Below are 64,677 nucleotides of genomic sequence, written 5' to 3' on the forward strand. Positions count from 1 at the left end.
ATCACAGAGTGTCGGAGGCTGAGGGGGTACTGTATAGAGGTTTATAAAATCACGAGGGGCATAGATAAGGTGAACAGCCAACATCTGTTCCCCTGGATAGGGAAGTCCAAAACAGGAAGGTCTGTTTCCATGCTGTACATCTCTCTGACTCTATAGAATCAGAGAGATGTACAGCATGGAAGCAGACTCTTTAGTCCAACTCGTCCATGCCAACCAGATATCCTAAACAAATCTAGTCCCATTTGCCAGCATTTGGCCCATATCCCTCTAAATCCTTTCTATTCATATACCTGTCCAGGTGCCTTTTGAATATTGTAATTGTACCAGACTCCATCACTTCCTCTGCAGCTCATTCCATACACGCACCACCCTCTGCGTGAAAAAGTTACCCCTTAGATCCCTTTTAAATCTTTTCTCTCTCACTTTAAACCTATGCCATCTAGTTGTGGACTCCCTTCTCCCATGGAAAAGACGTTGGCTATTCACCCTATCCATGCCCCTCATGATTTCGTAAACTTCTATAAGGTCCCCTCTTCGCCTCCAATGCTCCAGGGAAAATAGCTCCAGCCTATTCAGCCTTTCCAACTAAGGAAATTCTCTACTCAAACTGAAAGCAATATAAAAATGTAATCTTTTATTCAAAGGCCAACATCTTCTTCAGTGTGCTTGGCTTCCTTGTTGGCCTAACAGTATCATCTGAAAAACAGCTAAGTTATAAGTTTCAAGTCGTATAAGTCCATTTATAGGTTTCAACCATGATAGCAGTAAGGATTTCACTGTCCCTTGGACTGAACAACTATGATGCGGAAACCTATCTAGAGGACTGGAGTATAAGGATGCAGAAATTATGCTGCAGCTATGTAAAATCCCATACAGAGCATTCTGATCAGATCTGGGCACTAAACCTTGGGAAGGATATGTTGGCCTTGGAAGGGAGTACAATGTAGTTTTACAAGAATTGAACTCGCTTAAGGGCTCAAGTAATGAGAGATTACACAAATTAGACCTGTTTTCTCCAGAATTTGGAAGGTTAAGGGGTGATCTGATCAAAGTTATTAATAGGAAAGGACAGGGTAGATAAAGATAAACATTTTCCACTGGTCAGAGATTCTAGAACTTGCGGACATAGTCTAAAAATTAAGACCAGACCATTCAGGAGTGACGTTGGGAGGCACTTCTACACACAAAGGATGGTACAAGTTTGGAACTCTCTTCCACAAATGGCAGTTGATACTAGACCAGTTGTTCATTTTCAATCTGAGATAGATACATTTTGGTTAAGCAAAGCTATTAAGGGATATGGGCCAAAGGCAAGTATACAGATTTAGACCTCAAATCAGTTGTGATCTCATTGAATGATGGAAGAGGCTCAAGGGGCTAAATGACCTACACTTGTTCCTATGTTCCTATCTGGACTTCCTCTCCTGATCATTGCCCAGTGATCTCAGCTGTGTGAAGATAATGCAACAGATTTAAAGAAAATGTATTAACGCTTGCATGAAGCTAATCAACATTTTCATTTCAGACAACTTCCAACACTTCATTTCTACTCAGATCTTGTAACTTTTTTGGGAACTTGCGTCAAAGTAGGCCAAAAGCCACAAATGCTGGAAATGCAGGAGGCTGTGGGTTGAAGTTCCACTCTGGAATGTGAACACAAACCCAGGACTGACATTCTAATGCTGCCCTGACAGCGCAGTGCCATTACAGGTATGGGCCTGTCATCAATCTTTGCTGAGTCGAAAAGATTCCATTGCACAACTTTTGCGAAAGAGTAAGGAAATTCTCCCTTATGTTCTGGTAAATATCTATTCCCTCAACCAACATCATTAAAACAGATTTGGTCTGACCAATATTGCTGTGCTTCTTGTGGGAAGATGCAGCTGTAAGTTTCTACCTTATTTCTTATAGTACAATTATAGCTACATTCTGTTCAGTATTTCAATGCCAGGAAAAGCATTTGTTAGGCAAAGCTATTAAGGGATATGGGCCAAAAGCAAGTATACACAGTTAGACCTCAGATCAGTCATGATCTCATTGAATGATGGAACAGGCTTGAGGTTGTGAAACACACTATATAAATGCAACTCTTCCTTTTATTACAATAAATGAATTTGCATCTCAGAAGAGAAGATGTTAGCTGATATTTCCAGTGAAATCCTTTATCAAATTGATAAATTGTCGCCTGAAATGATATCCTACTTTTCTCTTTATAAAGTTAAATGTCCTGATGTTCATTTTCAAACTTCCAACTTTTAATCCTACTCATGTATCTTGGATATGATCTACAATCTGTTACAGTCTGGTCAATCATGTTGTTAATGTATGGTAATGACTTTGTTAAGGATATTAATTGTCTTTGAGCACGTACAAATAGGGGGCAGCAGTGACATTGGATATTACATGAGAGGAGTAAGACTGAGCAAATCAATAAATTCTTTGCACACAGAAAATGCAGGTACCTTGATTTCTGTCTCACCCAATGGCTCGGAATCTATTAACAAATGGGACATTGATTGAGCCAAAGTCCCAACTCAGTCCTAATCTTCTTGAACTAAGATAGCATCCCTCCTAAGAATGACTAAAATCTTTGATTGATTCCCTGTCCTTTTGGGAACCTTGTTAGCACACTAGTTCCTCGCACAGCACTCTTAGTCATCTGCCTCCTCGAAGGATAGAGTTTGGTAAACATTTTTTAAATTGGTTGCAATGACAGTAAGTGACATAAAAACGTGCTATGAATTTGTTGCTCATGTTGCCGGAATTAACATTTGTTGAATTTGATCGATAGTTTACTTGAGGATGATGGATTGTCTTTTAAACCAAATAACGGGACAATTATTATTCACTGCAGCAGTGGGTATCCATCAATGTAGGAATCCCAAAAAAAAGGTAAAATGGTGTCATTTCAGTAACCGGGCTACAATAGTCTAGCATTAATTGTCTGTGCCACAAGACCAATGGATTTAACTTAATATTTTCAGATGTAACTGCTCTCTTGTTCAGTTACTCACTCCATGGCCTGGACATTACATGGCTCCATTGGATGTATTTTTAGCAGGGGAGCGATTCATATAGGTCAAGTTAAACTTAAACCAGAAGTTAATGAGGTCCCTGGACCAAATAAGTTCCATCCCAAAATGCTGGAACTGATGGCTGCTGGATGAATTGGTGGTTCTCTTTCAACATTGGACAGTTTCTAGGAAGGATGTTGTCGACTGTAAAGGAGCAAATATCATCTCGCCGCTTAAGAAGGGAGGAAGGGGGAAGATGGAGACCCAGTTTACATCTAGTTTGAATACAACAGTAAGAAAAATGTTAGACCTTTCATCAGGTTAACTGGACATTTAGAAAAGAATGGTCAAATTGGACAGAGTCAACATGGTTCTCTAAAAGGAAAATCATGTTGACAAACTTGTTGGAGGTTGGCAGCATCTGTGAAAAGAAATCAGAGTTAACGTTTCGGGTCCATTCTGAGAAAGGATCACTAGACCCGAAACGTTAACTCTGATTTCTCTTCATCAATGCTGCCAGACCTGCTGAACTTTCCAAGCAACTTCTGTTTTTGTTTCTGATTTACAGCATCTGCAGTTCTTTCGGTTTTTATTTTGTTGGAGGTTTTATTGAGTATGTTTCATGTAATATTGATGAAAGAACTAGTGGATGTGGTTTATTTGGATTTTCAGAAGGTTTTTGACAAACTCCCAAGTAACAGCTTAGTAAATAATATTAGGGCACATGTTATCAGTAACATTTACCGGTACATGTTGAGAAATGGTTGACGGGCAGAAAGTGGAAGAGGAATAATAAAAGGATCATTTTCAGGGTGGCAGGCTGTGCCTGGAGGAGTATCATAAGGACCAGTAGTAGATCCACAACTGTTCACATACTGTATAAATGATTTGAATTAGGGGAGCAATTGGAAACAGTCCAAATTTGCTGTTGACCCTGAATTAGTAGGGTCATAAATTCTGAGGAGAATGCAAGGAGGCTTCAAGGGGGCTTGGACAGGATAAATGAATGGGCTGAAATATGGCAGATTCGAATATCCTGTGATTAAATGTGAAATTATCCATTTGGTAGAGAAAAGCAAAAAGGGGGATTACTTCCTGGATTTTGAGAGATTGGAAAGGTGTGGGTGTTCAAATGAACCTGGGTATCCTTGTTCATGAGTTATTAGAAGCTAATATGCAGGTATACCAAGCAATTAAGGAGGTGAATGGCATGTTGGTCTTCATTGCAAGGTTTGTCTACAGAAACAAAGATGTATTGCTGCAGTCAAATCAAGCCTTGATCACATTGAGCCTGGAGTATTGGATCTAGTTTTGGTCTCCTAATGTAAGGAGAAATATATTTGTCTCAGAGCGATAGCAACAGAGGTTCACCAGATTAATTCCTGGAATGGCAAGCTTGCCCAATGAGGGACCATTGAAGAAATCAGGCCTGTTTCCTTGAGGCTTCTGAAGAATGAGAGGTGATCCCACTGAAACTTACAAAATTCTTATAAGCCATTACAGGGTGGATGTAGATAAGACAAGTTCCCCTGGATGGTGAGATTAGAACCAGAAAATGTAACCTCCAGATAAGAGATGGATCATTTATGATTGACTTGAGGAGGAATTTCTTCATACAGATGGTGTCAAATCTTTGGAGTTTTCCCCAGAGAGCTGTGGAAACTCAATTGTTTGACATGATCAATTCAAAAATTGATAGGTTTCTGGAGGCTAATGGCAGTGATATGGAGATGGTGTATGAAAATACCATTGAGCAGATGATCAACTATGACCTAATTGATTAGCAAAGTAAACTGAATGGGCCAAATGGCTGAGTCTCGTTCCTAGCTGGTTAACGTTTTTTCCCACTCTTGAACAGTTTACCACACTACAGGATCAGAACCTGGGCATTGAAATTACCATCCCACCCTCAATTTGTGAATCAATTATTAAACAGTCAATTGAACCTGTTAAAAGCTCAGTTGACCTCAAAATGCTGTGCAGCTCACCATAAAGCAGTTGGCATGGGAGGGAGTGGGCACTTGCTTTCTCCTTAAAATGTTTAAAACTATGGGAAGGAAGTGGGCTCTTTGTTCAAGGCTCACCCTTTGCCAATTTAGGGACACCCTGAAAAGATAATAGACCCATTCCTTCTGGTCCAGTCCACCTTTACTGCAAAAATCCTACCACCTCTTCTGCCCCTTCTGGATGGGCCAATAAGCCCACGCACACCCCAACAGCCACCAGGTTGCTTATTCTGGAATTTATTGGATCCCTTTCATGGGCCTGGAAATTCTGGAAACACCTAGCATGGACATCTGTCACAGCTGGGCCTGAAAGAGAGTGAGAGTGCCTCCCAGTGGGTAGGGAAATGAGGGGAGGGGGGTGGGGTGGGCCTTGAGGGGGCAAGCTACCCACTCTCCCTTCTCCCATAATGTTCTGCCCTCCCCCTTCCCTCCAAAGATCTGAAGATCATATATGCTCGGTTAGCCTGGCCATCCTTACCTGGTCTGGCCTACATGTGACTCCAGACCCACAGCAATGTGGTTGACTCTGAACTGTTCTCTGGACGATTAGGGATGGGTAATAAATGCTGCCTAGCCAACGACGCCCTCATCCCGTTAATGAATAAAGAGCTTTTTCCAACATTTCAATCTGGTTCATCTTAATGCTTAAGATATATGACTGCAAACCATGATTGCCTGTGATTCAGAAAACTGAACATTATGTTAGTAAAAAACAAATGAATTACTGACAATGAGCTCCCTTACGCTCTTTCTAGGAGTCTGTGAGAATCTGAAAATGTTGCCAAACAAAGAGACCTTGGAGTACAGCTGCATAGTTCCTTGAACGTGGAGTCACAGGTAAGCAGAATGGTGAAGAAGGGTTTGGCACACATTCATTCATTGGTCAGTGCATTGAATGTAGGAATTAAGATGTCATGCTGTGACTGTTCAAGACATTGGTTAGGCCACTTTTGGAATCCTACATTCAATACCGGTCACCCTGCTGTAGGAAATAAGTTGTTAAACTTGAAAGGGTTCAGAAAAGATTTATAAGGATGTTGCCAGGATTGGAGGGTTTGAGTGTAGGGAGAGGCTGAATAAGCTGGTGCCATTTTCCCCGGAGCGTTAGAGGCTGAGGGGGTGACCTTATAGAGGTTTATAAAATCATGAGGGACATGGGTAGGATGAAAAGCCGAAGTCTTTTCTCTAGAGTAGGGGAGTCCAAAATTAGAAGGCATAGGTTTAAAGTGAGTGGGGAGAGAATTAAAAGGGACTTAAGGGGCAACTTTTTCACACAGAGGGTGGTGTGTGTATGGAATGGAATGGAATGAGGAAGTGTGGAGCCTGGTACAACATTTAAAAGGTATTTGGATGGGTATATGAATAAGAAGAGTTTAGAGGGATATGGGCTAAATGCTAGCAAATGGGACTAGAGCATTTTAGGATATCTGATTGGCATGGATGCCTTATAACTCTATGACTCTATGAGAGAGTAACTGGCGAGAGAAAAGATACCCTTCAGTGCTGCATTCAGATGTCATAAACTCATGTTGTAGCCAGAAGCTGATTTGATTTTTCCACCTTTTCTCAGACTAATGCAAGAAAAGACCAGAACAAGAAGTAGGACAGAGAGCATTGAGAGGGTCAGCAATCTAACTTCAGGCACAGCAGGTAAGGGACAATCATGAGAAGGGTGGACAGTCAACACAGGACTGAGTTGTTGGACTTAAATGTGCACAGTATATGAAACAACTTAAATAAGCTTGTAGCTCAGATTGAAATTAGTGGGTACGATGTTGTGGGCATCATAGAGACATGGCTGTAAGGGGATTAGGGCTGGGAACTAAATATCCAAGAATACATGTCCAATTGAAAGGACAGGCAGATGAGAGCAGGGTGAGGTGGGAGTTGCCCTGTTAGTAAGAAATAAAATTAAGTCAACAGCAAGAAGTGATGTAGAGTCAAAAATTGTAGCATCTGTGGGTAGAGTTGAAGAACCACAAAGAAAACAAGATCCTGATGGAAATTGTTTACAGGCCTCCCAGCAGCAGTCAGGACGTGGGGCAGAAAATAAACTAAGAGATGGAAAGACATATAAGAAATGCACTATTACAATAATCGTGAAGCAATTCAAGATGCAGGACTGGGGAAATCAGATTGGTAGCAGATCCCACGAAAAGGAATTCATGGAGTGTCTGTGAGATGGTTTTTTTTGGAGCAGCTTGTGTTAGAGCCCAGTAGGGAATAGGCAATTCTGGATTTGGTGAGGTGTACTGCGGTGGACTTGATTAGGAAGCTTAAGGTGAAGGAACCTATAGTGGACATAATATGATAGTAATCACCCTGCAGTTTGAGAGGGAGAATGTGGAATAAGATATAACGACATTACAACTGAGTAAAGGTAACTACAAAGACATGAGGGAGGAGCTGTTTGGAAGGGGAGCCTAGGAGGGCAGATGATGGAATAGCAATGGCAGGAGTTTCTGGGGAGAATTCAGGAGGCACAGCAGAAATTCCTTCCAAGGAAGAAGAAACAAACTAAGGGGAGGTCAAGGCAACCATGGCTGAGAGAGAAGTTAGGAACAGCATAAAAGCAAAAGAGAAAGCATACAATGTGGTGAAGGCTCATGGGAAGCCTTTAAAAGCCAGCAGAAAAAGCAATAAGTGGGAGGATGATAAAATATGAGGATAAGCTAGTAAGTTATGTAAAATAGGATTGTAAGAGATTTTTGAGATATATAAAAATGTACAAGAGAAACAAGAGTGGGCATCGGACCTCTGGAAAATGAGGCTGGAGAAATAGTAATTGGGAACTTAGAAATGGCGGAAGAACTGAATAGGTGCTTTACATCAGTTGTCATGGTGGAAGACATCTGTAGCATACCAGAACTTCAAGAGAGTTGGGGGAAGAGATGAGTGTAGTGGTCACCACTAAGGAGAAAGTACTGGGGAAGCTGAAAGGTCTGGATAAATCACTCAGACCACATGGACTATCCCTCAGGGTTTTGAAGGAGATAGCTGAAGGGATTGTGAGGGTATTGGCAGTGTTCAGGAATCACTGGAGTCAGGGAGGGTCCCAGAAGACTGAAAAATGGCCAACGTAACGCCACTGTTTAAGAAAAGAGGGAGGCAAAAGACAGGAAATGATTAGCCTGACCTCGGTTGTTGGTGACATTTTAAGGTCTATTATTAAGGATGAGATTGCGGAGTGCTTGGAAGTGCGTGGTAAACTATGGCTGAGTCAGCAAGGCTTTATCAAAAGGAGGTCATGCCTGACAAAACTGTTGGAATTCTTTGAGGGGTCAGCAAGCAAGTTAGACAAAGGAGAGCCATAGACATGATCTATTTGGATTTTCAAAAAGGCTTTGACAAGGTGACACTCAGGGTGCTGCTGAAGAAGAGGACATGGTGTTAGGGACAAGATATTTACATGGATAGAGGATTGGCTGACAGGCAGAAGGTAGAGAGTGGGGATAAAGAGGTCTTTTTCAGGATGGTAGCCAATGACTAGTGGAGTTCGAGAGGGATCAGTGTTGCGACCACAACTTCATCATAAGTTGATGATCTTGATGAAGGAACTGATGACATTGTTGTGAAGATTGTAGATGACACCAAGTTAGATGGAGGGATAGGTAGTGTTGAGGAAGCAGGGAGGCTGCAAAAGACTTAGACAGGCTAGGAGAGTGGGCAAAGAAGTAGCAGATGGAATACAATGTGGGAAAGTGAGAGGTTTTACACTTTGGAAGGAAGAATACAGGCGTAGACTGTTTTCTAAATGGGGAAAGGCTTCAGAAATCTGAGGTACAAAGGGACTTAGAAACATAGTTCAGGATTCTCTTAAGGTTAACAGGCATGTTCAGTTGGTGGTTAGGAAGGCAAATGCAATGTTAGCGTTCATTTCAAGAGATAGAATACAAAAGTTGCAATGGACTGTTGAGGCTGTATAAGTCACTGGTCAGAACACATTTGGAATATTAGGAGCTATTTTAGGTCCTGTACCTAGGGAAGGATGTGCTGGACTTGGAGGCAGTCGAGAGGAGGTTTACAAGAATGATCCCACGCTGAAGGGCTTGTCATATGAGGAACAGGTGAGGACTCTGGGTCTGTCCTCAATGGATTTTAGAGGGATGAGTGGGATCTGATTAAAACTTACAGAACACTGAGAGGTCTGGATAGAGTGGCTGTAGAGAACCTGTTTCCACTAGTAGGAGCAGCTAAGACCTGAAAGCACAGCCTCAGAGTGAAGGCATGACGTATTAGAACTGAGATGAGGTGGAATTTCTTCAGCGAGAGGGTGACACCCATTGCTGCAGAAGGCTGTGGAGGCCAAGTCATTGAGTGTCTTTAAGGCAGAGATAGATTCTTGATTAATGAGGGGATCAAGGGTTTTGGGGATAAGGCAGAAGAACGGGGTGAGAAACATATCAGCCATCGTCAAATTGCGGAGCAGACTCAATGGGCTGAATGGCCGAATTCTGCTCCTATATCTTATGGTCTTAAAATGTGCGATGTGGCGTTTTGCTGGTTGGGCCAGCATTTACTGCTGTTCTCTAGTTGCCCTTGAGAATGTGCTGGTGAGTGACTTTCTTGAATCCCTGTAATCCATGTTGTGTAGGGACACCCACAGTGCTGTTCGGAAGAGAGTTCCAGGGTTTTGACCCAGCGATAATGAATGAACAGTGAAAAAGAATGGTGAGTGGCTTGGACAGGGACTCACAGGTGATGGTGTTCCCCTGTATCTGCTGCCCTTGTCCTTCAAGATGGTAGAGGTCACAGGTTTGCTCTGTATTTTTGGGGCCTGGGTACCTTGTTGCAGTGCATCTTCTTAATGGTACATAGTGCTGGTATTCGGCATCAGGGGGAGTGAAAGTTCAAAGTGACGAAGGGAAAGCTGAACAAGCAGTTTGCTTCTTCCTGGATGTAATGAGGCTCTAAGACAGAAAGGAAACCTTAAACAAGTACTTCCTATTTGGTCAGGCAATAAATACACACCAAGGAGTGAGACTGACAGACAGGAAAGTCCTACATTTGGCCCAAGAACTCATCCCAGTTCGCAAATGCTGACAAGGGCGAGTGTAGGAGGGAGAACAGTCAGCACCATATTCCTGGGCTGGGCTGGGGGTAGATGAAACAGCCTTGTTGTCTGCTTCAGTATATCGGTGAGCAAGGCCACCTGAGCCAATATCTGCAGGTGAAGTCCAATGATGACATTTGACATCTTTCTGTCCCTCTGTGTAATAGAACCGGTGCCACTTACTGCCTAGGGTCACACATCATCATCAGGTTACAGTTTTCTGCCTGTACATACCTTGCTAGAGTCAACATCTTCAAGGACAGCAGATCATTTACAGTTGGATTGCTGTAGACACGTTCACTGTAAGATTGAAATTAGACCCATTCCACAGCATAGTGAGATTACCTTTAATTCACTATTGGGCATTAATTTTAATAATTAAAACACTATGTTTTTCCCCTTTGTATATGTTTTACGGTTGCGTGGAACACAACAAACATCCATTGCGCCACACAAAATGCCCATTTGGCCCATCTAAGTTTCAGGACTCAGTGATTTTGAGATTTATTCTATAGGCAAAACCCTTATAATGAAAATAGTGTTTTTATTTTTCACTCAATGTGCATGGGTAATCTTCTACATAATTAATACGTCAGTGTTTTGGTATAGCTTTCACAAAAACTGCACAGAGACATAAACCGACTCAAATGGATTTTCTCCTGGTTTGACAAATCAAGCCTTTTCATTGGCTTGGTTATTGTTCTAGAGCCCACAGCTATTTCCACAACAAGTGGAAATGGTGTATTCATAAATCTTAATATAAACCTGGTAGTGGTAACCAACTATCATTGATTGCTGTGAAAACTCATCTGGTTCACTAATGCCCTTTTGGGAAGGAAATCTGCCAACCTTACCTGGTCTGGCCTGCATGTGACTCCATACAAGTGCAGTAGCATATAGTATTGTTATTGGACTAACAATACAGAGTCTTCATCTAATGTTCTGGGGCGAATGAGTTCTAGTCTCACAATGAATGATGGTGAAATCTGAATTCAATAAAATTCGGAATAAGAAGCTGGCCTAATGGTGACCATGTAACCACAGTCATTAAAATCCAACTGGTTTGGTCATGCCCGTTAGGGAGGGAAATCTACCATCCTTACCTGAGTCTGCATTTATATTCTTAACTATAAACAGATGTTGGCCTTGCCAGTGACACACACATCCCCATGAACACATTGAAAATATAATCCAAAGGCACGGACTCATGCCCAGGAACAAAGGGTCAAATCTCATGAGTGCAGATGGTTGAATTTAAATACATTTAATTAAGCTGGAATATAAAGCTCATCTCAGTAATGGTGACCATGGAAGTATCAGTGATTGTTGTAAAAATCCATCTGGCTCACTAATATCCTTTGGGGAAGGAAATTTGTCATCCTTAGCTGGTCTGGCCTACATGTGACTCCTGGTCCACTGCAATGTGTTTGAATCTTAATTCCCCTTTACAATGGTTGAGCATGTCATTCATGGACAACATAGGACGGCACAGCACCAGGGACCCAGGTTTGATTCCACCCTCAGGCAGGTGGAATGTAGGGTTATGGGGATAGGGCAGGTGATTTGGATGATGGAAGTTTGTTCATCAGTCAGAAACATGTCATTTGGGACATGAACATATCATTCCCTTATCTGAGGTGACAATATCCTGGAACTCCCTACAGAACAGCAATGGATGGAGTTTTGTGAAGAACTGATGTGAAAATATAACTAAGATAGACTGCTTCACAAGGGGAAATGATGCTAATTCACAAGTCTGTTGGGAGATGGTTTACCCTCAAAGCTCTGTATGAAGTTTTTGTCCTGTAATTACAAATGGAATTGGTTTAGCTCAGTTGGTTTGCAAAGCATTGTGATACCAACAGCATGGGTTCAATTCCTGCACCAGCTGAGGACTGTACTTCTCAATCTCTCCCCTCACCTGAGATGTGGTAACCCTCAGGTTAAATCATCACCAGTTGTCTCTCTCTACACCTCAGCAATAACTGCATCCCATATGAAAGAATATTCACTGGGAATCTAATCCAAAACTTTTTTTGTGCAAGTGAGATACACGAGTTCCTGACTCTTAAAGGTCTCAGTGTTACCATCCTTCATCCAGATAATGATGATCATGTATTTCAATGTTAACTAAGTTTGAAATGGTAGCAATTACCTCAACAGAAATGATTGCTGGGTGTAGATATATGTTAGGAGGGATCCTGATGCGGTAGCCTGACCAAAAAGGTATGGTATAACAGTTGTAAGCCCTCTAATATACACTCAGCAGGGAGTATTTTATTATAAATCTAACCAGATGAGACATTGGGATTATTTCCAATTTGGGAGAAGCCTTGTCCCTGTCAGCACACCTGTAATGTCTCAATTTCTCTGTTTTGTTTATTCCCTTTATTCTTTCATGGGATATGTTGGCATTCATTGCCCAGTGCTTTCTATTTGCTCTCGATGCGAGCTGTTTGCTAGACTATTAGCAGGGAGAGCTGAAGAATCAATCACATTGCTGCAGGTCTGGAGTCACAGCCTGGCCAGACCATGTAAGAATGGCAGATTTCTTGCTTCAAAATGAATGAGTGAACCAGACGAGATTTTATGATAATTGGTGGTCATTTAACATCGCCATTACTAAGACCAGCTTTTCATTTCAGATCTTATTGATTGAATTTAAATTCCATTGGTTGCCATGATACTCTGTGCCCAGAGCATTAGCCAGGCCCTCTGGATTATTAGGTCAGTGACATTTTCACTAAATCATCACTCTCTCCACAATTCCTTCGTCCGCTCCACACTCCCCACTAGCCCCACTACCCTCCGACACCTTTCCCTGCAACCACAGGAAGTGCTACACCTGCACCTACACCTCACTCCGACCTCCATCCAAGGACCCAAAAAAACCTTCCACATCAGACAGATGTTCACCTGCATATCCGCTAATGTGGTCTATTGCATGCACTGCTCCCGATGTGGCCTCCTCTACATCCGTAAGACCAAACGGAGGCTCAGAGACCACTTTGTGGCGCACCTGCACTCAGTTTGTGACAAATGACAACACCTCCCAGTCGTGAACCACTTCAACTCCCCCTCCCACTCCCTGGATGACATGTCCATCCTGGGCTCCCTCCAGTGTCACAACAGCACCACCCAGAAACTGGAGGAGCTGCACCTCATATTCCGCCTTCGGCGCCTACAACCCAATGTTCTCAATGTGGACTTTACCAGTTTCAAAATCTCCCCGCCCCTGGCCTCATCCCGACCAACCCTCCCTCTCATCCTGCCTCCTTGATCTGACACAACCTGTCCATCTTCTCTCCCACCTATACACCCCTCCCACCTCACTGACCAATCCCCACCACTGCCTACCTGCACTCACCTATCACCATCCCGCCTACCTTCCCCAGTCCCACCCCTCCTCTCTCTATTTACTTCAGAGCTCCCTTTCACCTCCCCCGTTTCTGAAGAAGGGTCCCGACCCGAAACGTCAGCTTTCCTGCTCCTATGATGCTGCCTGGCCTGCTGTGTTCATCCAGCTCCACACTGTGTTATCTCTGACTCCAGCATTGGCAGTTCTTGCTATCTTCCCCTGAACCTGATGGGTCTGGCATTGATGGGAGTGGTGTAAAATCTGTCTGTGTGTAAGAGTAAAGATTGGGATAAGTCTAAGGAGGCAGACATCTGTTTATTCTTGCATGGAATGGATCACAAGCAATGAGTATGAATACTGATCAATAAAAATGGAGGCAATCAATAGGTATGGCTGATGACCAATAAGTATGGATAATGATCAATACATGGAGGATAGAAATGCCTGATGATTAATGGAAGACATGTAAGGTTGACTGAGCTATGCCAGTGAAGTAATAGCGTATCAGCACATGCCAAATATGAAGCAGAAGTCTGGAGGGAAAGCCTTGCTGAACTCAAAGGGAGGGAAATTCTTTTCTCACGACACAAATAAAAAACAATTTTCTCAAATTTTCCAAATGACACTACGGTAGAAATCCCTAACCTCCAGTTTGCAGGATTTTTTTTTCCACAATCGAAGAAAGACTTAAATGTTACAGTGACCACAGGGTTAACAAGATGTGAAACAGAAGTGCTTACAAACCACATCCTTGCATATTCCCAATGCTAATGCAAAGAACAGAAAGCACTTAAAAAAAGAACTGCCGGGTTCGCTTTGTTGGTGGGTTTTTGCTATAACTTTGGTGGAATTTTTCTGTTAGGACCAGACAACGAAGATAACTGAAGCACAAATTGACAGCTAAGTGTTATAATTTGCTGATGTGGCCCCATTCTCTCCCGTATGCTTGTACACTTCAGTGATCAGTAGATAGTGTGATATATTGACTTTTAAATTTTTCTTACGCTAGGCTTTTTTTAACGTTTCCCTAAGCAGCCCATCAGCACGCTCAACAATCCTGGAATCTTAATTAAATTCTTTAAATGTATTACCATAAGGGACACAGATTAGTGCCTTTGCTCCACCTAATTAGATTGTCGTATTCCAATGCAATTGTCTACTTGTTTTATGTAGAAGTTATTACTTTACAGTTCCATCTACCTCACATTTCATGAAACATATAACTGAACATACCAAACTGGGACCTCCTTGATCTTTGCTTCCACATGTTTCTTGCTGCAGTAGAGACTTCTCCACATTTTCTTGCATCTGCTGCCCTGCTTCACTAGTTATAAGCAAAAGAATGTACTAAGTAACCACATCCTCATGCATCATTCCCCCTGACACAAACAAGGCAGAGAATCGACTGAGAGAAATCTGAGACTGTGAGGGCAGCAAGCACTGAATCCAGAAGCCCACATGAGCACTTCACTGTCAAAGTTCACTCAGATTTTGTCTTCTTATGCATGCCACATTGTGGATCACAAGTAATGTGTATGAATGCATGGCAATCACTAGGCATGGGTGATGACCAGTAAGTATGGATGATGATCAATACATGGGGGATAGTCATGCCTGATCATTAATGGAAGACATATAATGTCGACTGAGCTATGCTGGTAAAGTAATAGTCTATCAGCACACACCAAATACAAAGCAGCCCTCCCACTCTTCCTCTTCAGTGTGGGAAGGGATGAAACTCTTCAATTGGTCAACATTGCTCAGGAATGGGTTGGATGAGGCAGAGGGTGAAGCCCTGCCTCCCCTGGACAATCTGCCTTTGGAATCCCTGGAATGGCTCAGAACGTTGGCTGAGGTTGATTTTTATGAGTGTGACCTCCTGATTAACAGCTTGGTCATCCCACTGTCCACAACCCATTGTATGTCATGTGCCTTTGGAGCAGAACAACTGGCCCACTTAACTTGCAGCAAAACTTCAAGTTATCACAAGATGTCATGTATTTTGTACTTCCCAGCTCCTGCTCAGCTTCAGTCCTCTACTGCGTTGAGATGGAATCCAGTCAGAACCTGGCTCGAATTCAACAGTGCCTCACTACCACTAACTGAAAGACGCACTAATGCTTCCACTTACAAAGCACCTTGTCATATCGAAAAGTCTCCAAACACTTTGCATGGAAAATTTCTCGCCGAAGTGTGGTAGCTGTCACGATGTGGGCCAAAGTTACAATTGTCCTGTGCTGACATTTCTGATGGATTGTTGTTCAGCTCCCACATACTTTATTATTCCATGTACAAAGTATATCCATCCACCAATCCAAGTCAGGTGAAATCTAAATCAATGGATACCAATAAACTGATGCTGGGCCACTCTACGGGGAACTGGATACTATCATTTATCATGCCATTTTGCTAACACATTAAGATTCTTTTCACTTAGAAAACATAAATGGAAACAGAAAATGCACAGATCAGTGGAGAAAAATACCAACTTATGTATCAGAGAGGGCCGTTAGAGCTGATTATTTCTTATACTGATCAAGTCATAGAAAAACTGATGTCATCCAAGAATTAGAATTGCATCTCTTTCTGTTTAACAATTTGTTTCTGGGATGTAACCATTGCTGGTATTTATTGGAATTTTAATCAACTTCAGAGAGTGGTGGTGGTGGAAAACCTTCCCCCTGAGTTGCTGCAATCCATGGAGTAAAGATACTCCCTCTGTCATTTTGGTACTGTCCAAGAGTGTGGCTGATTGAGATTGCAGGTAGAAACACAAAATACTGTAGATGTAGGAGATGTGCAATCAAAACAGAAAGTACTGGCAAAACTCAACTGCATCTGCGGGGCAAGAAGGAGAGTTAACATTTCAACTCCAAACGTTACCCTTTATTCAAACTGGTCAAGTCACCATAGTTTTATCAGATCATATGGCTGCTCTCTCATTAGAGAGAGACAACTGGTGGTGATTTAACCTGAGGGTCACCACATCTCAGGTGAGAGGAGAGATTGAGAAGGAGAGTCCTTCACGGTAACCTCAGCTGGTGCAGGAATTGAACCCATGCTGTTGGTATCACACTGCTTTGCAAACCAACTGAGCTAAACCAATTCCATTTGTAATTACTAAATAACTACAGGACAAAAACTTCATACAGGGCTTTGATGATGAACCATCTCCCAACAGACTTTGAATTAGCATCATTTCCCCTTGTGAAATCGTCTATCTTACTTATATTTTCACATCAGTCCTTCACAAGACTCCATACATTGCTGTTCTGTAGGGAGTTCCAGGATATTGTCACCTCAGATAAGGGAACGCTATGTTCATATCCCAAATGACATGTTTCTGACTGATGAAGAAACTTCAGTCATCCAAATCTCGGTTATCCTTTAGGTTTTTCATTTGGTCTGTATCCATATCTGATTTTGCACTGAATTTATTGGAAACCCATCCCACAATGAAGCAGCATGTGTGGGTAAGGAAACTGTGGAATTTTTGGCATTGCCTCCAGTCTTGTGATCAAAAATGAAGATAAAAATCTTCAGTTTTTTTGATTCCAGGTTACCAGTCCATCTATGGCAACAAGTTTATTCCTTTGAACCTTACTGAAATAAAAAAGTAAATGGCTGCAAATGCTAGAAATCTGAAATAAAAACTGAAAATGATGGAAATGCTCAGCAGGTTGAGCAGCATCTTTGAAGGGAAAAACAGAGCTCATGAATTCTGAGGAGAAATCAGTTACCTTAGACATTAACTCCGGTTCTTTCCATGGAAGCTAATGAATATTACTGGACATTCTCCGACTTATTGAAAATGAAGAATTAAGAAAACCTGTTTATGTCTGAAATAAGACATTCCTCTCCTCTAATACAAGCTAAAATACGCTAAATAGAAGTGATCACAATATGCTGTAAGTGCCTCAGATCCATTGAATAACACATGGGAGGGAAGTGACAGTTGAGAGATGATTCATATTTTCAAAGAATGTGCTTTGTATTTGCTCAGTAATCAAAATTTATGCCACTATGTTATTAGAAGGAATGTATCAGGTATGTATCTATGTCTGAGTCAGTGCAACACTTACTGAAATTTTGAGCTGAACTCAGTTGAGAAGGAAGTGAGATCATTTCTCAGTGCAAGAGAAAAAGAAGAAAAAAAAATCCTACTATAGATTCCAGGGATGCCTTACGCATGGAAGAGTCTTGCAGCCAATATTTCGTCTCAAATTCCCTTTGTACCTGATTCCATCTTTTAAAAAGAACTCATTGTTATTGAAAGCAAAAACACAAGTCTAGAATTATCAATTAAGAAACCGAACAATGTAGGGATACATCAGAATATTTCATTATCCGACCTACTGTTCCTTGTCTTTGTTTGCACATTCTATTAGAAATGCCACAGTGTCTCCTATTAGTTGACGGGGGTCAGTTATCTGGATGGCTGATTGCAATGCAGAGTTCATTTCCTGCATTAGCTGAGGTTACCATGGACTCTCTTTCACAATCTCTCCCGTCATCTGAGGTGTGGTGACCTTCAGGTTAAACTGCCACCAGTCATCTCTTTCAAATGAGAGAGCAGCCCTATGGTCTGGTAAGACTATGGTGACTTTACTGCTTAGTCACCAATCAGCACAAGTTCAGCACCTTGCCTCCCAGTTTTCCCTTCCTCCGTCTGAATGTTTCAAACCTAAGGCTGGTTTTAAACCTTACTGTCCCCAATCTTTCACCTTCTGTTGCAATGTTTTAGTTTGCTGATGCCTCTAACTCTTGAGTTTTGACTTCTCATTGGAGTGCTCAGTCACAAGTCATCACCTGAAAGGTTTACAAAGATTTCCAGCCTTCCTGACCAATGGGACATTGACCCTTCTGAGCATTGAGCAGATCAGTAATAGTGTTCTCAAATCCTGAAGAAAGCTTTCTCTCTGCTCCTACGATATAGTATGCCAGCCTTGCCTCAGAAGATACTGTCTGTAAATATTCATTCATTTCTGCCATAGCTGTCGGGGGGAGGGAGGGGGGCGTGGGGGTTGGCATTCTCCCACTTCCTCTCAAGACTTGTTCAGTCCATGTCTCAATAATATCGACCCAATTGATTCCTCATCTTCCTGTTTTATACTCCCAATTTATTTTTCAACCAAGGACAAGGTTGGGACAAGGCTGCGAGCTTAGTCTATAACGTCTGCACTTGTCTTCTGTTCTCTCTCTGTGATTAGCCACTCTTTTGATTCCTGAATTTAGTCTCCCGGCCAACCCCATTCATTCATCTTTCTCTCCAGCCAGTGAGTTCTAAGTAACTCCTGCCATACTCTCATTTCAAAATCTGCTGTCCTTTTCTCATCCTTTTTCTTCAAATGGAGCTATCTTCCCTGGAGCGTCAGAGGCTGAGGGGTGACTGTACAGAAGTTTATAAAATCATAAGGGACATGGATGGAGTGAATAGCCAAAGTCTTTTTCCCAGGATAGAGGAGTCCAAAACTAGAGGGCATAGGTTTAAGGTGAGAGGGGCAAGATTTAAAAGGGACCCAAGGGGTAACTATTTCATGCGTGTATGGAATGAGCTGCCAGAGGAGGTGGTGGAGGCTGTTACAATTACAACATTTAAAAGGCATCTGGATGGATACATGAATTGGAAGGGTTTAGAGGGATATGAGCCAAATGCTGGCAAATGGGTCTAGATTAATTTAGGACATCTGGTCAGCATGGACGAGTTAGACCAAAGGGTCTGTTTCCATGCTGTACATCTCTATGACTCTCTAAACATTGCACTGTAGGGCACAACACTCCACACTAGTGACAGATTCAATGTCTATCTCAGATTCACGTTGATGCATTTGGATTTCAAAATGCCACTTCAGTCACTGGTCATTCCTATTGCTGGAGACAATCAAATTTGGATTCCATTCTTGCTCTTTGTTGTTTTTCATTGAACCTAGGGAACTGAATTTGTTAAAAACCGAAAGAACTGCGGATGCTGTGAATCGGGAACAGAAGTTGCTGGAAAAGCTCAGCAGGTCTGGCAGCATCTGTGAAGGAAAAAAATCAGAGTTAACATTTCGGGTCCGGTGACCCTTCTGCAGAACTGAATTTGTTCACTGCCTCACTTTCAGCAACTTCTGGACCATCCCCTACTGTAACAGTGTAGCGTTTGTCCATTTATCACTTTTACAATCCTGTGATTGCCAGTTTAGGGCTAATTTGGGGACAGTTCCAGATGTTCTTAGCATTATTAGGAATTGGATTAGAAGTTTTGGACTCATCTCAATCAGAATTGTTATGGGCAGCAATGCAAAGACACTTTCAGTTTCTGGTTCTTTTGAAGTAATGAAACTTTTAGATATTGTTCAGTCTATAAGTGATAAGGGTGTATAATTTTAGTGTTAGCATGAGGTATTTTCACTTCTTATCCGAGCATCCCATACACTTGATACATAAACCCATACTAATTTTCCAACCACTATTTTCTGCTCTAAGTGCCGCATTCCTAATGTCTACCATGGATAGTCATTGTGTTCCTCCAGGGGAGAGGGCAAACAAAGTGAGAGGCTCACAGTGTTATGCTCACATTGCTCCCAATGTCGCTGTTGCACAGCTTTGTATAATCACGCTCTCACTGAGGAGTTGGCCCTCATGTGGCTCACAGCATAGCTCCCAGAATTATCATCATTTGGCTACAGTAAAGTAGTTACCACTTGTAAGCACCTGCGCCAAGTGAGTTACTGTGGTGAGATATCGGATCACGAGTATCGCAATCGTGACCAATTCCATCAACAAACAAAGTGGAGGCTGTCGGGAGGGGGTTCCTTCCCACCTCAGTCTCTCCTGTGCCCAAGGACAACCAACAAAGGCAATACAGAAGGGATTACACGCGGCCATCGACCTCCCCTCTCCTCACTGTACAACACCTCATTCAGTAAAAGCAGTGATTTCTGGATACTTCTTTCATTCTAGTCTACTGCATTCACTATTCACAGTGTGGTCTTGCCCAGAAGATGGCATCAGAGTTTGTATGCCCGTGGGACACATTGGAATTTTTAAAATGGAGGGTGAGTAGGGAGAATTGGCAAACCTGCATGCTTTCAATGAACTTGCTGTTAAGTTTGTTGATTACCTTGTTAACAGGCTGGACAGGACCAGAATCAAACTTTCACTCAGACAAATGGAAAGATTGGTGAAATAGGATTTCACAGCAGGTGTAGGCTACTCAGCTCTTAAGTCTCCTCCACCATTCAGGATGTGATTTTGGTTTCCGTCCTGTTTTCCTGTCTATTCCTGCACCTGCCCCCAACCCTCAACCCCCACCATACCCCTCTCCAACCCTGGTCAAACATCTAACTCAGCATTAAATTCATTTCATAACCTAGACAGCTCCTGACACTGTCTGTCCTTCAAAAATCCACGCACCACAGCTAGTTCCCAAGGCAGCTACAGTCACCAATAACTAGACACTGACCTCTCATCCAGCTCTAATGGAGGCCCACGCCTTTATGATTTATAATGCCACTGGTCCAGATCGAATGACGTGGGGATGGGACCTGGAAGTGATCCAGATGTTGGGCTCCTGAAACTCTCGCCCACAACAATCCCAGCTCAGGCATCACTGTTAAAGAATGAATGATGAAGACCCAAACGTTTGGCTTGGGTGGAGAGGGGATGTTGAGGTGCGCAGCCTCCGGGATTGGGTTAGGAATCCCTGAACAGTTTTAACACTACATGGGTTTCCCTGAACAGGAGAAAGTGATGAGACTAAAATCCCTAATCACTTTTAAAAGAGGTGTAGATAAATATTTGAAAAACAAAACCTACACTTGAGAGCCCCAAGGCCTGCAGGGCTGAACACACTAGTAATCGATGTTGTATCATTTCTTTGAACCAGGAACAATCTCAACTTTGTTTTTTGAATCCCAGGACTGGAATTCATTGGGTCCACTCTAAAGTGACCACCCTGGCATTTTTCATTGCATGTGAGGTGCTGCTTCTATTGTGAGAAAATGAATTATGGCTTATGATTCTGGTTTGTTAACAACCTCTCCCTTCCCCCACATTCCCGGCACATCTTTGAGCACATGTGTTCTGAATAAACCTTAGGTTTCCAATTATTTACAATCAAAGTCAGGAAAGCCATTAACAGGATGAAGAGTTAAGACACCCAGAGCAGGGAATAGCTGCAGCTGGGAAAGAGATTTAAAGACTATTAAATATCAGATGTTAGCACACTTGTCCTACTCCTGCAGTCTGTGTGGGCGACTGCGAACACAAATAATGTTGAATGAAGCTCAATTATGCTTCTGTAGGAGAAGCTAAAGCCTACTGAGAAAGCAGGTTTTTGTACTCTAACCCAGCTCAGCCTGCATATCATTTCCCTTACTTGACAAACTTCTCCCCATTTGCTCCCATTGCCTTGTTTCTGGACTCATCGACATGCTGAGACACAGGAACTTTTCCCATGTCCAACCTTCGAGCTCCTAAAACTCCAGTCTTAAATCCACAGGGAGATGAGCACATCTCAATCCCAACTCTAGGTTTCAGTCCCAAGTACACCCAGATGTGACAACTTTCCATTTGCTGTAAACAGCCACCATCATATGGCTTCTTGAGTGAGATTATTGATGAGGTATAGGGGGCTGATATAGACACTGTCTGGAAATTGGATTAGAGATTTATTAACCCCTCTTCATACAGCGCTATAAAGTTTTCCATTTGTATCAAAATTGTCTGCTAATTGTCTGAAGAAGAAGTGGGACTTTAGTGTCATCTGTCACTATCATCAGTCTGATGAGGGATGTGGTGTGGATGGTTAGTATTGATTAGAAACGAGACCAGCTATGCAAATACTGTGGCTGCAAGAACAGTTCAGATGTTGGCAATTCTGCAACAAGTAACTCACCTTCTGACTCCCCAAAGCCTATCCACCATCTCCAATTCAGGAGTGTGATGAAATACTGCCCATTTGCCTGGATGGGTGCAGCTCCAACAACATTCAAGCAATTAGATACCGTCCAGGACAAAGCAACCTAATGACTGGCACCACATCCAATATTTTCAACATTTACTCCCTCTCCCAACCATGCACTGTGGCAACACAGTGTCCCACATACAAGATGCACTGCAGCAACTGACAAAGAATCTCCGACAGCACCTTCCAGTCCAGTGACCCCTTCCAACTAGAAGTACAAGGAAAGCAGATACATGGGAACATCACAACAACAAGCTCCCCTCCGAGCCACACGCCACTCTGAGTTGGAACAATGTCACTCTTCCGTCGCTGTTGCTGGGTCAAAATCCGATAACGCTTTCCCTAATGGATTGTAGCTGTACCTACACCACATGGATTGCAGTGGTTCAAAAAGGCAGCTCAGCAGCAACTTTTCCATGGCAATGAAAGACAGGATTAAATGCCAGCCTGGCCAGTGATGCCCACATCCTATGAATGAATAATTAAAATGTACAAGTCAGGGATGTGATGTTCTTGTTTCTCCTCTTGGCTCACTGGCTGATTTGATCAGCTGCTGACTTTAAGGAACAGCATACCACGTGCTAACACAAGGGGAGAATCCAGGCTTTGTGACGCCGAATGCAACTGCTCTTCACTTCCACGTTTTACGTGAGTAATGAAACACTGTCTTCTCTAATCATATCTTCTTTCCTGTGCTTTGGCAGTTAATCATGCAATCCGTTAAAAATATCAGCAAAAAATGTTGAAACTATGGACCTCTTAAGAGTTGCTATCTTTGGATGAAAAATTTTGTCAGGCCTTTTTTTTTTAAAAAGAATGAAAATTGCTTCACATACAATACTAATTTGAAAATCAACATGATGTCGTGATAGACACTCATTGCTGTACTTCCCACCTAAATAAAAACGATCAAGTCCTCTTCTTAAATCCATGATGTGGAGGTGCCGGTATTGGACCGGGGTGGCCAAAGTCAGAAGTCACATGACGCCAAGTTATGGTCCAACAGGTTTATTTGAAATCACAAGCTCTCGGAGCGCTCCAAAAGCTTGTGATTCCAAATAATGTTGGATTATAGTGTCGTGTGACTTCTGACCTAAATCCATGGCGTCAGATCACTATTATGGTCCGGTCTCCAACAATCAAGGCCTAGATTTTGGACTGCAAGGAGCTTGCCGGAATTTTCTTAGTTTGTTCTTTACTATCTTCTCCAAGGCAATGAGAAATGGCCCACAAATGCTGACCTGGCCAGTGTTGTCAAAATCTCATGAATAAATTTTTTAAAAATCTTGTTTCTTTAGGTCAAGTACAAATGTCACTGTTTTATGTTTCAACAGGTGAATCAGCTGAGGGGTCAGCTTTGGGTTCTCATATCTACCATACTTGTAAGGTCAGGGCTATTGTGCAGCATTCCGGGAATGGTGAGAAGCCTGTGCCAGCAACGTCCAGGCTTTCAAGGGCAATATGTGTGTGTGATCCATGGCATCTCTGAACCACGTCAATGTTTCAAACCCAAGTTTACATCAATCTGAAGTTGCTGATATTTAGGCTGTTCAACAATGAGGCAACTTTACTTTGGTCAATCCTTGATTGATAAGGGAGTCAAAGAGGTTCGGGGATAAACAGGAAAATGACGTTGAGGCCATAAACAGATCAGCTACAATCCTATCAAAATGGCACAGCAGGGTTGAATGGCCTATTCCTGTACCTAATGTGTATTTAAAAACATACTAAAAGCTATTCATTGTAAACCTCCAGGCTGAAGAACAACCATGTGCACAAGGAGACCAGAACATCTTCAGAGTGCCAAGTTTCTTTGGTCCATATATAACGTGGAATCCCTACAATGCAGATAGAGGCCATTCAGCCCATCAAGTCTGCACTGACCCTCCAAAAAGCATCCCATCTACGCTCACTCCAGCCCCATAACTCCAAATTTCCCATGGCTAATCCACCTAGCCTACACATCCCTGGACACTGTGGGCAATTTAGCATGGCCAATCCACCCTAACCTGCACATCTTTCGCTTAACCCTTGAACTGAGATTGTGACAAAGAAGTGGGAGATCAAGAAACTACGGAGCTCAAGTGAAGCAATGAAGACAGTTTCTCTTTGTTTCACCTATCCTCCCCTTTCTCAGCTAGCTATAAAAATGAGAAGCAATTGGTGGAGAGGCAAGAAAAACGTGGGAACAGATCAAGTGCAGTGACAAGGAAGGAAGGAAAGATCTGGTAGGGTTTTTATGTCATTCTGCTTCTGAACCAACAATTCTGAGAAATTATCTCCATTCCTGCTTTATAGCTGAGAAACAGGTTGTGTAAATGAAACACATCAATGAGCAGAGGGATTAAAGTGGCAATGGGAGATATCATAACTACAGAAATAGCTTACGCTGAGCCAAAAGGCTACTAACATATTACGTATTCATTTGTAACAATGACCCATTTATCTATAGCAACGTTTCACGGGGGAGCCTCAGCTTAACAACTACTGACCACGCCTTGGCTCTAAAGGAGAAAAGTCTAGAACTGACTCGCGAATTGGTGACTCCGGGTCCCGTTCCCAGTGATGAAGAACGCTGCAATGTTTCTCATACGGCGTCCCCATGTGAACGCTGAGGCGTGTGGCACCTTCCGGAAGGTGGTCGTGCAGTTTGTGGAAATAGTCACCAGCTGATCCTTTAGGATCACCGATTCCCAGAAGGCCATAGCGATGTTCATGAGGGCCAGTGCTACCACCCAGGACTCACTGCTGAGAATGGCTAGGACCGTTTCCAAGTTCAGATTGTATTGAAGGTGTAGGTACCAGACAGCTGATGCTGCAAAGGTCAGGTGACAGACAAAGACCTCCATGAGGAACAGATTGAAGAGTCGGCGATTATTTTTGGCCACGCATTTCATGAGGAAAAGACAATGATGGTCAAAGCTCACCAAGCACATGTTGCACAGTCTACAGTGCTTCGCTTGCTCTGGTTGAATAATCTAAAGGAACAAACAAACAGCATTTAGGAACAAAAATGGCGCCTACTCCCTCCTCACTCCCAAGTTTAATGAACCTTCCGAGTGACTGTTCTGATTGGATGGATTTCATCACATGATCTTCATCCAGCTGCCTTGTCCAATCAAACATCTGGCTCCCATCTCTAACAATTTTTAATGACTAAAGTTCTCACAGAAGATTACGGAAAAAGATATATTTCGTTAATGCCCTAAAGATGCTCTTCCTGGCTGGCTTGCAGCAGATATCAAGGCATGCATCTCAAAAATTTGACAGTCTCCATGACAAACATGGAAGGTTGCACCAAACGATGCGGGGTAAACACATTCCCGCTCACCCTCAGCTTTTAGCCAAAGGTTAGTGCTGTTTGTAAGGAAGCCTTGTTCCCCTCCTTATGAGCAGCGGCGAGTTGATTTGAACTGGGATGGGAACAAGAGTGTCAGGGATCAAAACGATGACTCACCAGAATGTTGGGAACAGTTAGTGTTGGGTTAGGAACGGTTGGCTATAGTGGCGGGAAGCCATATTAAAGCCAGTGGGAATGATAAGGTCAGAGAGCAGGAGATCAGGATGACCCTCAGCTTAAGGCAAGTGTAATATCATATCATGAATCCCTACAGTGTAGAAACAGGCCATTCAGCCCACTGAGTTTGCACCGACCCTCCAAAGACCATCCCACCCTATTTGAGATATAAGGAGAGGCTGCATAGACAAGGACTCAAGAGGCTGAGGGGTGACCTTATAGAGGTTTATAAAATCATGAGGGGTACAGATAAGGTGAAGAGCCAAGGTCTTTTGCCATGGGTAGGGGAGTCCAAAACTAGAAGGCATAGGTTTAAGGTGAGAGGGGAAAGATTTAAAAGGGACCTGAGGGGCAACTTTTTCACGCGGACAGAGGTGCATATATGGAACGAGCTGCCAGAGGAAGTGGTAGATGCAGGTGTAATTACAACATTCAGGAAGAGGAATCCCCAAATATACGCTGGTGTGGGAGTGGGCTCTTGTGGTGCAGTGGTAGCATCCCTACCTCTGAGCCAAGAGACTCAGATTCAAGTCCCAACTGCTCTAGTTGTGAAATAACATCTCTGAACAGGAAAAGCTGTGCTGGTGTAAGGAAAGTCCAGGTTGACATCTAGGGCAGAGAGAGGTGGTCTCACTGTCTCTCTTTAAACCCCCTCCCCTTAAGCAATCCTCACGATGCCGCATCTCTTGGGGTTTACTGGGATTTGGCACCAAGGGAAGCCCCCACCTGGCAGCTTTGCCTAAAACCTATCATCAGGCCCTACTCCTCGAAGCCTCAGTCCATTCCACAGCCAATCTATCACAAAGCTCATCACAGCGACACGGCTGGTGACAGACAGAAGCTTTAGCACCAAATTTAAAGTAAAAAGTGGGGGATTGGAGGAAAAACTTCTTTCACCAGAGGGTTGATGGCAGGCAATGGGAGGATAGTTGAGACGGCTAATCTCTCAACCTTTAAAAAGTTGGTGAAACAAACAGGGGCAGGACTTATACAATTAACGGTAGGGCCCTGGGTAATGTTGTAGAACAGGGAGACCTAGGGGTTCAGGTACAAAATGCTTTGAAATCTGCGTCACAGATAGACAGGGTGGTTGAGAAGACATTTAGCATGCTTGCCTTCATTGCTCAGACATTTGAGTATAGGGTTTGGGATGTCATGTTGCAGTTGTACAGGACATTGGTCAGGCCTCTTCTGGAGTACTGTGTCCAGTTCTGGTTGCCCTGCAATAGGAAGAATGTTATTAAATTGGATAGGGTTCAGAAAAGATTTACCAGAATGTTGTCAGGAATGGAAGGTTTGAGTTATAACAACAGGGTGGATCCTCTTTCACTGGAGCATAGAAGGTTGAGGGATGACTTTATAGAGGTTTATAAAATCACGAGAGTCATAAATAAGATGACTAGCAAGGTTCTTTTCCCTAGGGTGTGGGAGTTCAAAATTAGGGGGCATATTTTTAAGATGAGTGAAGAAAGATTTAAAAAGGACATGAGGGGCACAGAGCAATTTCTGTGTGGAATGAACTTTCAGGGAAAGTGGTGGGTGCAGATACAGCTGCAACATTTAAAAGACATTTGGATAAGTACATGAATAGGAAAGGTTTGGAGGGATATGTGCCAAACGCAGGCAAGTGGGATGAGTTTAGTTTGGGAACATGGTGGGCATAGAATAGTTGGACTGAAGGGTCTGGTTCTTTGTTGTACGACTCTAAGTAAGTGGACGAGCACTTGAACTGTCATAACCTTTGAGGCTATGGGCCCAGTGCGGCTAAGCAGGACGAGTCGCCTATTTTTGGCAGTACTGACTCAAAGGGCATCTTCTGTACTGTGTGATTCTAAGCTCATATTCTATCCTCTGAATGAGAGAGGGGTTCAATTTTGAAACAAATGGAACAGACGTCAGTGTGTCGCACAGCGGCGTCAGTATAACTCGCAAAATGTAACTGCCTTTACCTCACAGTAGATGCAGAATCTGGATGGATTCTCATTTGCTTCGATAAGCTCGGTGATGGTTACATACTCGGCTTTGCAGCTAGTTTCCTGCAGCTTCCCCGGGTCCCTGGTTAACATCTCCTTGAACATCCACAGCAACAGGGTGGCCAGCAGTGTCATGCAACACAGCAGGAGGTATGCAGGCCACAGGCATGTTATGAGTCAAGGAATCATCTCTCATTGGCCCACACTGATGGGATGGCTTTACCCAGGGGCATCAATGCACAAACGTATCCCACAGAGGTGTGCTGGCCAACATTTTTCTCTCGACCAACACCTAAAGTAGATTAAGTCAGAAGTCACACGACACCAGGTTATAGTCCAACAGGTTTATTTAAAAATCACAAACAAAATAAACCTGTTGGACCATAACCTGGTGTCATGTGACTTCTGACCTTGTCCATCCCTGTCTAACACCGGCACCTCCGCTTCATGGCTACCATAAAGTAGATTATTCATCACTTTTTCACGGATGTGGGGATTTGTGTTTTGTAACTGTCCATCCCTAACTGGCCCTTGAAACTCTGCAGTCTGTGTGGTGAAGGTACACCTAGTGCCGTTAGCTCAGTTGGCCGAATGGCTGGTTTGTGACAAAGACTGATGGCAACAGTGTGGGTTCAATTCCTCCTTCAGCTGAAGTCACCATGAAGGACTCTCCTTTTCAACCTCTCCCCTCGCCTGAGGCGTTAAATGACCACCAGCCATCTCTCTCTAATGAGAGATTGGTCTTCTAGTGACTTTACCTTTATCTTACAGTGTTGTTTGGAAGAAAGTGCTGCAAATACTTAGCTAGTCAAACAGAGAGAAAAACCAAGTCAACGTTTCAGCTCTGTGACCTTTCAGAGATCTGTAAGGTTAACTCCTTTCTCTCTCCACAGATGTTGCTAGACCACCTGAGTATTTCCAGCTTCTGTTGCTTACTGTTCCCATACCCTGTAAGCATGGGACCTTATACATTGCATTAGTATCTGCACCAAGTTATCTGCTTGGTATTTTGTTGCCTCTTGTGGGGACTTGCTATGCACAAATTTCCTCCAATATAGCAGTGACCATGCTTCAGAAGTATTTCATGAGGTATGAAAGTTTTAAGGTTGTTAAAAGTTACTTTAACAAAAAAAGTAAGTTATTTCCTTCAATGAAACCAAAATGCTGTATTGATCAGTGACACAAGTGAAGCAGCCAATGACCCAAAGATTTGTTCAGATGGGGCAGTTTGGAGCTGGAAAGACAGAAGGAATTGGAAGGGAATTACACAGAATACAGACCCTGAGGTGGCAGTGAGAGGTGAATATTGTCATTCAATCAGTTTGATAGATGTATATATAGAGAGAGCAAGAGTGGGGTAGGAAATGGAGTGAAAGAAAGTGAGAGAAATTGTGAGAGATTAGAGAGAGTGAGAGAGGGAAAGCGTGAGAGATTAGAAAGAGAGGGAAAGTGTGAGAGGAGAGAGAGAGAGAGAAAACAAGTGAGAGGAGAGAGAGAGAAAGTAAATGAGAGGAGAGAGACAGAAAGAAAGAAAGTGAGAGGAGAGAGAAAGAGAAAGAAAGTGAGAGGAGAGAGACAGAAAGTGAGAGAGAGGGACAGAAAGAGACAAGGAAAGTGATAGAGGGAGAGTTAGAGAGAATAAGAGGGAAAAAGTGAGAAAGAGAGACAGACAGTGAGAGGAGAGAGAGAGAGTGAGAGAGAGAGTGGGGGAGAGACAGTGGGGGGAGACAGTAAGAAAGTGAGAGGAGAGAGAGAGAAAGTGAGAGAGAGGGAGAGAAAGAAACAAAGAAAGTGAGAGGGAGAGAAAGAGACAAAGAAAGTGAGAGAGAGAGAGAGAAGGTGAAGTAGGACAGGAGCAAGAAAGGGAGAACCCAGTTACTTTGTTTTTGTATTTACAAATTTTCCAAATATGTAAGCTATTTGAAACCACCATTTTTTAAAAATGGGATTCAGGGTGTGAAGTTTCTAATTTCAGTTAGTGTTGAATAACACAACGGCAGAAACTAAACCTGTTCGCAAAATAGAATGACTGTGAAACCTATACATCAGTCATCTCAAGGAAAATCTAGTAATCCACGTACATGCAGCAAAAAGGTTACTGACCCATCACGTTACAAGTCTGTTATAAACAATGGTGTGCGTAAAGGATATCTGGTAGGATCTTGCAATAGAAGCAGTACAAAGAATGAAAGATCCCAGCAGCAAAGGTGCCAAGGTACATCGGATTTGGTAACCTGTGACAGGGAAAAGAAAGACAAAGACAGAGTTAAGCTGTACACCTGATCTCGATTCTCAACACCCATGCTTCCCTTAACCTTGAGGCACAAGTGCAATATCTTTGTCTGTGCCTTTTTTTTTAATTAGAAAAGTGAGAAACTAGCCCTCAGGCCAGGATATAGGGTCTGAAACCTGACTACCTTGTTCGCTAACTTTAACAGGCCACTGTCTTTAGGCAGAAACTTGACAACCTACATTTATTTTAAGAGGATCGTATGCATTTTCAGTTCATATTGCACAATAATGGATGAGTAACATGATGATCCCTTTATGTGAAGCCCATTACACTGGAGATAAATAAATAAAAAGTTTGCCTGATTTTGTTTTCCTCTGAAGGCAACGCATCTTCAAGAAAATACTGCATAGCCCAGAAAGCCAGGTGAAGGTGATATTGGAATAAATTTTTACTCAAATTTATATTTATTTTAAGTGAAAAGTAATAAGCATGTGGCCCCTAACCCAATCAAGCAATTTCATTATCTCCTTATATGTGCACAAGTCTCAATTAATGCCCTCAACATGCATTCAATTAGCACAACTGTTGTACAATTAACAGAGCCTGCTACTGGGTCATATTCTCAACATAGAAAGCTGTTGATTTGCAATTTAGAGTCATAGACATGTACACCACGAAACAGACTCTTGGGTCCAACTCATCCATGCCGACCACATATCCTAAATTAATCTAGTCCCATTTGCCAGCATTTGGCCCATATCCATCTAAATCCTTCCTATTCATATACCCATCTAAGAGCCTTTTAAATTTTGTCATTTGATCATTGCTTTACCGAAACTAACATGGTGGCTGGTTTGCCTTAACAGGAAGGGTGAAGCTGTGCGTGATTTGTGTTCTAAAATGTTGGCCAGAAGCCCAAAGAGTGAGAGTGCGAGAGCGCGAGAGAGAGAGAGCTAGTGTGTGTGTGTGTGTGTGTGTGTGTGTGTGTGTGTGTGGGGTTAACAGTGAGTGAAAGGCAGTGTGCCCAACTGATGGTGCATTGGGTTTTGCGCACTAACTTGCATGTAAGTGCGGCAATGGTTGGGTCAAGTTTGCTGTGAAGCATCTGCATTGGAATATCTCGGCAACCTCTCCAAGAATGACAATGGACACAGGGCAAAGTGTCAGAAGATACCACTACCCATGTAATCACTGCCTGGTGAGAGTCTAACAGGGGCTGCAGGCAGGTCAGAGGACTAAAACTGGCCAAGAACCACCAAGAGGGAAATACAATCACCCAAAAGTGTTGTGCCATTTATGGATCATTGGGCTCAGCACTGCCACCATTGGCGAAACCGGGGAAGTGCAATACGACGGGAATCACAAAGCAGTATCAAAAACAGAAAATGATAATATTTTAACTAATTCAAGATCTTTCAGCAGCATTTCATTACATGACTCGGGAGTCATTGCTATTCTCAGATTCTCCACAGGGCTGTGAAAAGCAGAATGCCACCAACAACCACTATTTCAAGTTGCTAAATGCACTGGGGTAGTAACCCTAACCCTAATCCTAACCATGCTTTGTGCAGGATTCCCTGATTCCAGTCAATGGTTGGGAGAGGAGCTGCAGAATACTGGGCTGGGAAATAGAATGAGAACTGTGCATGTACCAGCAGTAGTTCTTGCTCCTGATCACCATCTGCTGGCTACTTCTGGAAAGTACAGACCACAAGAAAGGACATTTTATTCTGGTTCATGCTGGTCCTAGGTTCAAGTTGCTAAATTCCTCGGGGTTGCCCTGAGATGCCCAGGAATTGAAGATTCATTCTGGGAGAAAACTGGTTTTAAAGCAAAATATGGCTATCGTATCCACTTGTAATTTAAACTTCACATCTCCTTTAAACATCTCCCCCACCTTAAAACTACATCCTGTACTATTTGATATTAAAAAATTGCATCTTTTTCTTTTGCACTTCATTCAGTATTTCTGCATAACTTGAGTAATATGGTGTCTATAACTGAGTCCAGTGCAGTTTAGGTGTCAATATGGACTGACACATAAATTCAGTATTTACTACCTGAGTTGCAGCATTTTTAGTGTCAGTTTGACAACTTTTTTTCCTGCAATCGTACCGCTTTGCTGCAGAATTAATTTGATGACCATCACACTATTCCTGATAATCTGGCTCAGTGTGTAATATTACTCAATAAACCAATCATCATGTGAATTCACTACTTTCAAATGTGACCCTATGCTGCACTTCCTCTGTTTTGCCAATGTGGCAGTGCTGAGCCCAATGATCTATTAAACAGTCAGAGGATTTCAGCAATTGCATTTCCCTTTTCATGGTTTCATTTTAGATTTTTGGGCGCTGCTTAATACATCTTCTCAAGTGTAAGAAATTAAGTTGGCGGATCACAGCACTAGGGTGATAATTTCTGAGATTCCTCCCCAGTCTCTCAGGGAGTCTGTGCTCTGGCTTCCAGTCCAACAGCAACAGAGATTGTAACATAGGCTAGAAAGCAAATTACTGCAGATGCTGGAGTCTGTACTGAAAACAACAAATGCTGGCGATCACAGCAGGTCAGGCAGCATCCATGGAAAGAACGCAAGCTAACATCTCGAGTCTAGATGACTCATCAGGTGATTCTTCATCTAGATGACTCTTCATGTCAGCTCTGATAAAGAGTCATCTAGACTCAAAACGTGAGCTTGCTCTCTCTCTATAGAAAGCAGTCGGCTGTGAGCCTACACATGGCTAGATAGGTCATTGAGAAATTGCCGTGGCAACCAGCGTTACATTGAGGTGATGATACAAGTATTTCACAATGTAGTTCTGAAATCATAGAATTTGGCCCAACAAATCCACACCGACCCTCCAAACAGCATCCCACCCAGACCCCACACCCCTAGTCTGATCCCTGTAAACCTGCATTTCCCATGGCTATTTCACCTAGTCTGCTCATCCCTGGACACTACGGGCAATTTAGCATGGCCAATCCATCTAACCTGTACATCTTTGGACTATGGGAGGAAACTGGAGCACCTGGAGGAAACCCACACAGACACAGAGAAAATGTGCAAACTCCACACAGACAGTTGCCCAAGGTTGGAATTGAACCCGGGTCCCTTGTGCTGTGAGGCAGCAGTGCTAACTACTGTGCTGCCCCTCATTTAAAAAAAAAATGAACTGCAAAATTATAAATACTTTAACATACTTATAATGTAAATCAAAATGTGGGTCTCCTTAATTTAAAGAGTAGAAAGGAAAGGTCTCCAGCTCTTTATCTTTCATGTTAAATCCACAGTTCATTAAGTTAAATGATTGAAAATTCAGTCATTTATCTTTGTTTTAACTGGCACCTTATGAACCAGCATTTTTGATAAACTGGCAAAACCGATAAAACTCAAAGCCCACGATCTACTGCGTTGTCGGAGTATTTAAGTTGTGCATAAAATATAACAGTGATGTGTTCCCTCTGCATTACATTTCCATTAAATACTGTGTGTTTTTGTGTTGATTTTAGGAGGTGTGTTGATATTTTTACACAGATTTTTTGAGGGCTGTTGATGTCTGAAAGCTTCGCTTGGTCAGGGTTTACTGGGATTATGCATCCTTCTTGATTATCCGGAATATTTTATCCTACTCTCAAAGGGACTGGTTAATAAAATGTTTGCTGAACTATTTATGAGCTTTATGAACTAGGGGATCAAATGGTCTCATGAATTTGTTCTGTAGCCACTCCTTTGTGGAATTCTGACCCTGCTTTTTAATTCCTCCCCACAGTTACTTACTTACACAAAGAACAATGAATAATACAGCACAGGAACAGGCCCTTCAGCTCTCCAAGCCTGTGCTGACATAGTTTACCCTTCCACACTAAAACTGTCTTCAATTACAGGATCCATATCCCTCTATTCCCTTCCTACTTATGTACATGTCCAGGTGTTTCTTAAATGCTGCTATTGTGCCTGCTTCCATCACCTCCTCTGGCAGCACGTTCCAGGCACTCACCACGCTTTATGTAAAAAAAACTTTCCACTCTATCCATGCCATACATAATCTTGTAAACTTCTATCAACTCACCCCTTAAACTCCTGCGTTCCACTGAAAACAAATCCAGTCTATCCAACCTTTCTTCGTAGCTAAAATCCCCATACCAGGCAACATCTTGGTAACAAAAACAGAAATTGCTGAAAAAGCTCAGCAGGTCTGGCAGCACCTGTTAAGAAAAAAATCAGAGTTAACGTTTCAGGTCCAGTGACCCTTCCAGTTCTGATTAACTCTGATTTTCTCTTCACAGATGCTGCCAGACCTGCTGAGCTTTCTCAGCAACTTCTATTTCTGTTCCTGATTTACAGCATCTGTAGTTTTTTTTCGGTTTTTATTTAACATCCTGGTAAACCTTTTCTGTACCCTCTCCAAAGCATCCACGTCTTTCTGGTTGTGTGGTGATCAGAACTATATGCAATATTCCAAGTGTGGCCTAACTAAAGTTCTTTAAACCTGCAGCATAACTTGCCTACCCCTATACTCAATGCCCCTTCCAATTAAGGGAAGCATGCCATAGGCCTTTTTTAACTACCTTACCTACCTGCGCTGCCACCTTCAGTGATCTGTGAACCTGCACACCCAGATCCCTCTGCATATCAATACTCCTAAGGGTTCTGCCATTCAATGTATAATTCCCACTTGTACTTGATCTTCCAAAATGAATCACCTCACATTTGTCCGGGTTAAACTCGATCTGCCATTTTTCTGCCCATGCCTCCAACCGATCTATATCCTGCTGTATCCTCTGACAATCCCCCTCACTATCCGCAATTCCACCAATCTTTTATCATCTGCAAACCTACTAATTAGACGAGCAACATTTTCCTGCAAATCATTTATGCAGACCATGAACAGCAGACGTCTCAGCACTGATCCCTGTGGAATACCACTAGTCACAGCCCTCCATTCCGAAAAACTTCCCTGCACCGCTACCCTCCATCTCCCATGACTAAGCCAGTTCTGCATCCATCTTGCCCCGATACCATTAAATGTCACCTTTTCGTACCAGTCTGCCATGAGGGACCTTGTCAAAGGCTTTACTGAAGTCCATGCAGACAACATCAACCGCTTTTCCCTCAACAATCATTTTCATCACCTCCTGAAAAATCTCGATCCAGTTAATGAGGCATGACCTCTCATTCATAAAACCACGTTGTCTATTGCTAATAAGTCCATTTGCTTCTAAATGCATTGTCCCTGAGAATCATTTCCAATAATTTCCCTACCACCAACATGAGGCTCACAGGCCTGTTGTTTTGTGGGTTGTCCCTGCTACCCTTCCTAAACAGTGGGAGAACACTGGCTATTCTCCAGTCCTCTGGGACCTCACCTGGAGCCTAAGAGGATACAAAGATATCTGTCAATGCTCCAGCAATTTGTTCTCTTGCCTCCCTCAATATTCTGGGATAGATCCCATCAGTACCCGAGGATTTATCTACCTTAATACTTTTTAAGACATACAACACCTCTTCCTTTTTAATAGCAACTCATGTAATCAAGAGCCAAAACAAGTGTTAGGGACCAGACCAAACCCCATCAAGATATATTAAAAAGGTAGCCTAGACCCTAAACTTTCCTTATCTTAAAGGCAAGTGGTAAGCGGTGTGCTCCGGCTTAAATTCGATTGGTCAAGCTACCAGATTTGAAGCAAAGCATACTTTATTCGTACACTATCGTTAAAATACAACAAAAGAAAGAATTGGAATAACTTAACTGTAATGGAAAACTTAACAGAATAATAGATTTTTTAAAATTACTAAACAGTAACTGTTCCAATATAGTAAAATCCCATAAACACACCCTTGGAAAAGGCAAATTCTGGAATATAGATTGTCTCACATGCAATTCTACAGTCTTAGGGGGAAAAACATTGAGAGAAAACTCTGGGACAGAGAGTAGGAGGGAGTGATGTACTGCAGCTTCCAAACCCAGCTTCAAGACCCCAGCAACTGCTACTAAAAAACTAAAATTAAAAATTCTGGCTCAGTTGGAGTTTGACCCCACCCATTCAGGCTACTTCTATTGTTCCAACTTTAAAAAAAAACCCAAGGCCGGACAAGCTGTTATTTACTTTATTGGATTCAAATAGCTAGCTTGTTACCTCTGTCTTAAAACCCTTCTTCAACAAAAAAAAGGACAAAATACACCTCTCGAAGCCGTAGTATTTTCACACAAGCCCAGAATAAAGCTCTTCCTACCTGGAAAGGTGAGAAATGCGGTGGTACTGGAAAAAAACTGTTCTGCCAAGGACAGCAAAAGCAATTAGACTGAAAACTCCCCCATATTCTCCGAGGTAACTTGCGATGAGGAACACAACTGCACTCAGGACTCCTGGGAATAGCAGACAGCCATAGTACAGTCCTAAAGGTCAAAAGATATAGATAAGGCCCCATTGTTATTACCTGTTCGTGAATTTTATAGAGGCCACTTTAGAGCAAGGTATCTAAGCCAGCAGGAGGTGTAGCAACTTTGCAATGTGTTCCGAGTCGAATTGCTAATCCTGAGGCCTGAACTAATAACTCAACAACACAGGTTCAGATCACCCTATGATAGCTGGGGATAAATAAATTAAACTCAAAATTAAAAAAAAGCTAATGAACATGGTTGTTAAAGACTCTTCTTGGTACACGGATGTCCTTTAGGGAAGGAAGTAGAGCTGTTCAAGGTCATAGAATCCCTACAGTGCGGAAAGAGACCTTTTGGGCCATCAAGTGTGTGCTGACCCTCTGAAAAGCATCCCACCCAGACCACTCCCCTACCCTATCCCTGAAACCCTGAATTTTTCCATGGCTAATCCATCTAACGTGCACATCCCTGGACACTATGAGGCAATTTAGCATGGCCAAGCCACCTAAACCTGCACATCTTTGAACAGTGGGAGGAAACCAGAGCACCCAGAGGAAACCCACGCAGGCACAGAGAGAATGTGCAAACTCCACACAGAAGAAGCCCTCTGTCCCACTAAATCTGCACCAAACATAAATAATCTGCCACCCTCACCTGGTCTGGCCTACTTGTGACCCCAGACCCACAGCAAATGTGGTTGATTCTTAACTGCCCCTTCAGGCCAGCATTTCCCAATGTGCTGTGCACAAAACAGAAAATTCCACTCCCACACTGCGCCCACCCCTCAACAACAAACGGCCCCCTCACCCAACAAGACACTTCTTATTCTTTCACCATTCGCCTTAAATCTGCTATTTTCTGCCTGTTGCTGCTCCACTAGTGGAAACTCAGAAAGCTACAGTACTTATAGGCAGTAGGAACCGCAGATGCTGGAGAATCTGAGATAACAAGGTGTAGGGCTGGATGAACACAGCAGGCTAAGCAGTATCAGAGGAGCAGGAAGGCTGACGTTTCGGGTCTGGACCCTGGCACTCCCACCAAGAGGATTTGGATCTCTCACCTCATCATGCTCTGTTAGAGGAATCCCAATCCACCTAAAATACACTGAGGGTGAGAGTTTAGTCAGACACTTCTAAAGGAGCTCTGAGGAAGAACTGGTCAGCACATGTTGGTGGCCCAGGTAGAGGAGAAGAGAGATTTATTCCAAGAATCCTCTTTGTCTCTTAGTTGACATTGTGCTGTCAATCAATGCAGAGGGATGTGGTCCTGCCTCATGGGGACTGATCAGCGTAATACAACTGACAGAAATCTCTCTCACGTTTACCCATACTGCAACAGACGCTGAGATTAAATGTCTTTTGTTATAAGAATGGCTTGGAGCAAATTTAACACGAGCAGGCCCTACCTCTTCATTCTCTTTCTAAGCTTAGACACAAGATCTTTCCATGGTTAGATTTTCCTAGAGTAGAGTCACCAGAGACTGTAGCTCCAGTGATGTGACTCCATGCAACTATGGTCGACCTTTCTTTTTTAAATTAATTCATGGGACGAGGACATCACTGGCTAGGGCAGCATTTACTGTCCATCCCGAATTGCCCAGAGGGCAGTTAAGAGCCAAACATATTGCTGTGGGTCTGGAGTCACATGTAGACCAGGCTGGCTAAGGACGTGAGATCCCTTTCCTAAACGACATTAGTGAACTCAAGGGTTTTTCTGATAACCTTAATCGTAAGCATTAAGACATTTAATTCCAGACTTTGACTGAATTAAAATTCTACCATTTGCCACAGTGGGATTTGAACGAGGTCCTTGGAACATTACCCTAGGGCTCAGGGTTAACAGTCTAGTGATAGTACCACAAGACGATCACTAGTATCAGAATGATTGATAAGTCGGTAGTTTTCCTGATTGTCCATATCACTCCTCAGTCATTCAATCCCAGGGAGGGACTCGAATCGGGAGCTTCAGGCTCAGTGATGGGGTCACTATGCACTGCGCCACAAGGTGTTCCCCTTGAAATAAACATAATAATCATTACATGTTAACATTAACTCTGCTCAAAGTTTTTGAGAAGATTTGTAGCTCAGGTTGTGGATGAGGTTGTAGACTTGTTCACTGAGCCGATGTGTTTGGTTGCAGACGTTTCATCACCCTGCTAGGTAACATCGTCAGCGCGCCTCCGGTGAAGCATTGGTGTTCTGTCCCGCTTGTTATTTATATGCCTCAGTTTGTTGGGTTGGTTGATACCACTTCCGGTTCTGTTTCTCAGTGGTTTGTACACAGGGTCTAATTCAACAGGCGGCGATAAACCCAACACCACAGTTAGGGAACCAGATTACAACAACCCTGAAGAAATTACACAACTCAGGAGACATCAGCAAGCCAGACCACCAAAAAAATGAAGCCAGAGGGATCCAACACACCCCCTTCCATGGAGTCCCCAAGGTACACAAGCCAGGGGTCCCCCTCAGACCCACTGTCTCACTACCAGGTACGCCAACCTATAGACTACCCAAAAAACTAAAACAGAAACTGAAATACTTAGTTGACAACACTACCCACTCCATCCACTCCTCCCAAGAATTCCTCAACATCATCAACGACACCAGGATAGAACAGGATGAGATAATGATATCCTTCGATGTAACAGCACTATTTACATCCATAAACATTGACCGAGCCAAAGAGACAATTGCCACACTGCTGGACGAATCAGGAAGGTAGACACCCCACAACACCAACGGCATCAACAGGGACAGCACCCTGAAACTGCTGGATCTGTGCCTCACAATCCACTTCACCTTCAATGACCTTGTATTCAAACAAATTAACGGAACACCAGTGAGATTCCCAATATCAGGACTGATTACAGAAGGGGTAATAAAAAGGTTAGAATGGACAGCGCTCCCCACTATACAACCCAAACTCTGGGTCCAATATGTAGATGACACCTTCGTGATTATCAAACTCCCAAGACTAGAAGAAACCCACCGACACATAAACAACATCCTCACCAGAATAACATTCACAATAGAAGAAGAGAACAACAACCAACTACCCTTCCTAGACATAATGGTGGAACACAAGTACAACGGGGAACTCCAGACGAGCGTATATAGAATGACCACACATACAGACCAGATACTCAGTTACAGTAGCAACCACCCTAACGCCCACAAATGGAGCTGCATCAGGGCACTATTTAAATGAGCCACAACACACTACAGCATCGGGGTAGGCAACGGCCTCATGGTATTATTGCTGGATTGTTAACCCAGAGAGCCAGATAATGTTCTGGGGACCCGGGTTCGAATCCTGCCATGGCAGATGGTGGAATTTGAACTCAATAAATATCTGGAATTAAGAATCTAATGATGACCGTGAATCCATTGTTGATTGTTGGAAAAACCCATCTGGTTCAATAATGTCCTTTAGGGAAGGAAACTGCCATCCTTACCTGGCCTGGCCTGGCCTACATGTGACTCCAGATCCACAGCAATGTGGTTGACTCTGAACTGCCCTCTGGGCAATTAGGGATGGGCAATAAATGCTGCCTAGCCAGCAATACTCTCATCCAGTGAATGAATTAAAAAAAAGCCCGGAATTGCGCAAAGCAGAACAGGAGCACCTGTACAGAGTCTTCTAAAGAAATGGAAAAAAGCACAATCTGCCATTATCTCTGAAACAGACCACAACAGAAAGACACAACACGACCAGACTCACTAATCACCGTACCGTACAATCGAGGACATTTCAGAGATGGCCACAAGACTACTCAGACTCTTAGGCATCAGGGTAGCCCACAAACTAACAATCACCCTCCGACAGTTACTAACAAACATGAAGGATCCCATACCCAAAACCAACAAAAAACTGGTGTAATATTCAAGATACCATGCAAGGACTGTGGGAAACACTACACAGGCTAAACCAGAAGAAAAATGACAGTACTGATACATGAACACCAATTAGCGACCAAGAGACACAACCAATTTATCACTACACACGGACAATGAGGGACACCAATTCGACTAGGACAGCACATCCACAAATCGCACAGGCCAGAGACACAACACGGAATTCCTGGAGGCCTGGTATTGTAACTGGAACTCCATCAACAGACACATTGAATTATACCCTGTGTACAAACCACTGAGAAACGGAACCGGAAGTGGGACCAAACACCCCAACAAACTGAGGCATATAAATAACAAGTGGAACAGAACACCAACGCTTCATCGGAGGCGCACTGATGATGTTACCTAGCAAGGGGACGAAATGTTTGCAACCAAGCCTTCTGGCTCAGCGAGCTTGTCTACAACCTTGTTAACTCTGCTTTCTCTCCACACATGCTGCCAGACCTGCTGAGTTTTCCCAGCAATTTGTTTTTGTTTATAATCAATGTCAAATGACATCAAGCTCCTGGTCTGCAGAGCTCTGAAAGCTGGTGAAATGGTGCCATAACCAAAGCATTTGTCACACCTATTTGTAAAGTGTCAAAAGGACTTCCGTCATAGTAGTTACCGAATGGTTCCTTGGGTTTTCCTGTCTGTGATTCCCTGCTGAACTTGTTAAGCAGTTTTGTTACTTCCTGGTGTCTGTAAGAAATACACATTAATCACTGAGATATGTCAATATGAAAAATGGGTTGATTAATTTTTCCACTTTACAAGTTGCTGTGTTATTGTCTGCGCTGATCATGAGGGATAGATTTTCTGATATACAAATTCAAGGGCAAAGCATAATTACCAGCTAGGGCTCTGGTGGTACAATGGTAATGTCCCTACCTCTGTGTTCACATCTCGTGTGACAACATGTGCCTTTAACAGGGATTTGGTCTGTCCTGGTTCTCTTCAAGATGGATGTTGTAAGTCTAGTGCTGAGGTGTCTGCTCATGAAAAGCAGAGTAAATAGCTTTGCATTTTTTTAAAAATAGACAAAAAGAAGCATGAGTGGGTGTAGTCAGGCTCACACAGACCCAGGGTTTTGGTTTTGCTTTGAAGTTGAAGGTTTTGGAGTTGAAGCTGCTAGATACAGCTCTCTCTCTGCTGCTGCTGCAAAAGCTCAAGTGCTCTCTCTGCTGCTAGACTCATTCTGTTGGTGTTCCTTCTCCTGGACTGAAGGAGATAGCAAGTGAGAGAAATCTATTTTCTAGTACAATCAAGGAAATAGACTCTTGCTCATTTCCCATCCATGACAGTAAATAAGCAGATTACAGCTACTGAAAGCTACCTTTCCTGTAACACTGGCCTTTGAGGATGACTCTGCAGAAACAGAATAGTGACAAGCCACACATTAGAAGAATTACAGCAAACATTGTGCTCACCAGCACCTTATGAACCAACGCTCTTGCTAAACCAGCAAAAAACTGTATACCTCAAATACTGGACGTTTACTGTATTATCGCGATGTCTGAGTACTCAGTTGAGGTGCAAGTGAGAAGACTCTCAACTGGGAAGTTGTTATTCAAGGCAAAGTTGATTATTTAAGTGATGCATAATGTAAATAAAGTATAACAGCAATATACAGCCCTTACTTTATGCTTTTATTACTTAGTGCATGTCTTTACATTGATGACGTGAACTTCTTGATCAACGGGAATATTGGATTAACTGGTATACTCCTGGTCCCATAGACGTTGGGTTAATAAAAAGTTGGCTGTAAAACTTAATGAAGCCTTTGGGTTGCTTTTGTTCAACAAACTATCGGGGAAGGACAGTTACCTAGAGAACCTCGGAGAGCTGGGAGGCTGAATGAAGGGATGCTAGACCGAACCAGTAACACAATTCTCATTCCACTGGATTCTTGCCAGCTCCTTCTATCAGGCATATCTCTCCCTCCTCCACCATACAACTCCATACTGCCTGGAATTAAACAGAATGGAACTGAGACTGTTTCCAGCTTTGTCAGAACTGAGTGAAGGTATTTTTATTCACTCTGACACAAAGGCTGTTCTCAAAATTAAATGAACATCTTAAAATTAATGCACCAAGCACTGTTTTCGAAAAAAAAGTGTATCTAATTAATGCAGAATTATAGAAGAGTCTGTGTTCTGGGTTCCTTGACGCTCATAGTAGTCTATAAGAGGACATCAAAGTAGATATCAGTAACAGCAATAATCTTACCTGCATTAGATTTTGTGTTCAAGGCTCACTCCAGGGATTTGAGCCCAGAATGTCAGGGTAACCATTCAGTTTGGTACTGAGGAAGTGCTGCACTGTCAGCGGCACTGCAGTTTGGTAAAACTACTTAAACTGTGGTCTTGTTTCCCCTCTGAGATGGGTACAATGCAGAAAACAGTTGTATTCTCACTTAGCCACAGCACTCATCCATCGACCGTCAGTAAATAGATTATCGGTTTATGTATCTCACTGATGCTAGTGGGATCTTAGTTTTCCCAAACTAACTACTGCATCATGTGTAATAGCAACGACTACATTTAGAAAGCACTTCGTTGGCTGCCAAGTAAATTAGGACATTCTGAGGGGATGGGAGGCACTAGAGGGAACTTTGGAACAGGAGTAGGCCATTCAGCCCCTCCAACCCACTCTGCTATTTTGTATGGTCATGCCTGACCAAACACTTCAGTGTCTTTCCCCATACTACTTCCAGAACTTGTGATGACATCAGAAATGAAGAATCTATCAATCTCTACACTGAACATGTTCAAAAACTGAGCTTCCACATTAATCAGGGATGGAGAATTCAAAAGATTCATAACTCTCTGAGTAAAAGAGAAACTTGTCCTTATCTCAATTCTAGGTGGCATCGCTCTTTATTTTAAATTGTGCCAAAGACAGAAATTGCTGGAACAGCTCAGCAGGTCTGGCAGCAAGTGTGGAGAGAAATCAGAGTTAGTGTTTCGGGTCGAGTGACCCTCCCCGTGTCCCCCGGTTCTAGAGTCCAGGCTAAACATCTTACCTAGATTGACGCTGTCTACCCTTTCAATTATTTTGTAGGTTTGATGAGATCAATGGGATTATAAATCCAAGCACTGTGTTTGTTTGAGAGGGATAGTGGGAACTGCCGATGCTGGAGAATCTGAGATAACAAGGTGTAGAGCTGGATGAACACAGATGCAATCTGACCCCACTACCAAAAGTTTTTCCCTCCCCACCCTTATCTGCTTTCCGGAAGGACCGCTCTCTCCGTGACTGCATTGTCCGCTCCACACTCCCCACCAGCCCCACCACACCCGGCACTTTTCCCTGCAACTGCAGGAAGTGCTACACCTGCCCCCATACCTCCTCCCTCACCCCCATCCCAGGCCTCAAGAAGACTTTCCACATCAAGCAGATGTTCACCTGCACATCTGCTAATGTGGTATACTGCATCCGCTGTACCCGGTGTGGCTTCCTCTACATCGGGGAAACCAAGTGGAGGCTTGGAGACCGCTTTGCAGAACACCTACACTCGGTTCGCGACAAACAACTGCACCTCCCAGTCACGAACCACTTCAACTCCCCCTCCCATTCCTCAGACGATATGTCCATCCTGGGCCTCCTGCATTGCCACAACGATGCCACCCGAAGGTTGCAGGAACAGCAACTCATATTCCGCTTGGGAACCCTGCAGCCCAATGGTATCAATGTGGATTTCACAAGCTTCAAAATCTCCCCTCCCCCTACCGCATCCCAAAATCAGCCAAGCTTGTCCCTGCCTCCCTAACCTGTCCTTCCTCCCACCTATCCCCTCCTCCCACCTCAAGCCCCACCCCCATCTCCTACTTACTAGCCTCATCCTGCCTCCTTAACCTGTCTGTCCTCCCTGGATTGACCTATCCCCTCCCTAACTCCCCACCTACACTCACCTTTACTGGCTCCATCCCCGCCTCTTTGACCTGTCTGTCTCCTCTCCACCTATCTTCTCCTTTATCCATCTTCTATCCTCCTCTCCCTATTTATTTCAGAACCCCCTTCCCCTCCCCCATTTCTGAGGAAGGGTCCAGACCCGAAACGTCAGCTTTCCTGCTCCTCTGATGCTGCTTGGCCTGCTGTGTTCATCCAGCTCTACTCCCTGTTATCTCACTGTCTTTGTTTGTGTTGGTTTAACTCTTGAATAATTCATGTTGTTACCTTTTGTCATGTAGATTTGCAACCTGAAGTTTCTCACTCCTGTCCTTCAAAACTTGCTATTTCGTATTTCTCAGCATCATTTCTTTGAACTGCATGACAGTTGCTAAAATATTAGACAGAGTGAAGTCAGCAATGTATGAAACTAACATCACCAAGCAGCCTCAGGGTTAGAGAGAAAAGATAGGCTTTTTAAAGGACCAGGCTTCTCAAAATTCTTTAAGCCATGAAGTTGTTTTTGAAGTCTAGTCACTGTTGTAAGGTAGGAAATGTGGCACCCATTTTGTACACAGCAAGCTCCCACAAACAACAAGGTGATCATAACCAGGCAATCTGGTTTCATCACAGATATCATAGAATTCCCACAGAGTGGAAACAGGCCCTCCGGCCCAACAAGTCCACACTGACCCTCAAAGCATCCCATCCAAACCCATTCCCCCTATGACCCAACTAATTTAAACATCCCTGAACACTATGGGGAAATTTAGCATGGCCAATCCACCTAGCCTGCACATCTTTGGACTGTGGGAGGAAACCGGAGCACCTGGAGGAAACCCACACAGACACGGGGAGAACGTGCAAACTCCACACAGGCAGAGGGTGGAATCGAACGCAGGTCCCTGGTGCTGTGAGGCAGCAGTGCTAATCACCGAACCACCGTGCTGCCCATAATTCAAATTTCACCACCTCTCACGATGGGATTTGAATTCATGCCACCAGGACCCAGGGGTTTTGGATTGTTAATGCAGTAACATCACCACTGCGCCACTCAATCTGGTTTGTGCAGCATTGATCCGGCGATAGTTGTCAGGGATAGCTCCCTCATACTGTTCTTCAAAATAGTGCCACAGGATCTTTTACATTCCCTCACATAGGCAAAGCGGGACCCGATTTTAACATCTGACCCACTTGTGGCGCAATGGTAGTGCCCTTATCTGTGGACCGGGAGGCCAGGTTCAAGTCTCACCTACTCCAGAGGTGTGTGATAACATCTCTGGGCCGGCTGATTAGAAAAGTAGGTTAGATTAACGAAACATTTCAGCCTAAAGACAGTGCTTTCGTCAGTGTGGCACTCCCTCGGTACTGTACTGGAATGTTGACATGGACTTCTGTGCTCATGTCCTGGGGAGTGGGACTTGAACCCAGAATCTTACAATTCAGAGGAAAACGTGCTACTAACGGGGCCGTTGCTGCCGTGACTGTGTTTGGATTAGAGGTTGGTGCAATGCTGTATCTTCAATACCAGCTGCACAGCGACACATTAAACAAATGCCACTTCTGCACCTCTCAAGGCAGGGCAACGGCATGCGATATTCCTGTCAGGACGTGAACTTGCCACCAGGAACATACACAAACCGAGGACAAACCTGTGCGTTTTGCCTTGCTTCGCGAGATCCAGCGGGGTCAGCCCATCCTTGTTCCGTAGCTGGAGGAGAGGGATGCCAGCTTCCGTTGCCAGCAACCAGCAAATGGCAGCTGATCCTGTCTGAGCCGCCACGTGCATGGGGGTCATCCCCCATGTGTCAGCCGCATCAACTTGGCACCTCTGGGCGAAAAGACAGGTTTATTAACAAGAGGGAACATAAACAGAGATTGCTGGAAAAGCTCAGTATCCGCGGAGAGAAAACTCCTCAGTTCTAAGGAAAGGTCACTGGACCCGAAACGTTAATTCCGCTTTCTTTCCACCATCTGTGAACAGAAATCAGAGAGTTAACATGTCAGGTTGAGCGACCCTTCCTCAGCACTCTTCCGATTTCTCCCCACAGACGTTGCCAGACCTGCTGAGCTTTTCCAGCAATTTCTCTTTTACTTTCTGATTTACAGCATCCGCAGTTCTTTTCGGTTTTTATTCGTCGGTTCCTTCGGTTGGATAGCGATGCAGAGTGACACCAAAAGTGTGGGTTCGATTCCCTGCACTGGCTGAGGTCACCATGAAGAGCTCTCCTTCTCAATCTCTCCCCTCGCCCGAGGCATGGTGACCCTCAGGTTAAACTACCACCAGTCACCTCTCTTTAATGAGAAAGCAGCCCCGTTGTTCGGTAAGACTATGGCAACCTTACAAAAACTCCTGTTTGGTCAAACTTCATCTGTCTTTTAGAGGTTTATGAAATCAGGAGGGGTATAGATAGGGTTAATGGTAGGTGTCTTTTCCCTAGGATGGAGAATTTTTAAGGTTAGAAGAGAGAGATTTTAAAAAAGACATGACGGGCAAATTTTTTCACACAGAGGTTCGCATGTAGAATGAACTTCTGGAGGAAGTGGTGGATGCTGGTACAGTTACAACGTTTAAAAGACACTTAGATATGTACATGACTAGGAAAGGTTTGGAGGGATATGGGCCAGGATCTGGCAGGTTGGACTAGGTTAGTTTGGGATTATGATTGGAGTACGCTGGTTGGACCAAAGGGTCTGTTTCTGTGCTGTATGATTCTATGAGTCTGTGTCTTCTTCATTCATTGTTTTTTGTTTGGGGGTGGGGGGTGCGGTTGTGGGAGGAGGGTGCCGAGAAATGAGAGGGCTACCTTCTTTATGTTGGAAAAATGCTTCTTCTAACTGACCACCATTAGAAGGATTGATTTATTTACTTTAAAACAAACCCCATTAACTTAATATACATCATTTAGCAACAGGGCTGGTCTATATAGACTCATCTGGGAGCGAATCTCAAAGGGAGCAGTCTGGTGAAAAAGGATTGATCCAACATCCTCCAGCTGACCTTGTTTGGCAGGAAGTAACTTTATGATGACAGAGGTTAAGGGTCAATGGTTGTCAGGACCCAGCGCAAAAACAAAAGGGGATCAGTCAACAGCAACTCTTTAGGTAACTTAAGAGCCATTGTGACAGGACCAGCCCAGTCTGGTGTAACAGTCTGGTGCAGCTAGATTGCTGCACACCGTTCACAAGTAGAATCACTGACAGTACAGATACAGACAGCGATGGGATGAATTGGGAAGTGAGTAGAGGATTACTACAGTCTCTAGTGTGTGACTGGGTATCAGCCTGGACCGTTTCTCCCTACTGAGCAAAAATTGGCAAAAACTATCTGCCAAAAGCAAACTGCTGCAAACACAAATATACCAACGCTACAAGAAATCCAGAGGAGAAAGGTCTAGGGCAAATTGGTGAGCTCTTTCCAAGAGATAGCACCAGCACCAGCACAATGGAATGAATGGTCTCCTGCAATGAGAGATGCCATATCAAAGCAAAAAAAATCTACAAAATACAGGCTAAAACTGTACCCACAGGTGGGAATCTGAAATACAGCTGTATTTGAGGTGGCAAACCTCACAATGTCGAAAAAGTATTTGGATGAGCACTTGAAATGTGATTACATCCAAGGGTATGGGCCAAGTGATGGAAAGTGTAGACAGGTTGGTGGACGAATGGATGGGCCGAAGGGCTTTTTAATGAGCTATTCTATTGCACAGAACATATCTGCACTGGTCACTTTCCACAGGAGGTTCAGACTGAGCTCTTGGTGCAGGTCTTCTTGGTGGAAGATTACTCACCGCACTTCTCAGCAAATATCTGATGACGTCCTCATTGCCAATGGAGGCCGCAGTGTGCAGAGGGGTCCGCAGAAACCTGTCCGGCTCACGGAAATCAAACTGACCCATTTCTTCAAGGTAACGGATAGCGACTCTGCAGGCAGAGAGAGAGTGGAATCACGAGCTGAGGGGGAGCAGGCACCAACCAAAACGGGGGTTTTGCAGAAGTAACAACCTTGCATTCATATAGCGCCCTTAACACAGCACAACGTCAGCAGTACTTCACCGAACGATCATCAGGCAACAGCAGGCACTGAGTCACTGAAGGAGAACCAAAGAGCTTTGATTTTAAGGAGTATCATTTTTACTTTCGCCTATGGGATGTGGGCATCGCTCGCTGGACCAGCACTTATTGCCACAGTTCTAAGGAAGGGTCACCGGACCCGAAATGTTAACTCTGTTTTCTCCTTCACAGATGCTGCCAGACCTGCTGAGCTTTTCCAGCAACTTTGTTTTTGTTACTTATTGCCCCGTCCCCAGTTGCCCTAGAGAAGGTGGTGGTGAACTTCCTTCTGGAATCGCTGCAGTCCAAGTGCTGTAGATAGACCCACAATGCCTGTAGGGGGGGGATGCCAGGATTTTGACCCAGCAGTGAAAGAACGGTGATACACAGCAAACTTTTTATTAACCAGCACCTATGGGACCAGGAATGTGCGGGTTGATCAAATATTCCGGATAATCAAGAGGTAACGCAAAACCTCAGTAAACCCTGACCAAGAGAGGCTTCAAGACATCAACATCCCTCAAAACACTATGTAAAAACATCCTAAAATCATGTAAAAGATACACAGAAATGTAATGCAGGGGCTTACACATCACTGTTATACATTATAGGTGGCAGCATGGTGTCTCAGTGGTTAGCACTGCTGCCTCACAGCACCAAGGACCCAGGTTTGATTCCAACCTCGGGCGACTGTCTGTGTGAAGTTTGCACATTCTCCCCGTGTCAGCGTGGGTTTCCTCCGGGTGCTCAGGTTTCCTCCCACAGTCCAAAGGTGTACAGCTTAGGGTGGATTGGCCTGGTGGGATGATCTTTGGAGGGTCAGTGAGGACTCGATGGGCTGAATGACCTGCTTCCACTGTGCAGGGATTCTAATGACTTGCATTATAAATACTCAGTATTTGAGGTATATAATTTTTGCTGAATTATAAGAGTGCTGGTTGATAAGGTGCCAGTTAAAACAAAGTTTGCTGTATTTCCAAGTCAGGATGGTGAGTGGCTTGGAGGGAACTTGCAGAGGGTGGTGTTCCCACGTATCTGCTGTCCTTGTCCTTCTGGATGGAAATGGTCATGAGCTCGGAAGGTGCTGTCTGAGGATCTTTGGTGAATTTCTGCAGTGCATCTGGTAGATGGTACACACTGCTGCTACTGAGATTTGGTGTTGAGGGGAGGTGGTGCCAATAGAACAGGCTGTTTTGTCCTGGATGGCGTCAAGTTTTTGCAGTGTTGTTGGAGCTGCACCCATCCAGGCAACTGGGGAGTATTCCATCACAGTCCAGACTTGTGCCTTGTAGATAGAAGACAGGTTCTGGGGTGTCTAAGCGGAATTTTCTGATTCTTCTCGGAGTCAGGAGGAGGAGGATCCAGAGATAGAGAGGGGTGATGCCACAGAGGGACAGGAAACCAACAATGAGAATTCCTCCTCCCTCCTTATCAGCTAACTCAACCCCAATCCATAACGGAGACACTGAAATTCCCCCAATATCGCCACTCGCCGTAATTTCCCTGCACAGCCCATTCTGATACGCTGAAGCGATAAAAGTGCCCGATACTGGGGATTTTCCAGGTGGCCTGAAAATGATGTAAAATCTACCACAAGGATTGATGTATGAATGCCATACTTACACACTGCCACCAGACACGGCCTGGTGAAGGGCAGTCTTCCCTTGGTTATCCAGTGCTGCCACATTCGCCCCTTTCTTCACCATTTGATGCATAATGCACAGTGCCCCACGCCTAGAGTGAGCAAGGAAGAAGAGACCCTGGTTTGAGTCATTTTGCATGTACAGCTGAGAGTAAACCTACAAAAAAAATGGGAGAGCTAGGATGAGAGAAGGGACAGCGACAGAGAGAGAGGGGACAGCGACAGAGAGAGAGAGGGGACAGCGACAGAGAGAGAGGGGGGACAGAGACAGAGGGAGAGGGGGGACAGAGAGAGAGAGAGGGGGGCACAGACAGAGAGAGAGAGGGGGCACAGACACAGAGAGAGAGGGAGAGAGAGAGGGACAGAGGAAGAGAGAGAGAGGGAAAGAGGGAGAAACCGAGAGAGAGGGGAAGATGGAGAAAGGGGAAGATGGAGAGAGACAGACACAGAGTGAGAGAGACAGAGAGACAGAGGAATGGATACAGATAAAGAGAGAAGCTCTTCTTTCGAGTTCATCAGCTAGTAGGGAATGCAAATGGAATGTTGTCCTTTATTTCAAAGGGAATGGCCTATAAAAGTAGCGATGTTTTGCTAATACTACATAAGGCAGTAGTTAGATCACAGTTCTAATACTATAAAGAGTTTTGTGCCCCTTATCTAAGGAAAGATATACTGGCACTGTAGGCAGTCCAGAGAAGATTCACTCGGCTGACACCAGGTATGGAGAGAATATCTCATGAGAAGCAGTTGAGTAGGTTGGGCCCGTATTCGTTGGAATATACAAGATTCTGAGAGGATGTGACAGGGGAGATGTGGAAAGGTTGTTTCCTCCTGTGGGAGAGTCTGCGACCACAGGGTATAATCTCAGAATAAGGGGCTGCACATTTAAAACAGAAAAGAGGAGGAATCCTTCTCTCATGGGGTTATACACCTGTGGAATTCCTTATCACAGACGATATTGAGGTTGATTCATTCAGTATATTTAAGGCTGTGATAGACGGATTTTTTAATCAGTGAGGGAATCAAGGGTTATGGGAAAAAGGCAGGAAAATGGAGCTGAGGATTATCAGATCAGCCATGATGTCATTGAGTGGCAGAGCAAACTTGATGGGATGAATGGCCCATTTCTGTTCCTAGGCTTATGGCCCTCTGGTGTGGAAATCCAAAACAAGAGGAAAGAATCTTGAGATTAGAGCCAGAACATTCAGAGGTGAAGAACTTCTGCACAGAGCAGTGGACATCTGGAACCGGAGTTGGTGACAACAGAAGTCAGTTTTAAATTTTATCACAGAGGAGAATTACATATTTTTTTCCGCAGCAAAGATAGTAAGGAATGTAGAACAAAGGCGAGTAGGCTCAAGATGCAGATCAGTCATGACCGAATTGAACAGTGGAACCAACTCTAAATGCCAAATGACCAACCATTTGCTCTCCTGTACCTATGTTTGTGAAAATGAAGAGTAGAAAGTTCTGACAAAGGTCTTTCACAGGCTGTCTGAATACTATTTAATACTCCATTTGCGACATTCCACCTTATGAACCTCCCTGAGGCAGTAATGTTGGCAACATGAACAAATAGTCCTGTTAGTTACCCTGGAAACAGCTGGCAGCCATTTTGTTTGTCTGTCTTCAGATGTTACGTGGCTGATGGCTCTCTCTGCAGGAATTCTTACTCACCTGCAGGCAAAATGAAAGGGTGTCTCTCCTGCATCATTGGGAATATTGCTGTCTGCCCCATGTTCCAGCAGCAGGTACGACAAAGCCTTGTGGCCACGGTACGCTGCATGGTGAAGTGGCGTGAACCCATGCCAGCCTCGAGAGAGAGAGAGAAAATCAGTGTCACTGAATGCAGCAAATACAACAAGGCAAACAGGGAGCCATAGTACACTCGCCTCAGAGTAACAAGGTACTGGGCTCAAGTCCCTACTCCTAGATTCAAACATCACAATCAAGTTGGCACTTGGTGTGGTACCGAGGGAGTGCTGCACTGTTGGAGGTGCTGAGATGTTAAACTGAGGTAGCCCCCACCTATCTACATGGCACCATTTTGAAGACCAGCAGGGTATCCCTAACATAGAATAGTACAGTACAGGCCCTTCAGCCCACAATGTTGTGCCGACCTATTATTTTTAGAAATCTGGGCTCGTCCGGGATTTGAACCCAGGACTTCTTGCATGTCAACAATGCCCAAGACCCTAAGCGAAAAATCACACCCCTAGACCAACAAGCTGTCTAACACATCACAAAAAAAAGACAGATTCTCTGATCATTATTCGATTGCTGTTGGTGGGAGCTTGCTGTTCACAAATCAGCTGCCCCGTTTTGTACATTATAACAGCGGCTATATTTCAGAAAGGACATAATTGGCTGTGAAGTGCAATATCAACACATGCCTCTCTCTTTTGGGATACACGGAGTCTACTTTCTCAGCCCAGGTAAAAGGACTTGTAATGATAAGACAGAGAGCCCAGTAAATACCAGATATGTCCTGGCAACACTGATATCCCCTCACTCTGAGAGAGGCTGCTGCTCTGTTTTAATTGAGGGGTAAACAGGGATAGAAGGCTGCAACAAGATGAGAGGCAGAGAGTGGCAAAGTGCTTGTGAAGGAGTGGAAAACTCTTTGCAAGAGTCCGGCTGTTTCTGGCATAAGATGTTAATCCTATTAGCATACAACACTGCCATCTCATGATGAAAACTGAATTAGCAAAATGAGGCATGAGAAGTTTTAGAGATTAAAGATTTAAAGTGCATCCAGTAATTTCTGTTTGATTCAAATTCATTTCATTCAACTCACCTATTAATTTAGATTTTTAGCAGCAAGGTGCAAACTGCGCTCAAACTAAATTCTCCCTTTGCAAATAAGTGACCGTCAACATTTTGCATTTAATGCAGTGTCTTACAATCAGTAAATATTGAATTACATTAGTCATAAACAAGATGTCACCACGTCTACCCTACAAAGCTCCAAGACCCCACTGTTCCTCTAACTCTGCCTCTTGCAGATGCCCATTTTTCATTGCTCTGCCATTGGTGACCATGCTTTGAGCTGCCTGGATTTTCAGCTCTGGAATTCCCTTCCAATACTTCCCTCTTTATCCCGCTTCAATCCTGGAAGATGCTTCTTAAACACCTATCTCTTTGACTGAGCTTTTGTTACTTGGCTCAATGAATACTTTGTTTGATAATAGCTCCTGCCATGTGACTTGGGACAATTTCTTACTTTCAAGGCTCTATAATTTTGGCGCCATTAAGGACAGGATGTTCACACATTTATGCACATTTTTATTTCGTACAGTCCAGTCCAGTGCAAAAATATCGTGAGCCAGTGTGTCAATTTTCAGATTGTACACAGCTGAAACCCCCACTAATGGCATCCTGTTGTGGGTTAACATGGACCAGAAACTGAACTGGATCAATTCAATAAGTACGATGGTTACAAGAGCAGGTCGGAGCAGGGAACACTGCAGGGAGTAACTCACTTCCTGACCTCCCCAAAACCTGTCCATCATTTACAATGCACAAGTCAGGAGTGTGATGGAATACTCTCGACTAGCCTGGATGAATGCAGCTATAATGACCCTCAAGAAGCTTGACACCATTCAGGTCAAAGCAACTCATTTGACCTGCACTCCATCCATCACATTCTACATTCACTCCCTCCTCTACTGATACACAGGGACAGCAGATTGCACCATCTATGAGCTACCTTGCAACAACTAGTGACTTCCAAACTTGTGAACTCCACCGCCTAGAGGGACAAGGGCAGAGGGAATACCACTGCAAGCAAGTTCCCCTCCAAGTCACTCACCATCCTAACTTGGGACAACATTGCTATTTCTTCACTGTCAAAATCCTGGAGCTCCCTCCCTAAGACACTGTGGTTGTGTCTATACCCCAGGGGCTGCAACGGTTCAAGGCAGTTTACCACCACCTTCTTCAAGACAATTTGGAATGGACAATAAATGTCAGCCCAATAAGTGATACCGACATCCTCCAGGCAAACTCTAAAAGAGGAATGGATTAATGTCATTCCACTATTTAACAAATGTGAGAGTGCCTCGAGTCCTGTTTAATAGTTTCATTGGTTTGTTAAAATAACAAAACAATACTGCACAGGAACAGGCCCTTCGGCCCACCAAGCCTGCACCAATTCCTAATCCTTATTTAGACCCACTACTTATTGCCCATGCATGGTATCTATTCCTCTGTTCGCCTCCTGTTCACATGTCTATCAAAGTATGCCTCAAACGTTGCCATGCACCTGCTTCCACCAACTCCACTGGCAGTGCATTCCAAGGATCCACCCTCTGGGTGAAAAGTTTTTCCTGCACTTCTCCCTTAAATTTCCCCCTCTCACCTTGAACCCGTGCCCTCTTGTTTAGTTGACCTTTCCATCTTGGGAAAAACCCTCCGACTATCCACCCTATCTGTGCCTCTCGTAATTTTGTAGACCCCGACCAGGTCACTCTTAGCCTTCGTCTTTCTAGTGAAGACAATCTGAGTTTATCCAACCTTTCCTCACAATAAAACCCTCCAGACCAAGCAACATCCTGGTAAACCTTCTCTACCCCCTCTGCAAAGCATCCACGTCCTTCTGATAGTGTGGCAACCAGAACTGCATGCAATATTTCAAATACGGTCTAACTAACGTTTTGTACAAATGTAGAACTGTAACAAAAAACAAAACACGAAAACAAGTTGAACAACTTGTAAAAATACTGCACATCTATTGTAGGATCATGAGCATAGTCTGACAAGCTTCACTAGGATAAAAGTAATAAGGGGCTTGAAACTTTAATTCTGTTTGTCTCTCCACAGATGCTGCCAGACCTGCTGAGTTTCTCCAGAATTCTGTGTTTGTTTCAGATTTCCAACATCAGCAGTATTTTTTCTGTATTAATAAATTACGGTTCCTTGAGCGATAATCGGGAAGTGAATTTTGTACATTAAGTAGTGAATTCTCTCAGCAACATCTCCTTCTCCACAAAAGCAAAGTACTGCAGATGTTGGAAATCTAAAACGAAAATCAGCAAATGGTGAAACTACTCAGCAGGTTAGGCAGGCACTGCGAGAGAAACAGAGTTAAAGTATCAGGTCGATACTCTTTCAGCAGTGTGTGCTGGAGTCATTGGATTGTGAATAACTCAGGGTAGTGCTCTCTCCTCTCAGTTCTGGAGTTCAGCAATGATGGAATTGAAACTGGGGTGGGCCTGGCATGCGAAGCTTTATCAGAAAGCAGAAGGTAGCTGTATCCTCAGAGCCACTGTGATATCTGGTATTCCTATGTCAGGCAGGGTTGTTTGACGAGCACTCAGATTCAAATCCCATACCAGGGTGTGAATACAAATATCGAAGACAACTCTCCAATGCACTACTGAGGGAGTGCTGTCTTTCACATAAGGCATTAAACCGAGGCCTTGGTTTGAGTGCAATAAGACCATAGGGAATAGTAATAGGAGTAGGCCTTTCAGCCCCTTGAGACTGCTCTACAATTAAACAGGATCATGACTGATCCGACATTCCTCATGTCCACTTTCCTGCACTTTTCCCATAACCTTTGATTCCCCAACTGGTCAAGAATCTCTCTATATCGCCTTTCTACATACACAAGGATTCTGACCCCACAGCTCTCCATGCTCCATGGCAAGGAGTTCCAAACACTCTCAATGCTCCAAGAGAAGAAATTCCTCCTCATCTCAGTACTAAATTGGCTCCTCTTTATTGCAAGAATATGCCCTCTGGTCCTAGACTCTCCCCTGAGGGGAAACATCCTCTCAGCATTTATCCTGTCAGGCCCCTTAAGAATTCTATATGTTTCAATGAGATCACCCCTCATTCATCTAAATTCCAGAGGGTAGAGATGAAACCTGTTTATCCTTTGCTCATAAGACAATTTGTTGGTTGGTTCACCTAATGAAGGGGCAGCGCACCGAAAGCTTGTGTTTTTTAAATAAACCTGTTGGACTATAACCTGGTGTCGTGTGGCTTCAGACCTAAAATAACACAGGCAATTCGCACAGGGGTCACACTGGCAGTCACTGTGCCACAGCAATGAAAGAATCAAACATTGGGATAAAAATTTGATTGTCGAGGCCACTACTTCTCAGATGAAATGTTAAACAGACATCCCAGCTGTCTGGTCATGGGATCACAGGACATACTTGGAGAGGAGGAAGTTTCCTTGGCAAAACCCCCTCTGAATTACTAATCCAGTGGCATCACCACCACACCATTCTCCACTATCACAGCTCTTCTTCCAAAATGATTTTTCAAACATTTGTTTATCCATTTATTAGATATGGACATCGCTGGCTGGGCCAGTAGTTTGTTCCCACCCCTAATTGCCCTGGAAAAGATGTTAATGAGCCACCTTCATGAACCTCTGGCATCTGGGATGGGGTAGAAAGAGATGCATGTACATTCTCTCCATCGCGTCTCCAGTTCTTTTGACAATCAGCTTAAATCTGTGCCCCTTTTGGTGACCAACCCAGCTGCGAATAGAATCAAATCTTCCTTATGACCTGCCAAAAGTCCTGGAAAAAATCTACATGATGTTCGACTCTTCTCCTTTATTCATTCACGGGATGAGGGCGTCACTGACCAGGCCAGCATTTATTGCCCATCCCTAATTGGCCAAAGGGCAGTTAAGAGTCAACCACATTGCTGTGGGTCTGGAGTCACATGTAGACCAGACCAGGTAAGGATGGTAGTTTCCTTCCCTAAAAGACGTTAGTGAACCAGATGGGTTTTTCCTGACAATCGACAATGGATTCATGGTCATCATTAGATTCTTAATTCCAGATATTTTGAATTCAAATTTCACTATCTGCCATGACGGGATTTGAACCTGGGTCCTCAGAATGTTATCTAGGTCTCTGGATTAACAGTCCAGCGATAATACCACTAGGCCACTGCCACCTCTAAACTGCAATTAAAGCTCTCTCCACACTGTCCCCATCAAACACTCACAGGAGAAGGACAGCACAGGCTAGGTTCCGAGTAAAGCTCCCTCTCGTCTTTTAAACTGAAATTAAAGCTTTCTCCACATTGTCCCCATCAAACACTTCCAGGGCAAGGATAGGACGGGGTTACATACGGAGTAAATCTTCCTCTAATCTTTTAAACTGAAATTAAAGCACCCTCCACATTGATGGAGGCAAACACGCCCAGGACTATACATATATTACAAACAAGAGGTTAACTAGGGAGAAGGTAGGACCGTTCAAAGATAAAGGAGGGAACTTGTGCTTGGAGGCAGAGAATATGGGTGAGATCCTAAATGAGTACTTCGCATTGGTATTCGCCCTGGGAAAGAATATGGAGGCCAGTGAGATTAGTGTAGGGAATGCTAATATGCTGGGGCACTTAGAGATCAAGAAAGAAGTGGTGCTGGGTCTCTTGAAGAGCATTACAATGAATAAGTCCTGAGGGCCCAATTGTATCTATACCAGGTTATCGAGAGAGGCGAGAGAAGAGATTGCTGGGATGTTGACCAAGATCTTTGTATCCTCCCTAGCCACTGGAGAAGTCCTGGAAGACTGGCGAGTAGCTAATGTTGTTCCTCTGTTCAAAAAGGGAAAGAGGGATATTCCAGGAAACTATAGACCGTGAATCTCACATCAGTGGTTGGAAGCTACTGGAGAGAATATTTAGGGATAGGATTCAAGCACATTTGAAAAAGCAAGGCCTAATTAGGGATAGTCAGCATGGCTTTGTGCAGGGCAAGTCATGTCGTACTAACTTGATTGGATTTTTCGAGGAGGTGATGAAGGCGATTGGTGAGGGTACAGCATGTTGTCTACATGGATTTTAGTAAGGCTTTCAACAAGGTCCCTCATGGTCGGCTCATCCAGAAGATTAAGACATAAGTCACACAACACCAGGTTATAGTCTCCAGGTTATAGTTCAACAGGTTTATCTGGAATCACACAAACTTTCAGAGTGCAGTCCCTTCGTCAGGTGCAGCGAAAGAGCAAGGCACATAGACACAGAGGTAGTTTGTAGGCATAGAGATCAAAAGATCTTACAATCTTACTGAGTGGAGTGTCAGATGATAAGTCTCTGCAGGTGATCAAGACTGTTAGACAGTGTTTATAAACTCAATGTCAGTGCTGTTCTGTCATGACCATCAGGCAAAGCGATAGGAATATACAAAAGGTGACAACTCAGGTCAGACAATGAATTGTAAGTGTTAGGTTTTGTTCAGAATCTGTCTCAGAGTTTTAACCTGGAATCAGGCTGGTTTTATTCCGAAGGCTGGAATTTATACACACACATATAAATCTATGGGGTGAATCATTTCACCTAAGATGTTACATTCTATTTTGTTCAAAAGACACAATTTGTAATCACAGTCAGTCAGTGTGGCATCTTATAAATTCCTGCTTTTGGAATAAAACCAGCCTGATTCCAGGTTAAAACTCTGAGACAGATTCTGAACAAGGCCTCACACCTACAATTCACTGTCTGATCTGAGATGTCACCTTTTGTATATTCCTAGCGCTCTGCCTAATTGTCAGGACAGCACAGCACTGACATTGACTCTACAAACACTTTACACACCATCTAACACTCTTGGTCACCTGCAGGGACCTATCACCTGTCACTCCACTTACACCAGTTATATGATCTTGGAGTTGTGGATAGTGTAGAAGGTTATCAAAGGATACAACAGGATATAGATCAATCGCAGATAATGGCAGAGAAATGGGAGATGGAGTTTAATCTGGGTAAGTGTGAGGTGCTACACTTTGGGAGATCACATGTTAAGGAAAAGTATACAGTTAATGGCAGGACCCTGAACAGCATTGATGTACAGAGGGATCTTGGGTTTCAAGTCCATAGCTCCCTGAAAGTAGCCATGCAAGTAGATATGGTGGTAAAGAAGGCGTAAGGTTTGCTTGTCTTAATTGGTTGAGGAATTGAGTACAAGAGTCAGGATGTCATGTTGTAGCTTTACAAGACCTTGGTTAGGCCATATTTAGAGTATTGTGTTCAATTCTGGTTGCCATTTTACAGGAAGGATTTGGGGGCTTTGGAAAGGGTGCAGAAGAGGTTTACCAGGATGCTGCCTGGATTAGAAGGTATGAGCTATAAGGAGAGGCTAGATAAGATGCATAGAAAGGGTTGATGGTCAGACTCCCCGGAGTTGAAATGTCTTATACTACAGCGCATGCATTTATGGTGAAAGGGGGAAGGTTCAAAGGAGACGCAAGCGGCAAGTTATTTTTTACAGAGTGGTAGGAATCTGGAAGGCTCTGCCAGGGGTAGTAGTGGAGGCAGATATGATAAGGAACTTTTATATAAGTGCACGAATATGCAAGGAATGGAAGTGAAATGGACCAAGGGCAGGCAGAGGGGATTAGTTTAATTTGGCATCATGTTTAGCACAATGTCATGGACCAAAGGGCCCTTTCCTGTGTTGTACTATTTATTCTGTGACAAGTACAGGATGGGGTCAGACACGGAATAAAGCACCCTCTAGTCTTTTAAAATGAAAGTAAAGCTCTCTCTACACTGTCCCACCAAATACTCCCAGGACAAGTACAACATGTGGCTAGATACAGGGTAAATCCACCCTCCCTTACTCTTTTAAACTAAAGCTCTCTCTACTGTTTTAAACTCAAAGATTCCTCCTCTTGCAAACTGAAAGTAAACCTGCTTCTTACCCCGACCCTACCAAACACTGAAAAGTGCAGCATGGGGTCGGATACAGAATATAGCTCCCTCTACCCTGTTCAAACTGAAGCTCTCTCTACTCTTCACCGTAGCAGAGTCTACAGCCCAGCTTTGGTCAATAGACTCGGAAGCCTTGCCGGGTGCTCATCCTCAAATCGAACACGCTGCCGACCGCAGAAACAGGCCATGGCAGAGCGAAGAGAGAGATGCGGACACTGCAAACGGGGGGCCAATTCTCAAAGAGGAGATTGCAATGCTCTCTCTCACACACACACACTTGAAGGTTTTATTTGTAGGGGTGGAAGCCAAGCTGCAAGAAGAGGCTGAGCTTCTTGCGGAGGGTCCCCGGTTCACACCTAGCCAGGGGGGAGAAAGTGCTGTGTAGCAGGGTCTTGGTGTCCCTTACCTCTGGCACTGAGCACTGCCCGATCTTGCTGCAACCAACGGGCGCACTGTTGCAGGTCGCCCCGGCTCAGCGCTTCAGAGAAAGCGGAGCTAGGGGCCACCCAGTGAGAAAGCGGCGCTGCAGGTAGCATTGAGAGTTCGAGTCCAACTCCAGAACCAGCTCCAAAGCTCCCGGAAAACAACAAAAAAAAATTAAATAAACTGCCACCTATTGGAGGGGAAAAATTACGTTTGCAGAATTTTAACCACAGCACAAAAATAAACAACCAGTCGGCAATAATTTTGTTTTGGGATAGAATAAGGGCTTCTAAAATAAAATAAAAATATCTTTTTTTAAAAATAATCCTATTGATCAGTGTTCAAAAATCTTCCCAATATTTCATAATGGATGGTTCTCAAATCAATGCTGTTATTATCTTCATGATTTTAATTAAAAAGATAAATAGATTAAATTTACAAAAAGTACAGTAAATGGAGTCCCATCTGCTCCAGAGGTGTGTAATAACCTCTCAACAGGCTGATTAGAAAAATAAGTTAATAATAAATAATTTAAAATAGTAAGTGGAATTTCCCCTCACTCAGGATCATGCTTTGGTGGCAGACACAGCAACAACTGCAATTACATGACACCTTTGATGCCGTAAAACACCCCAAGGTTCAATACATAGTAATGATATAAAACAAGACAAACAGAGATAGTAGGAACTGCTGATGCTGGAGAATCTGATATAACAAGGTGGAGAGCTGGATGAACACAGCAGGCGAAGCAGCATCAGAGGAGCAGGAAAGCTGATGTTTCGGGCCTGACCCTTCTTCAGAAAATGTCAGCCCAAAACGTCAGCCTTCCTGCTCCTCTGATGCTGCTTGGCCTGCTGTGTTCATCCAGTTCTTTACCTTGTTACCTCACAAAAAGACACTGGCCCAAAATCTGCATGAAATATGTCATTAAAAGGTCAGACCAATAGGACTGATTGATTGATTGATTTTATTGTCACATGTACTGAAATACAGTGAAAAGCTTTGTTTACGAGCGGTACAGGCAAATCACATCAAGGAAAGGATGTACAGATCAAAAAAACTTAAGAGGCATACAAGTTACATTGCAGGTTACATTATTTGTGGCTAGAGTCCATTCAACAGTCTTGTGTGTGTGTTCAGGCTTCTGTATCTTCTCAGAGATAGTAGGAACTGCCGATGCTGGAGTCTGAGATAACAACGTGTGGAGCTGGAGGAACACAGCAGGCCAGGCAGCATCAGAGGAGCAGGAAAGTTGACCTTTTGGGTCAGGACCCTTCTTCTGAAGGGCCTGCTGTGTTCATCCAGCTCCACACCTTGTTATCTTCTGTATTTTCTGCCTGATAGAAGAGGTTGGAGGAGATCGTTACCAGGGTGCGATGGGTCTTTGATGATGTTGGCCGCCTTTCCACAGCAGTGAGCCGTGTAAATAGAGTCCATGGATGAAAGGTTGGCTTCCATGATGGTCTGGGCTGTGCACACCACCTTCTGTAGTTTCTTACAGTCCTGGGCAGAGCAGTTGCCATACCAGGCTGTTATGCACCCAGACAGTATGCTTTCAATGGTGCATCTGTAGAAGTTGTGAGGGACCTTATGGACATGCCAAATTTCCTGAGCCAGCTGAGGAAGAAGAGGCGTTGTTGTGCCTTCTTGACTGTTGCATTTACGTGGGAAGTCCAGGACAGGTTGTTGGTTATCATCACTCCGAGGAACTTGATGCTCTTCATTCCCTCAATCTCAGTTCCGTTGATGTAGATGGGGGGTGGGGCGGGGATGTGGGGGTGCGTGTTCTCCATTTTTTCCTGAAGTCGATGATCATTAGAGAAAGATGACTGGTGGTTTAACCTGAGGGTCACCATACCTCAGGCGAGGGGAGAGGTTGAGAAGGCAGGACTTTCACAGTGACCTCAGCCAATGTGGGAATTGAACCCCATGCTGTTAGCTTCACACTGCATCACAAACCTGCCCTTTAAGCTAACTGACCCCCTCAAATGCTGTCACTGTGGAGTAAATGGGTCAGGAAATTCCAGAGTCAACATTGGTGCAGGTAAACATAGAAGGAAGTTGCTGTTGCATTTACCTAGCCACCACTACACCCATACCTCAACAATAGATTCCACCGTATGTAAATTGCATTGTTTCCTCAATTGTTGCCAACTATGCATGCTAGAAAACAATTAAGATTGGTGCATTCAAGTGCAAGTAAAACTTTAGACATCTGATCAGTCATAACTGCTGTAAACAAAGCCTCTGAGTCACAAAATTTAATTTTATAAGTGTGGAGCCTCATTTTGTCAGAGTTTAATTGTTGTTGGAGATTTTTAAAACATTACACTTACAATTTTGTTTTTGTGTTTGATTCCTTTATCTCCTCCCTTTCTTAATCCTACCTTTCTTTACAGATCTCTATTTTGCTTTGTGTACATTATTGTATTTTCCCTGTTTTATTTCAAAACTATACTTTATTCATAAAAATGTCTTTGTATACACACATAATCACAAACACAGTTCGGTTCTATACAGTAGCATATCAAGGAAACAAACAAACATTAGATTTTGACTCTATCCAAACAACCAAAGACATCTCTTATGCATACAAGACTACATTTATACGGATTTGAAGCATGAGGAGGGTCTGATAACTGAACAGAGCCCCATTTAATTTCAGCAGAAAGACCTCCGGTCATACAGTACTTAAACGTTGTTAAAAGGAGACACAAGGTCATAGCTTTCCATCTTGATCCCTAATTTGGTCATTGTTGGACCACTGTCTCATCAACTTTGACTTTGTGTCTCGTTTTAGCAACGTTTAGGCTCTGTACTATGAAATGATTATCCGAGACAAAGGATCTCAGTGTGAGGCATTTCCATGTATTGGAAGCTATGTATATTTACATACAGGACCCTATACTATGCAGGGAAAAGGAATTTGTGCATGCATTGTACCTTTTACTTTGAGGAAGGGGACATGCCAATACCTGTGACATTCCCCACAGCAACACCCTGAACAATTAGAGTATACTTCCTGATCTGAACTGGCCAGCTCACTAAGATTTCAGGTTTTTTTTCTGCTACATCCCCATGCTAACCCTGGTCTAACTAATCTGTAACCTCTTCACATGTATACATATAGGCATTCCTTTTCTAAAACTGTCATCTTGCGTGTCAGTTCTGGGGAGTGCAAGGCAAAAAGATTATAAGACCATAAGATATAGGAACAGAATTAATCCATTTGATTCATTGAGTCTGCTCTGCCATTCGATCATGGCTGGTTTGTTTCTCAACCCTATTCTCCTACCTTCTCCCTGTGACTCTTGATCTCCATACCAATCAAGAACCTATTTATCCCTGAGTTAAAGACACTCAATGACTTGACCTCCATAACCCTCTACAGAAATGAGTACCACAGATTCGCCATTGCCTGGCTGAAGAAATTCCTCCCCATCTCAGTTCTAAAGGATCATGCCTTCACTCTGAGGTCGTGCCCTGAGGTCCTAGTCTTTCCTATTAGTGGAAACATCTTGTCCGCTCTGTCGAGGCCTCTCAATATTCTGTAAGTTTCAATCAGAAACCCCCTCATCCTTCTAAACCTCATCAAGTACAGACCCAGAGTCATCAACTGCTCTTCATATGATAAGACTTTCATCCCTGGGATCATTCTTGTGAGCCTCATCTGGACTCCCTCCAAGGCCAGCACATCCTTCCTTAGATATGGGGCCCAAAACTGCTCACAATATTCCAAATGCAGTCTGACCAGAGTCTTACACAGCCTCAGCAGTGCATTTCTGCCCTTGTATTCTAGCCCACTCAAAATGAATGCTAACATTGCATTTGCCTTCCTAACAGCCAACTTAACCTGTGTGTTAACCTTAAGAGGATCCTGAACTAGGATTCCGAAAACCCATGGAGCTTCAAACTTCCAAAAACTTTCCCCATTTAGAAAATAGTCTATTCTTCTATTCTTCCTACCAAAGTGCACAACCACATTTTCCCACATTGTATTCCATCTGCCACATCTTTGTCCACTCCCCTAGCCTTTTGCAGCCTCCCCACTTCCTCAATACTATCTGTACCTTGTGTCATCTGCAAACACAGTATCAATGCCCTCAGTTCCTTCGTCCAGATTGTTAATGTGTGATGCGAATAATTGTGGTCCCAACACTGACCCCTGCTGAACTCCGATAGTCACCAGCTGCCATCCTGAAAAAGACCTCTTTAACACCATTCTTTGCCTTCTGCCAGCCAGCCAATTTTCTCTCCATGCCAATACCTTGCCCGAACACCATGGGCTCTTTTCTTGTTAAGCAACCTTCTGCACGGCTCCTTGTCAAAGGCCTTCTGGAAATCCAAATAAATCATATCCACTGGTTCTCCTTTATTTAACTTGCTTATTACCTCCCTTCAAAGAATTCTAACAGATTTGTCAGGCATGACATCACTTGACAAAACCTTGCTGACTCAGCTTTATTTACCATACAATTCCAAGTACTCTACAATCTCGTCATTAATAATGGACTCTAAAATCTTACCAACAACCGAGGTCAGGCTAACCAGTCTATAATTTCTTGCCTGAGACAACAAGGTGCAGAGCTGGATGAACACAG

The 64,677-nt window shown here is 43.6% G+C and overlaps 1 protein-coding gene across 3 annotated transcripts; it reads right to left on the reverse strand.

Moving 5' to 3' along the window:
- Nucleotides 1-22,072: 22,072 nt before the first annotated feature.
- si:ch211-223a10.1 (probable protein S-acyltransferase 23) lies at nt 22,073-60,223 on the reverse strand. Of its 3 annotated transcripts, XM_020510726.2 has the most exons (10): nt 60,060-60,223; nt 51,650-51,785; nt 49,954-50,064; nt 48,069-48,201; nt 45,927-46,105; nt 41,012-41,085; nt 36,340-36,502; nt 30,023-30,105; nt 27,848-28,038; nt 22,073-25,359 (listed from the first exon to the last, which is right to left on the reverse strand). In XM_020510726.2, exons 1-10 carry the CDS (start codon nt 60,187-60,189, stop codon nt 24,901-24,903), a joined length of 1,659 nt encoding a protein of 552 aa, XP_020366315.2. In that variant the 5' UTR covers nt 60,190-60,223; the 3' UTR covers nt 22,073-24,900. The 3 variants fall into 3 exon arrangements, with proteins under 3 accessions (XP_020366315.2, XP_048472318.1, XP_048472319.1); XM_048616361.1 differs by lacking the exon at nt 60,060-60,223 and having other exon boundaries at nt 49,954-50,129; nt 51,650-51,750; XM_048616362.1 differs by lacking the exons at nt 36,340-36,502; nt 41,012-41,085.
- Nucleotides 60,224-64,677: the final 4,454 nt, after the last annotated feature.

This window comes from Rhincodon typus, chromosome 34 (genome assembly GCF_021869965.1).
Source record: "Rhincodon typus isolate 14 chromosome 34, sRhiTyp1.1, whole genome shotgun sequence".
Lineage (NCBI taxonomy): Eukaryota > Metazoa > Chordata > Chondrichthyes > Orectolobiformes > Rhincodontidae > Rhincodon > Rhincodon typus.

Excerpts from the sequence above, each read along its gene's own strand:
- si:ch211-223a10.1 (XM_020510726.2), bottom strand. The coding sequence starts at position 60,189 with ATGCTACCTGCAGCGCCGCTTTCTCACTGGGTGGCCCCTAGCTCCGCT. Across the intron at positions 51,786-60,059 it reads GGCAGTGCTCAGTGCCAGAG|GCTGGCATGGGTTCACGCCA; the intron begins GTAAGGGACACC and ends CTCTCTCTCGAG. Across the intron at positions 46,106-48,068 it reads GATATTTGCTGAGAAGTGCG|AGGTGCCAAGTTGATGCGGC; the intron begins GTGAGTAATCTT and ends CTTTTCGCCCAG.